Source organism: Vigna unguiculata, chromosome 9 (genome assembly GCF_004118075.2).
Source record: "Vigna unguiculata cultivar IT97K-499-35 chromosome 9, ASM411807v1, whole genome shotgun sequence".
Classification (NCBI taxonomy): Eukaryota; Viridiplantae; Streptophyta; class Magnoliopsida; order Fabales; family Fabaceae; genus Vigna; species Vigna unguiculata.
Window position 1 is genome coordinate 42795693 of NC_040287.1, and position 71700 is coordinate 42867392.

General features: G+C 32.6%; 9 protein-coding genes across 14 annotated transcripts; 3 read left to right on the plus strand and 6 right to left on the minus strand.

Annotated features, from left to right (window-relative positions):
• Positions 1-2515: 2515 nt before the first annotated feature.
• On the plus strand, positions 2516-3846 carry LOC114164717 (AT-hook motif nuclear-localized protein 29-like). The gene has a single exon (XM_028049464.1). It carries the CDS (start codon positions 2937-2939, stop codon positions 3723-3725), a length of 789 nt encoding a protein of 262 aa, XP_027905265.1. The 5' UTR covers positions 2516-2936; the 3' UTR covers positions 3726-3846.
• A 3877-nt stretch (positions 3847-7723) lies between these two features.
• LOC114164813 (AT-rich interactive domain-containing protein 5) lies at positions 7724-16133 on the minus strand. 5 transcript variants are annotated; one of them, XM_028049585.1, is made up of 15 exons: positions 15966-16132; positions 15760-15874; positions 15210-15566; positions 14996-15129; positions 14803-14842; positions 13665-13717; positions 11390-11435; positions 10883-10975; positions 10034-10156; positions 9867-9918; positions 9719-9794; positions 9061-9127; positions 8886-8936; positions 8226-8318; positions 7724-8096 (listed from the first exon to the last, which is right to left on the minus strand). In XM_028049585.1, exons 3-15 carry the CDS (start codon positions 15534-15536, stop codon positions 7992-7994), a joined length of 1260 nt encoding a protein of 419 aa, XP_027905386.1. In that variant the 5' UTR covers positions 15537-15566; positions 15760-15874; positions 15966-16132; the 3' UTR covers positions 7724-7991. The 5 variants fall into 5 exon arrangements, with proteins under 5 accessions (XP_027905386.1, XP_027905388.1, XP_027905387.1 ...); XM_028049587.1 differs by having other exon boundaries at positions 15210-15584; XM_028049586.1 differs by having other exon boundaries at positions 15981-16131.
• A 6701-nt stretch (positions 16134-22834) lies between these two features.
• Positions 22835-24971, plus strand: LOC114163008 (polyol transporter 5-like). Its single transcript, XM_028047052.1, has 3 exons — positions 22835-23170; positions 23313-23659; positions 23743-24971. Exons 1-3 carry the CDS (start codon positions 23041-23043, stop codon positions 24808-24810), a joined length of 1545 nt encoding a protein of 514 aa, XP_027902853.1. The 5' UTR covers positions 22835-23040; the 3' UTR covers positions 24811-24971.
• An 858-nt stretch (positions 24972-25829) lies between these two features.
• On the minus strand, positions 25830-43114 carry LOC114164140 (phosphatidylinositol 4-kinase alpha 1). 2 transcript variants are annotated; one of them, XM_028048686.1, is made up of 26 exons: positions 41931-43114; positions 41243-41584; positions 40978-41139; positions 40423-40593; positions 40133-40291; positions 39909-40036; positions 39452-39755; positions 39002-39170; positions 38502-38719; positions 37246-37404; positions 36941-37123; positions 35847-36386; positions 35381-35740; positions 34480-34694; positions 33061-33244; positions 32742-32878; positions 32491-32641; positions 31091-31357; positions 30537-30614; positions 30365-30409; positions 28437-28609; positions 28141-28336; positions 27596-27736; positions 26794-27002; positions 26456-26617; positions 25830-26350 (listed from the first exon to the last, which is right to left on the minus strand). In XM_028048686.1, the coding sequence occupies exons 1-26, from the start codon at positions 42918-42920 to the stop codon at positions 26092-26094; spliced, it is 6102 nt and encodes a 2033-aa protein (XP_027904487.1). In that variant the 5' UTR covers positions 42921-43114; the 3' UTR covers positions 25830-26091. The 2 variants fall into 2 exon arrangements, with proteins under 2 accessions (XP_027904487.1, XP_027904486.1); XM_028048685.1 differs by having other exon boundaries at positions 39452-39758.
• Positions 43115-47840: 4726 nt separating this feature from the next.
• LOC114196204 (phosphatidylinositol-glycan biosynthesis class X protein) lies at positions 47841-50543 on the minus strand. Its single transcript, XM_028086770.1, has 4 exons — positions 50136-50543; positions 49646-50000; positions 49388-49545; positions 47841-48318 (listed from the first exon to the last, which is right to left on the minus strand). The coding sequence occupies exons 1-4, from the start codon at positions 50220-50222 to the stop codon at positions 48043-48045; spliced, it is 876 nt and encodes a 291-aa protein (XP_027942571.1). The 5' UTR covers positions 50223-50543; the 3' UTR covers positions 47841-48042.
• Positions 50544-54299: 3756 nt separating this feature from the next.
• LOC114163741 lies at positions 54300-55172 on the minus strand. The gene has a single exon (XM_028048035.1). It carries the CDS (start codon positions 55170-55172, stop codon positions 54300-54302), a length of 873 nt encoding a protein of 290 aa, XP_027903836.1.
• Positions 55173-63510: 8338 nt separating this feature from the next.
• Positions 63511-64296, minus strand: LOC114163743. The gene has a single exon (XM_028048036.1). It carries the CDS (start codon positions 64294-64296, stop codon positions 63511-63513), a length of 786 nt encoding a protein of 261 aa, XP_027903837.1.
• A 1694-nt stretch (positions 64297-65990) lies between these two features.
• LOC114163744 lies at positions 65991-66794 on the minus strand. Its single transcript, XM_028048037.1, has one exon. The coding sequence runs from the start codon at positions 66792-66794 to the stop codon at positions 65991-65993; it is 804 nt and encodes a 267-aa protein (XP_027903838.1).
• A 2923-nt stretch (positions 66795-69717) lies between these two features.
• Positions 69718-71335, plus strand: LOC114162340 (60S ribosomal protein L18a-like). The gene is made up of 4 exons (XM_028046194.1): positions 69718-69814; positions 69922-70037; positions 70219-70282; positions 70858-71335. Exons 1-4 carry the CDS (start codon positions 69800-69802, stop codon positions 71197-71199), a joined length of 537 nt encoding a protein of 178 aa, XP_027901995.1. The 5' UTR covers positions 69718-69799; the 3' UTR covers positions 71200-71335.
• Positions 71336-71700: the final 365 nt, after the last annotated feature.

Below are 71700 nucleotides of genomic sequence, written 5' to 3' on the forward strand. Positions count from 1 at the left end.
AATAATAATTTAAGACAAAAGAAGTTTTTAAAATATCAGTAAATTATTTATAAAATAATTAATTTTTAAAATAATTAAAAGTAAAATTGATATTATATATATTGTCATAGATTAACGGTTACTATATTGAAAATAGTTTAAATTCACATGAAAGAATTGCATTGCATAAATATTATTATTTATGAATGTGGTGGTTTGTTAGGTCTAGTAGGCTTTTTTTTTTAAAGTCCACAGTGTAGTCGACTTAAAAAAACGACTTTTAAAAAGCCCATATCTAACCTCTTTTAATAAATACAATAGATTATATAAAGTCAAACCTTTAAATAGGTTAAATGATGCAGTCTATCAATGAGATGGGAATTTTTGCATTATTGAAAAGGAACCAATTCATGGCAAACAAAACACAAACATCTTTTCGTAGTAATTCATTGAGTTTGGTCACTGCGTCTCACCTCAGATTGAGACAATTATTTTGTCGTGAAATTTCCTTTTACCAATAAATAGAAAAAACAAACATATAGAAAACAAGCAATAGTTTGATTATTTCACAATATACAAATGAAAGAGAATAATAAATAGTTTCTTCTACTTTCCTTTTATGGCATCATCATGAATTTGTGCCCCTTTCCTGAATTATCCAAATACAATGTAGTAGTTTGTTCACTTTTAGTCCCTTTTCCTTAGTGTTTCGAAAATTAGATTTGATTACAGTAAAAGTTAAGTATGTTAGTGTAGAATCAAAGTAATCCCATCAATGATTCAATGTCTCACCAAGTGTTTATAAAATTAGTTATGGAATGTTAGTGAATTTTGCAGATTCTAAAGAAGAGCCTAGAGTTTCTTTTCTCCTTCAATTATGAAGATTAACTTCAATGATGGAGATGGGGGGTTGCATTGCAATTTGCATTGCACCTCTTATAACTTTTTGAAACCTTTGTTTTATATTTTATCCATATAATGCCTTTCTTTTTAGCTAAAAAGTTGCTTAATTTCTTGTCCTCATCAATGCAAAATTGGAATATAAAGACTTGTTAGACACAGCACCAGACAGAGATATACTTAGGACGCGTGAGGTCTATTCCTTCTTTTTGTTGATCGACACCATAATGTTATAGGAAAATGATATTTTAACTCACATTTTTTTATTCATTTTTGACCCACCACTCTATTCACCCTTAGATCATCTATTTTAATTTTTTATAGTGATATGATGTGATGATCTAAAGGTGATGAGAATGGTGGGTTAAAAGTGGGTTAAAATATCGCTATTTAATGTTATATATGCATAATTTTTGGCTCCTTCCCTTTTTTATCAGACACACCATTTATAAGTTTTTCATAGAAATTTTTGTAGAGTATTTTATAATTTTTAACAAATATTTAATATTAATGGGTAGTAATTTTGAAGTTTAATATCTCCACGTAATTGATGAGAAGTTAATGATGATGCTGAAAAATAAAATTTGTACAATAGTGATAACTTGTAGAAAAAAACTAATGCAATTAACTTATAAGTTATCTATTCTATTAGCTTGTGTAAATATATAATACTGGTCAGTATAATTAAAACTTCCCAATTTTGTATATTTTTTAAAATGTTTAGTTATATTTATATAACGTTTTTTATTTTATAAAGTAAAACTATATTATTTGTAACTTTAGTCGTACTCATTGAAATGATGTCCATATTTAAAAATAATGCCCCTTCTAAAGTTGTTCACGCATATTACGAAAAAAATATACCACATTTTGAAACAAATTTTCTAATGTAAAACAACTTTTGAATAAATGTATTGTTTGGATGAAGACAAAGAAAAATGTATTGTTTTGATAAACATTAAATATTAACGTTAATATACAAAGTAAAATTATATTTATTAAAAAAATAGAATGAACAGAGAAAGGAAGAAAAAATAATTATTGATGAATGAAAAGAAGGAAAGAAAATAACTCTTGATACAATTTTACCAAAAGCATATAAAAGTAGTTATTAATCTTTATAAAATAAATAGATATTGTAAAAAGTAAAATAGAAATAATAATTGTGGACACAAAATAAATAATTTTTTTCATATATATAATTAATTATTAAATATGATTTTTTTTATGTGTAACTGAAAGTCTAGGAAAAACTTACTAAGAACATGAGACACACTTTTTAGTACTTGTAAATTGCAATGACGAATGTTTAAAACAAAAAAGAATTAATTTTTTTTATTAGTGTAAAATTTTAATTGCATATTTAATTTCTAATTTTTCAAAATTAAGTAATTTTGGGTCAATGTTAACAGAGAACAGAAAACATTACATGCACGAAATAATAATAAAACTTAACAAGAAACTTTAATATATTTATTCTAACATATACTTTAGCATTTTTTTGGTTAACAATCCAGTAACAGATTAAATGGGAATCAAAATGATTTAATTTAAAAAATTAAAAAGACCGAATAGTATCTAATTTAAAATTTTATAAGGACCAAAATGAATTTAAGGCAAAAGAAAATTACCTTGAACAGCAAAATTGGGTGTTATTAACGAAAGAACGCGTGTGGGAGGAGCGTGGGGAAAGCAGGTTAACCTTTTTGGTGTTTGGTAATGGGAATTTGTTGGGTTCTTTCCCCTTCCCACCATTTCATCCTTCAAAACCTTCGTCTCTTTCCTCTTTACGCTTCACACTTTAACAAACCCTAACCATCCATTCACGCGCCTCTCTCCTCGGATTCCACCAACTGGACCAGACAACTCACTCAAATTACCATTTCACATGTTCTTCCCTTCTCTTGTCGGTGGCCCTGTAATCTTAGTGAACCCATCATCAATTCCAAGGTTTTTCCAAGCTATATCAAACAACTTTCTTTCTGTTCAGTAGCATAAGTGTTGCGGTGAGATAATTTGGATCTCAAACTCTGCACTGTGAAATAAGTGATGAGGACATGGCTGCTTATAACAACAACAACAACCTCGAGGGAAGTGAAGAACCAGAAATAGGTGGTTTTCTTGCTCCGCGGGCTTTGTTCGGGCCAGCCCTACACCTCCAGGCCCAGAACCCGTCCCAACACACGGAGAACAACGATGGAGATGGGCCTCCCAACGCCGCCCGGCGCCCACGTGGACGGCCTCCGGGGTCCAAGAACAAGCCCAAGCCGCCCGTCATAGTCACGCGCGACAGCGCGAATGCCCTACACTCGCACGTGCTGGAGGTCTCCCTCGGCGCCGAGTTGATGGAGAGTCTCTCCACATACGCGTGCCGGCGAGGGAGAGGAGTTTGTGTGCTCAGTGGCACCGGCACGGTGGCCAACGTTGCACTCCGTCAACCGGCGGGAAGCGTGCTCACGTTCCCCGGACGGTTCGAGATAGTTTCCATAACGGGGACGGTTCTTCCTCCGCCGGCGCCGCCTGGTTCCGCCGGGTTGTCGGTTTATTTGTCTGGGGCGCAGGGTCAGGTTGTTGGGGGCATCGTGGTGGCCCCTCTGGTGGCTTCGAGCGACGTGGTGTTGGTGGCTGCTTCCTTCGCTAACGCCATGTTGGAAAGGTTACCCTTGTTGCCCTTGAATCACCACCATGATGATGACGATGAAGATCCACCTGCCGTCACCGGAAGCGGACACGTCGGAGATGGAAGGAACAACCCCTTCTCGTGGTGGTTGCAGAGTGAGCTATTTGAATTGGGTGGAAGTGGAAGTGCATCGTCTCATGCACCACCCAAACCTTCTCCTTTCTAGTATTCATAATTTCTATATTCATGCATCAATATTTTATGTGCTGCAACTATCAACACTCATCATTTCAAATAAAACATGTCAAGAATGTTATTTCCTCTTTCCAATGTTAATTAATATGTCTTAATTATGTCCTATCCGCTTTACTTAGTACTTTTATTAAGAATAATGATATTTTAATTATTAAATTTTTGATAATTTTCTTTTACGATACAATATGTCATCTCTTAAGTTATTTAGGGTTTAAGATTTAAAATTAGAATTGAAATATAAAATATCATATAATAATGTTTAAGGCAAGACCCACGATGTATAAGTGGCTTCTTTATCATGTGTAAGTTTAATTAATTAGGTTTCATATCTGAGATTGGTACTTTATAGGAAAATATATACCTAAATTCTTTGGTACGCTCACAAACCATATTATTTTTCCCGTTTAATTAATACCTAAATGTTTGGACTTGCAATCTATTTGTGGGTTTTGATGCTTTTAATAAACACGTGGGAGAACAAACACAGACAAAAAGCCTGTGTTGTCCCAGAACGTAACCCTAGTTTCTGCTATTTTCCGTCTCAACAATGGGAAGAGATGTTGAACTTCAACCACTTTTTTCTTTTTTTTCTTCTTTTTCTTCTCCCAACTCAACAGAAAGTTTTCTGACAATCCACGACTGTACTTGAAGAAGGTGCAAATGATCATCAATTATGTTAAATGGTTTTTTAACATCATAGTTTCTGATTTTTATGTGTACTTATGAGATAAACATAACTTGGAAACAGGTGCCAAGGTATTACCAGAACCAGTGACTCATAGAATCTTGAAATTGTGAAAATGTTCTTGAGCTCATAAAAAATAGTAAGAGAATAGTCTTTAAATGGTTTGCTTTGACCCCAACGTTCATGTCTGCAATATTTTAGTGGCACAGTTATCTGGATGAAGCTTATTCGGTTATTTCGATCACTTCTTAATGAAGACATAAAGTTACGAGAGACTACTTATACACTGTACTCAATACTCAACTACAGCATTTTAATTAGTACAAAAAAGAAGACAAAAAAAAAACAAATTCCTATATGTCTTCCTTTTATTTTACAGTGTGAATTTGGCTTGTGCTAATTGAGTTTAGCTTTTTACTTTTGATGTTTAATGTTAACATTTTAAATTTATTTGTAATGCTTTATCTATTTACACAAATATTACATTCCAAATTTTATGTAACTAAATGCGATTGTACAGCTCTAACATCTTGCATTCAACTAAGATTCGCTTTTTGAATTATTAACTATTAGTAATTTTATATAATTGGATAGATAAATTTATGTAAACAAATAAAAAATTATAAAAATGATAATGTTAACTTTAAATATTTTTATGTAAATTTAATCGTGCACTTAAGAGATTAAAAATACAATTAATAAATAAAACAATTCAAAATAACACATGTTTTATATGTTAATTGCATAAAACAATGATTTTAATGAAAAACAAAGAAACATCTCACTTACAATGTATTTACTACTGTATAAACTATTAGAGATCTTGTATTCATCCTACCCTTATTACTTTTAAAGTATTAAAGATCTCATATTCGTATTGGTCAGACATAAAACTAATCTAGAATATATTAGTTGAGATCAATTTTAAGTTAATTTTGTTAAGATTAAATTCACTTTTTGATATAATATTAAAATATATTATAACCAGATTCATTACAACTAGATTTCTTAGACATATTATTTCGATTATTGTCAAACAACTATCACTTCATTTACAAACATTTACATGTTCATATATTTATATGAGGGCGTGTTGAAGAATATGATTTAAAGATAACATGATATTTGAATCATCTTAAACATGAAATTATGAAAAGTTAGATTAGATGTGTAGTTAAGTCTTTTTAATGCTAGAGACAATTGACAAATCCTTACAACTCTAGGAACTAAAAAGATTGTGAATATATAATTTCAAGAATTATTTGATTGCTATATTTATTCCACAAAACTATCATAGTCTGTTATGATATTATGATTTTAGGGACTCCATTTGATAATGTACAATTTTAACTATTCAGGAGATATTGTTACTTTATTAATTTTAAGGGTAAATTTTAATATAAAAGAACACAATTTACTAGAGTATCTTTAAACAATTAATTTTCAACATTAAATTTATGGTCAATATTTTAATTTATATTATAAAATATTAATTATTGTAAATAATAAATCTTTCTCTGTCTACGTATATAACCACACATACAAATACACACGTGTACACTACAAAAGGGACACACAAAAACAAAGACACACATGGATACAAAACACCGATACAAATTTAGATACAAACATAGACAGGTATAGACACAAATATACACAAACATACAAGCACATTCCCACACACTACACCCACCAACAAAGACACACCCACCCTACACACATAACGGTCCATTATAAGTTAGGTCATGGACTTAAAAATTGTCTTTTAATGAAATTTGAAATTTGAATTTAATAAGAAAAGATTGATCAAAACTGTAATTTAAAAATTATATTAGATAGTCAAATTGGTTTAGATTTTATTAGTTCCTATTTCTGAAAATTAATTTACACATTATTTATATATACGCAAAGAAATTGCAATGAATATTTGGTGAATATTCAGAAAATTGCATAAATTATTTATAGAAGCTGAAAGGATAAAAGACATATTAGTGAAATTATTTTACTAAATTAATTATTTATTATTATTATTCTTATCCAAATTTCTATCACATTCTTTGTAATTAATATTAAAATGAAAACTTTTTGTGATTCTTTTAATGAATCTCTTCTGATTTTTTAACTTAGGATAAATTCCAAGAAATAAGTATGCATTGGAAAGAGTGAGAGGAAGTGATGTATTATAAGAACTCCTGGTATCTAAATATTGTGAAAGACGCTGACCATTTCCGGTAGCATGTTAACTTAGGTAAAAGTGTAAAAATTGAGATTATTGATTAGAATCACAAAGGTTATAGGATTCATATAATCATTGAGACCGTAATACGTAGATTTCACTTTATATATATATATATATATATATATATATAATTATTTGATTTTACTAAGATTTGAAATTAATTCAATTTTAATCTTTAAAATTTTAAATAACATACATAAAAATAATTAATATAATAAAATATGAGAAAAAAATGTAAAATAAAATAATAAAAAGAAAATAAATCAAAATAAAAAATTTGTTTACAAATAACATTAATATAAATTTATTTATAAAAAAATAAAAATAGTAACAGAAAAAATAGATGAAATGAAATAATTTGTTATCGATCTTCATAAATGTCATTAATATAAATTAATTTATACAACAAATAATAAATAGTTATGTCAAAATTATACGTGAAGTAATAAATACTAAACATTATAATTAATAAATACTGAATATTATTAGGTCCTTACAAAATTGTGAGTGCAAGATTAAAAAAAAAATTATAATTATATTAAATTTTAATTGAGAAATGATGTGATATGTTGTAATTGTATTTTAATTATATTAATTTTTTATTAAAAAATAATTTTTACTCATATTAATATTTTATTTAATTAGGTGAAAAATAATTGTATGACTGATAAAATAATATAAAATTTTAATTATTTACAAAAAATTATAAACAAATAGTGCAACAGAAAATTTTAAAAAAATGACAATTTACATTATTTACAATTCTATTCGAAATATTACCAATCATGTTATATTATGATTCTAAATCTGACTTATAAATATTATATAAAATCATAAGGTCTTATTTTCTGACTGTCTAAATATCAATTTTTACTGCTTCGATTATCAGATAGTTTTGTACTTAAGAAGACACGCCGAAAAAACGAACTAAAATCTTAAGATACGATATTACATTTGGATGGGTGCGTAATCGTAAATGCATATTCTGTACGCATCCACACGCAAATGGAAGACATCAACTATACCGTGTATTTTTGGACTCTAGTTAATGTTAGAAAATGCGGCAGCAAATAACTAAAAAGAGGTAGAATGTCCAATTTTTCGAATAAGGATAATAAGGCATTTGATGGGAAAACTCTAGCATACTGGACTAGAGAAATTGGGTATTTTTTACCAGAAAAAATGGTAATGTAGTTGGTAGTTTCGACTAACCCAACAGGGCTTCAGTATTTGCAAGCATAAACTCGCCCTGAATGTTTAATTTTAACCCCTTAAGATGAGATTTCACAAATCAAGCATTCAAGGGAGAAGATTCATACAGCTCCCTGCTCAAAGGGAACCCGTACAAATAGTCGACCATGCAAACTAACAACAGCGGATGTCTGAAGCGGATCAATTCTTGCAGGTAAGTTCACTACCTGAAAAAACAGCAAATTTCAGTAGATATCTTTCAGTTAAGATGCTACGTCCTAACTTACTCTCAATGTCATAATATCCTTCTGAAAACAGTAATATACCAACATCTCTGTCAAGAAAAGGTACTTTACCTTTTTGAAGGGGGTAATTCCCCATGGATTATCAATGTGTTCTGGCGTACCAGTTATAACCAGACGTCCAACTGGATCTGATTGGACTCGCACCTGGATTTGTTATAACAAGGTCAACAATAAAAGTGGAACCCAAAGAAGCCATAATCAATGACAATACTCATTTAAAGTGAGTTTGTTTCCAAAATGAGCAAACAAGATTGTATCCAGTCTTTAGAAGTTGGATTCTTTAATGGGCTACAATATCGGTGCTTTTCACAAAAATGAAGGGCTAATACATCATTGCTCAGACAGAACCTTTTGCAATCATTATATATAAGTAGGTTTTATTATTTACAGGACAAATGAAGTCAAATTATCCGAAACATTTATAAAGCTATGCTGCCAGAATTTACCTCGTCAAAATAAGGCATCCAAAAACAACAGTATATCCCATCCCATTTTATACAGTTACGCTTATGAAACAATCTAGGCTACAATTTAATAAATTGAAGGATTTGATAATTATTTTAATCAAGTGTCACTGTTAAATAACTAAGGAGCACGACTTTGACGTTAAGCTTTAATATGTTTCACCAACAGAATAAAGTACCCAAATATCATGCCAGTTTTTCCAGATAAAAATAACTATGGATAAAGACAAGGAGCCACGGTTCTTACCTCCTCACGAAGGAGCCCGGGAACTAGGGCATACACCTCAAAACAATCTTTCTGGACACAAATACAGAAAACGGTAAAAAATTTATTAAAGTCTATTAATAGGATAGAAAATTTAGCATTGTGATACATGAAAAAGGACATAAATTAGATAAATAATAAAATCAAACTGACTTACAGTTTCCCGTACGTTGATCTTCACCCAGTCGGCTGGGGGTCCAATGTCCACCACTGGTGTGACCAATCTAACAAATAAAAAACTCGATTAGCCTTGATCTAATAAGTGGACTGGAACTTCGAACAAATATCAGTGAGCATATGTATCTTTTTCAGATTGAAAGTAGGGAATTTAAGTGGTTGATTTGATTGGGGAATCAGTAAATATGAAAGGAATCCTCACTGACAGAAAATGCCAAAAGGATCTCCCAGGCTATATTCACTTTGTCAGTTTGTCTGTGTTTTGGCTCAGAAAACCTTCGTTAGGAAGGACATAGATGCAGAAACCTTGAGGAAAAAAAGGATGCAGATGTTTCCAAGGACTCGAATAAGATATGTATAGTGAAGTATCATTAAAATGCCCCAGCCTGTCCTGGTTAATTCCTTATTTTATTTTGCTGAAAACCGATGAATCTAACAGAAAAAACAGCATTTATTGATTGTGTAACAGCAAAAAGAATTTACTCAATAGTACTAATTGTACTTCAAGATAAAAGGGATGGGTGGGCAATACCATGAATTAAAAAATGATTGTGGAGGGAGAAACCAACAGTGAACAGAGATAATGAATCTATGCACAGGACTACAGGTTAATTAACAGAAAAGACCAGTAACTTAACTGCCTATCTCCTTCTATATTTGCAGCTTTCTCAGCATGCTCCAAACCAGCTGGCGTCCTCTGTTTATTAATCATACCTAATTCATTGAAGCATAAATAAATGAGGTAATCAATTCAGAGAAAGTCGGTGATGTTAGTAGTGAGCATACCGATGCTTTTTAGGTTCTTTTCACGCTTTGGTGTGGAACTGAAGCTCTTGTCCTGTGCAAGACATGACAAACACCCCAGTAGTAAATACATTGCTATAAGAGAGAGTTACACTGAACAATAAAATGATAAAAAGGATAAGAATGTAATTTTAAAGGTCTCAACAGACCTTAGTAGCTGGCTCAGCAACCTCACCATATCCAAGAAGGCGCTGAGCATGCCAACCTTGCATTGCACGGGCTGCTGCATCCCTTCGTGCTCTACCTGATCCTGGAGCCTGGTAAACAGTAGTCTGAAAAAGAAACTCATTATTTGATATATACAAACAGATGGTAGAGGTTGAAATGTTGCTACATGCTTCGAAGTCATGTTTCAAATGCTCTTTTCCGTAAAAATTCTCCTTGCTTATCATTTGATGTAATCTAGACGTCACAAATTGAGGTCTTTTTAGATGCTCAGAAGTCAGAGCATCCTTCCATAGTTGACAGCATCACCAACAATGGTTGCAATTTTCGGCATTGTTGGCAACTATTTTGGTTTCTCCTTTTCAGTATCTTAAATTAATTAGTATGATAACAGCTTTTGTTGATGGATAATTTCTGTGCCAATTTTTTTTTTTTTTTTGGTTTCTACTTCTTCTCTTTAATGGTAAAGTTCAAAAGTTTTTAGCCACATCGACAATAAAAGAAACACCCCCATCACTGGTTTCCTAACTTCCTAATGAATTGTACCAACAAAAACCCAGGACTTTAGACTATTTCTTTTGTTTCATACACAACCGTAAAAGCCTAATGTTTTCATTCCAGCAGCCATTTTGTTCAAATTTAGTACACAGTTCACTCCTCAACCTTTGTGTCTCAGGCAAAATAGGAGCATAACTAACAAAAGAAGGAGCTTTATTCAAGTTCACATGACAAATGAAAACAACATATGATCTTATATAATAAAAGTAATCTTCTTGTGAACCTATGAAATCAAGGAACACAAGGGATAGAAAAAGAAAGAACATTATACAAACCTCTTTTTCCACATTTGGAGATTGATGGAATGATCCAACAGGGAGTTGTAGCTCCCCAGTCTCTCTCTTATGCTTTTCATACTCTAAAAGTGCCTGTCCAAATGTCCAGTTCAGGATAAAGGAAAGCAGAAGATCATACAAGTGACTAAGAAAAGGCAACAAAAATCACAGCTGAAATATTTGAAGGGATAAAAGCAGATAATGATGGCAAATCTTGGTTTTAGTTTAATAGGCGTTCAGTCCTATGACAGACAACACAAGTAGTGGAAGAAGAGATAAGTTAGCTGTCTTCTTTTAATTGATACACACTTCCTATCTTTTACATTTAGAGGCATGAAATATACATCAATTCAAACTAAAACTGATGCTCACTGGTTATTTCAGAAAAAAAAAAACAATTGCCAATTCCAATCATCAAAACTTAACTCAATTCTAATTTATCAATTATTACAATTAAAAAGATGAAGTATTTATAATAATTAGAGATAAGTTCACTCCACCAATTACCTTCTCATAAAAGATTCTAAATGTCCATGACACTGTAGTGCATGTCCTGCAAGAAAAAAATTCAATATAACTGAGCAGAGTGATACTTTTTTTAAAATGAATTGTTGTGAAAAGAAAAAATATTTTGGCTTTTGCATTCTGGAACCCTTAGTATGTGGCACAGATGTGGTCTTTGTTCCCCTAATATTATTCAAGTCAATCAAGTACCCTTTTAAAATTAAGCAAATGAGCCATCTGTTAAGTTAAGATAAAATAATTAACAGACATGGCAATGGAATTCCATATTAGAAATCCATTTGATTATTTGACACTACATTTAGTGAAAAAAGGAATTTGAGATTAAAAAAGTTATACTAAATATAATTAAAGGAACAAAGATAAAATAATTTATAAGATTAACAAAAATTAAAGGAACTTAAGATCAAATTATACCTCATGACATGAAACACAAGGATATCCTTATGCCAACCTTTTGGTGTCTGCTAACATTGAGAACAGAAACCAAAGACCCAATTTCCTAGGGTTTTCCCATGAGATTAGGCATAGGATATTTCTCCAAAAATAGTGAAAGCACTTGACAAAGTGGACCATGCTTGGTGGACAAGTGTTTGCACCTCTAAGAGACTAGATTACTAAGGATAAGTAGTCTGTTAAGATCAACTTTTGCATGTATTGGTTGTTGAAATATTCCCTATTTCCATATTTTACCTATGTAAATATAATTTGTTTCCTTGCATCTATCTGACAGCTGTTTAATTAGTAATTAGTAAATATTTTCAGATGGTAATTACTAGATTTAATTTCTTTAATCAAGTCATTTTGAATGCGCATTGATAATTAAAATTTACTACAAAGAGACAACCACTAAAGCCATTAAAAATCAATTTCAATCTTATTTTGAAGTGTTTCTTTGGGTATTCTGAACTGTAATGGATCAATTTATGGTATCTGCTATTGCTATCTTCTGTTTGGTTTTGCTTAAGTTACTTCATATTGGCCCAATGATACGGTTCATAATAAGTTCAAACCAATATGGTTCTGATTTGATTCGTTATATCAATGGTATATGGTTAATTTTGTACTAATACATGCTCACAAACTCTGCAATCTGGTATTGATGTATATATGTAGAATAAGAGAGAGAGAAGGAGAGAGAGAGAGAGAGAGAGAGAGAGAGAGAGAGAGAGAGAGCTTCATGGTTTAGTCAAATCTGGGATTGAACTGCACCATGTTGACCGTGTATGGTTGGTGTTTACTGTCATTTTTATATTATACACACTTGTATGGTTAGCATTTACAGTCAACTACCACAAACCTGTCCTTGGAGCTATAAAATAACAAATATCAGATTCTACATCCAAGCAAAATTTTGCATGATATAGTTTCAGAATCTGATAATGATGTTAAAGGCAATTCTACATGCATAAACTGCATACTGTATACTCATTCAAATTTGCAGTCTTATTACCAGCAAACTGTATGGATTTAGGTAATGGGTTTTGCTGTCTACAACAACACGTTATGTGATGAGTTCTGTTATATTAGAAAACTTATTAGATGATGGGCAAGGTGCAAGAACCAAAGGGGAACAGGGTAGATATTTCACATCTTCTCTCAACATCCTTGCAGTGTAAATTAGAGAGAAAGGTTCAGATAATTTTTCGTCACCACCGGTTGACATGTCATTGAATCTGAGAATCCCCCACTTGATTTCTCCATTCATTCAACTCTCAAAAATCTAAACAACCAAGATTCAGAAACTCCAAGGCAATTCAGATAGAAGATAATTTTTATTTTCCAACATAATCACACCTACTCATGTTTTCAACAAACGATATTATCAATAATTACATTATTAATTTCTTTAAACAATTTATTCTGATGTGGTGAATTGTGATTGGCTAATTAATCCAAATCAGCACAATGACTAGTCACATTGCAAAACTGCCAGGCAGATCAACTAATTCTATTAACAATTGGAAGTTAATATGTGATATCTTATAATAATAGGGGGACTGACTGGCTTGCAAACTTTTATGGGGAATAAAATCACACATGACAGGGTCCAAACTAGTGGAGGTGGGTGGGAGGGTCAAAAATGCAATTCAGCACTTGATGTTTTAGAAAGTAAATTGCCCATGTTAATAAGAAACAGTTATAAACAACTCAGAAAACTACAAAGAATTCATCGGTGACAGTAAATAGCAGAAATTCAATATGATGAGGCTACGAAAGCTTAATAAGAACTACAAAACAATTATACTTTAGGCCTTACTTTGGGGGGTTGAAAGACTCTCCTACTTGTCGCCACAACTTGGAGCCAGTTACCTACATATAACAAATCAATGAGATCAACTTTATCAGTTACTAGTAATGAATAAACTAAAAGGGCCTAAAACATTTTAGCACCAACTGAAATAAAAGTTATGGATGTTGATAGAAATAATGCAATTATAGTAATAATTAAAAATACAGCCTATTATATGTCATGTGACATATTTAATTATGATTAATCAGAGTGATTGTATATAAATGTAACGTAATTATGCTTGTATTTGTCTGTTGACATAAATATATGTTCGACTGCATAATTGTAATACATGAAATTCATCATATGTCTCATTCTCTATCATTCTAAACATGATACCAGGAGCCCAATCAGAAGCAACCCAAATGCCAAATAAACTAAACATGTAAAGATATTTCCTATTCCAAAATTTACAAAATAAATTAAAATCAAGTTCCAGCACAAAAAAAAAAAAAAAAAAAACTCTGGGCTGGGCTCATGACACTATAGAAAGTACCAGACCAAATCACAGGCCAAAGCTGTTACTATGTCTCCACAAGTCAGATCATAACTACTTGAACATGCCCTACAATATCTTCCAAAATTAAAAAAAAAAAAAATATATATATATATATATATATATTAGAGGAATGACAAATCCTAAATGATTAGCTCTTTGAAAAGTTGACAGGAGGCCTGAAGACCAAGTCAAAAAATGTTTGACTTCCACAGCTTGGGTTCTATCTGTGCTACAACCAGTGTCTACCCAATCATTTGTGCAGAAATGATAATACCAAAAATTAGCTTGGCCATCAAACATCAGGAAAACATAACAAACAACACTATTGAAGGCATAACTTCAGCATGTGAGGTACCAGCAAAGCCATCGAACATAGGGAAATTGTGTTGATCACTCACTTGACATTTGGTAAAATGTTTAAATCTATATAAAGTATAAACGGCCCTTTTATCTTACGCAAGGTATGAATGAGATGGAGCTATTAGAAATAGCATTAACAACAAACTTGGGTTTGAAGTAAGTAATGTAATGCAAGAATTACAGCCATGGCCTAGAACCATTCAAAGAGATGATCTGACAAAAATAACTTGTAAGACTAATCCATACCACATCATAGCCACCCAGTCTGATAACAGCTCTCCACAACCTGCAGTCCATGGAAATGTAAGGGATCCACTATCAGAGCAGTATAGTAACACATTCAAATATCAAAGAGGAGGTCAGGCCAACTTAAACTAGCCTTTAGAATGCTTATGAGAAAGGGGTTACACCCTTGCGTCACAGGGGATATTATACATACTTAAGGCAATTTAGTGGCTCTCCGTAAAACTTAGGAGGCTTAAATTCCAAGGACCGCTCTCTGTAGAAATTCTCAAGCTCTTTCATAAATGTTTCCCGGTCTAGAGGTGTGCCATACTCATCATACTCAGTCATCTGTGGATGAAAGGCAAGATAAATACAATGTACAAAAGAGAAATAACAAAAAGCTACTGCCATCTACTGGAAGTAAGTACCTCAGTATCATTTAGCACATTCTTCATTTCTCTAATATTCTTTTCTTTAGGCTTAGGAGTGATAAGTTCATGGTGCGAGACCGTCTTGGAATCTTCAACCTCAAACTGATTCTCGCTAATTACACTAGTCTCTGGTACATTACTAGGATCAGAATCGCCGTTTTTGTTATCATCGCCCTGTTCGACCATTACTTGATCCTGCTGTTGCTGAGCAGGGGAATTGTCAGTAGGGGAGGACGACACACGCTGGCCATGCACAGCCGCATCAACAACATCCATATCAGAAATGCCATGGGAATTACCCGTGGGTTTCTCACCATCCTCCATCTCACAACCTTATATTTGCACACAGCAATCCTACACTCCACGTAAACACTAATTATATAATTAGCATTATCTCGTGACCCATTAAACTCTTACAACAAAGTAACGCGAAATGGCTATGGAGAAAAACGACGAAAATCCTTGCCCTAAGCAAAAATTGTGTGTAGCGGAAACGATTCTAAGTCATGGCGAAACAAACACGGCTCCGGAAGTAAAAGCAGCGTACCTTAATTGGCGAGGAATCCGGAAACCGATCGACCACTAGGCGAAAATGTAGGGTTTCGGTGTCGGCAATGGAAATTGCAGATGAGGAAATGGGAAGTGTGAAGATGAGCGTGTTCCTATTTTAGATACGAAATTAGAAATTGAATTGAAATGAATGGAGCAGAAGCAGAAACGCTACACCAAGTTATGATGAAAATCAAAAGTCACATCCACAATTTGCACCCATGTTCCGCCTCCGGTTACGGTTGAACGGGGTTTGGAACGCAATTATAAACGCCGGTTAAGTTAAAGATGCGACACCTTCACCTTCACCTCCACTACTCGACTCACCCACTCTCTACTACTACTACTATCGTTTGTTTCCGTAAAAAGACCGTCCTACCCCTTTCTTCGTGTTTCTTTCCATTGCACTCTGTTTTTCATCTCTGGATAATAATATATTTAAAAGTCAACATAAATTCATTTCCTATAAATAAAAGATAAATTATTATTCACTTTCTCTAAATTTTATCCATTTATAAAGTACCCTCTTTAACTTATTAATTGCACAAAATAACTGTATTTTGAAGTTAACTCAAGTTCACTTTCTTTAAATAGAAGGACAAAACAATTCAATTACTCTTTAACCTATTTACCCCACAGAATAAATGTTTATAGGGCTATTCTGGTCATGGAAGGTTTGAATAGGTATGCATCAAATTTAGGAATGAAGTCTAATCTTCAACTAATCTCCATTATAATTTTAATAAATTTAAAAGAGATTATTTTACTGGTTATATAATCATAAATCATCATATGTAAAGAAAATAATTGATAACTTTTATCATACTTATTTTAAAGGATATATTGTTGATAATTTTTTTAACTATACTTGTACATCAATTAATCTCCGTTAAAATTTACTCAAGTTGTAGTTTTGTGATGTTGTTTTATCTAAAAGGCTAGGTGGCTTAACAATTTTGACAAGTTATATATTATATTTAAAATATAAATAAATAATTATTTTTAAACATTAAAATATATTTTATATTAATAATAAAATTTAAATTTTAACTATGTATATATTTAAAATACAACAAACATAAAGTAGAATATAAAGGATATACATAGAATATCAAAGTAAGATAACATAATTCACACATCACAAATTGAGTTAAAATTACGTGAGCTTAAATTGATTTATTTTTTGGTAAGATATAAATTTTATAATCCAACTTAATTCAATATGAGTTAGTAGATTGATTTATTGACCCATATAAAAATAAAAATTAAAAGAATTAATCATTTTTAAATATTTAATTTGATAGGATGAAAATAATTTTTTTCTTTTTCAAATATTAAAATTTGCAAGATTTCAAATATATCAAAAAATGTAGATAAATATAATAAAATTTAGTTTTTTCTGGTTCAAAAGATAAAAAATATTTTTTTAAAAAAATAAGTAAATTATAGATTAAGTAAGTCTAAATCAACCCAACTTATATTCATATAACTCGTAAACTAAGTGAGTCCAATATATTTTCATCCATGATTGATTTTTTTTTTTTTTTAATTTCTTAACCCTCGTCCTACTCAAACTCGTGTCGATCAAGTTAGGATGGACCGTTTTAAAATAGCTAGATATGCACGGTTAGAATCAAATTTGAGATATAGATCATTAAAAAATTTCACTTACACAATTGCACGGTTAGAATCTCTATTCCTTTCTCCCACATTTTCAAAAGTTTTTTGACAAATGCAAACAAAGGATCATATTTCCACTTTCACTGAAGTTTTTTGACAAGATAATTTGAAACATAAATTTGGCCTTTCAAAGATATTGACACCGAATTGGCTTCTACATAAACTTTTTCTTTGACAAAAATAATTAAAAATAAAGACCTTGCAACCGAAAAGAAATAAGTGAAACTAGAATAATATTAGGGGATTATTAATTCATCTGAATACATAGGCTTGTTACTTTCCATTAATAAATTAAATATGTATGAACTCTGGATAGGAAAAATGGATGTTTTAAATAAATTTTAAACTGAATAAATAAGCAAAAAATAAGATATTAAAATATTTATGATTTATTAAAATATATTGATTCTATCCAGCTTCCTAATAAATTTGACCATATGTTAAGTTTATTAATATATATATATATATATATATATATATATATATATATATATATAAGGTTTATTAAGTTTATTTGATTTAAATTTGGTGCATATTGAATTAAAAGTCTCTTTTAATTAAGTTTTGAAAATGGGATAAAATAATTAGATCGTAGTTTATGAACTTCCAAGGTGTATTGAAGCATTAATTTAAAGTGAATGTAATTTGAAGACTAATTTGAGTTAAAAGGATCAGAAATGGTTGTATGAGAATATTTAAAACTTGTTAAAAATGCAGAATATGATACCATAGATTTTAGATAGCTTTTTTTTTAATATTTGTAATTATTGTTGCACAAAAATTATGCTCTGGTTTATTTTTTTTAAATAGATATTTTTACTCAAACAAAAATGAGATGTGAAGTCTAATCCTTTATATGTTTGTTTTATCTCTCAAGTGAGATTGTATCATTCAAGTGTTATTTTTAAGTATTAATTTTATCATTAAACTCAAAGAATCGAAAGTTATACTTAGAGAGTCATAGATTGTATCATTCAAGTTTCAGTTTTATCAAAGAACCACAGTCTATACTCAGTATCGAAAGTCTTCCTGACAAAGGTCCCATGTAAGGGTTCCAGGTAAAGCGTGTCCCGTTAAGAATAACGGTGGTACAGAAAAGGGCAGAAAAGGAGTACTTGTGGTTGGAAATGCTTCCGCTGGAGGGGGGGTGTACCAATGTGGTTGAAGGGACTCACCCTTGAGGGGGAGATTGTTAAGAATCCAAGTGTGAGTCTAAGTCCCACATTGACCAGAAATGAGAAAGTAGAGCACTATATAAGAATCACGACCCATAAACCCATTGCCTTAAGGTTTTGGATTGAGAGTGGTGTTAGTGTCTTATGTGGTTAGGCTCAGATCTCATTGGTGTTGTTCTCCCCAGTGAAACCCCCTCTGTAAAACCTGACAAGAACCACAATCTATACTCAGACAGTTAGGATGTAGGTTTCGAATAACTTAGAAGCAGAGTAACTTTGTCAATAATTTAAAAAATGTTATTGCGTTTTTAAAGACTATTGTTCCAGTCTAGGAATGATGGCCAAACCAGAACAATAATTTTCTCTCTCACTTCTGAGTTCACCCCCCTTTTTTTCCTTAATCCCTTATGTATATATAGAGTCCTTCAGTCTTTAAACTACTATTTTAATGCCAGATCTTTAGCTAACCAACCTACCCACTTCTCCACTATTTTCTCCTGAAATCTCGCATGTGGGTGGTTATTCCTAAAATCCAGTGATATTTGCTCGTCACCTCGGCCACCTCGGCCCAAGTGCTCGTTACCTCGGCCACCTCGGCCCAAATGCTCGTCACCTCGGCCACCTCGGCCTAAATGCTCGTCACCTCGGCCTATGACTAAAACTCGTTGTTTTATGATAAATATTTATCAAGTCGGAATCATGATGAGCACGTTGAGGTCGACCATTCCCTGAACGGTACAACTATATTTTTCTTAAAATTGTAGTATATTATGTCTAGTTAAATGTACTTTTTGTACTAGTATATGGACTAAGAGGTAACATTATACTTAGTTTACATTAGCAAAAACTAAAACTTAAACAAAGTTAACCAAGAAATAACCAAAATAGACTTTAGCCTTTAATAAACTTTTATTGTCTTTTTGAAAAAAATAATGTCATGTTGACGTATTATTTTAATATCGATTAAGTTAATGAAGTTTTGGTCAAAATTAAGATGATGACATCTTAACTTTAATTGAAACCATGTCATTTTGACCTTAGTTAAATGGATGACATTTTAATTGAGATTGGACACATGACATCTCTCTCCACTTAGACTAAAAAAAAAAATACAAAGAGAACATTTAATAAGAAAGTATAAAGAGTTTTAAACTTTTATTATAAAACTTCAAATTCTTTTAAAATTTCTTATTTAAAAAACCCTAATAATAAATAAATTCTTAAGATTTTTTCTTCCAAATACATTGTAAAACCACGTAATGTTATAAAAAAGTTAACAACATTCATAAATTTTAAACAAAGTCCAAATAATCTATTTAAATAGTGCTGAATAACAATCTATAAAAAATAAAAATTAAAATAACTCATTCAAAATCAATGTATTAATTTTTAATCATGTTTTTCTAATTTAAATTATAACATAATAAGTACAAATGTCTAAGAATATATATATTATATCCGTATATATCATGTTAACATACGAATATAAAAAATACGATGTATTCGTTAATCGCATATGCCCATTTACAATATTATTTTCTATTTAGTATGAATTTTATCAAAAATACCCGCATGTTTTGACATCTTGTATTTCTAAAAGTTATAAAAATGAATAGATTATGTTATTTATTGTGTTTTGTTTGTTGTTGGGTGATTTGACTCGGCGCTTTAATTAAGAAAATGATGTAAAGGTTGAAGACATGTATTATGAGAGGTTTGCTACCATGGTGGGAACCTTCTGAGCATAGTCCAAAAAAATTGAAAGTTAAAGATTTTAAACGAAGATGTTGACCTCACCTCAATCTTCCACATACAAAATCACGTGGACTATCTTATTTTCATGTCAAAATTATTCACTTTATCACTATATATATAATTTAACAATCACATATTCCAACTATAAATTGGTAATAATATAACCCTATCATGAACTGAATTTGGTCCATATTTGTGCATATTACCACACCTCAAACTATAAACATTTAATCTGTTATTTATAATAATGGTATAGAGTCTCATGACGATGAGTTCAAAGTCACATTTGACTAAAAATGATGATATAAATAATACAAAGTTAAAAAACTTATAATATATCACCGAACACAGATACTATTGTAGTACTATTGTGTTTGTACGTTCGTATTTTCTTAATTTTTATAAAAATTTGAGTTAAGATGAATAAAAGATATATAATTAATTATTAAAATAGTTTTTAAATATAAAATTTAAAAAATAAAATATATACACAAAAGAAAATTTGAACATAACGATTAAAGATAAAAGAGATTTTAAAATAATAATTAATTTTGAAAGTAATAATTAAGGATAAAATAAGAATATCGAGATGTAAAGATAAAAGAAAGTATCGTCTTTACGTATTGTTATAGATATTCCTGTAAAAATTTACGATAAGCCAAAAGATAAAAATGGATAAGATAAATAATAAATAAGTTAAAATATTCATAATTTCTTAAAATTTTAGATTAAATGTATTTTTTTTATCTTTTATATATTTGTTCACGTCTTCTTGATGTCAATTTTTTTTGGTATTTTCTTAGAAAAAGAGTTACAATGATATTAGAACCGATAATATTAATTACTTGTCATGACATTTTTCACTTTTGTGTTATTTTTTTGACTAATTAGAAAAATTAGAAAATTAATCTTTATTTTTGTGAAATTTCCGTAATAAACATTATTTTTCTGTTCAAAATTCTGTATACGTTAAAATATACAGAAAAATTAAATATTTCTATTTTCTCAATAAATTTGAAGAAAGATGCATATATTACTTTTGTCACAATTTCAGCAAACTTCCAGAAAAAGGCTGGAAACGTCTTTGAGAATAAGTTAATGTTTAAAATCAGTGATGATTATGCATATTGAGATTTACAAAATTAATCATTTACAAATATGCAATTTTATAATGTATAAATAAACTATTTCCTATCGTACTAAATTTAGAGATTAAATTTACTTGTATAAGAGAATTTAATTAATCCGTTTGTTAAATTCTTAAAACAAAAATATATAAATATATTAATAAATAAATTTTAATTTTACATCTTGACCCTTAAATAAACTGTCATAAACAGCATTACGAATAACTGTTCAAAATTCATGACCTACTATTGAGGCAGGAGAAGGAGAAACAAAGATATCGTGTTGTCATAATCAGATTATTTTTTTTAATCAGAAATATTATTATTATTTTTATTCATAGTGAAATTGTTTTCAATAGAAACCCAACAAAGAACACGTGTATATATCTTTTCTAACAGATAATATCGTAATAATAACATCATCAAATAGTTTTTCATAAGCAAATATAAACAAATAAGAAAAAAAACGTATAAATTAAAATTAATTTATACGCATGACTTAATTTATTGGTGCTTTTTTGTCTCTCATTTCTTTTAATTTTATTTTTAACTTGTGTATATATTTAAAAAATTACAAAAAAATAAATAATATCAAATCCCAGATTTACTTCCTTTTAATTAAGACAAACGTGTGTATATATATATATATATATATATATATATATATATATATATATATATATATATATATATATATATATATATATATATATATATATATATATATATATATCCAGATTTTGGAAATTAAAATTAGTTTGGTATGAATTAATTTGTAAATTTGTAAATTTTTAAAATCTTTATTCTTAATTTATACTTAAGCTAATTTTGACTTGTGTAAAGGAATTCATTTCAGTTTGTGTAATTGTATAAAGCTTTACAAATGTGTTTAATTAAATTTACTCGATTTATTAATATAAAAGTAAAACAATGTTGATAAAGTTTCACTGAAAAACATATATAGTAACTAATAACATTTCTTTTATATCACCAGTCAACTAATGTTTGAAAAATTACTCCCTTCTTTTGACAGACACACACCAACACCGTAAACACTCATTTAACCACACATAATTACTCCCTCATTCTTTGGAGGCACATACAAACACACTAATTAAACACTCATTAATCCACACACCAGTGACTAATTAATCTGTTGGATTTAATCCAGAAACAGTATGGTTTAAAGTTTAAAGTGTGTTGTAGATTCAGAAATTGATGAAGTAAAATGGAAGGAATAGCTGAAGGAACCGGCGAGCAGAGAGAGTGTGGAAGAACAAAATTAGGTAACCCCATTAGCCATTGTCGCAGTTTTGGAGTAGTAAGATGAACAACAATGACGACGACGTTTCCAAGAGAGGGTAGAGGTTCCACGCGTTCACCCATACATGCGGGACACCGCTGTCTAAGCTCATGTGAATGCTCTCTATATAAACCACTCCTCCTGCATAATAATTTCAGTACCACCTGGCACCTCCATCTCCCATGGCTACTCAAATATAGACTGCATTATTCACGTAGCAGAAGAGAGATACAGTGAAGATGGAGGAGGGAAAAGCAGCACCTCAGAAATCTCTTCAGGATTTTGATCCTCAGAAGCCTCCCAAAAGGAACAAGTTTGCTTTCGCTTGTGCCATATTGGCTTCCATGACTTCCATATTACTTGGCTATGGTGAGTGAGTGTTAAAATATAGTAAAAACTATACGTAGACATGACATGCATGAGTAAAAGTAACCTTCTTTTTTCTCTTCTGCACCAAGTACTCTATATATTGCATGTGAACTTGATGATGATGATGAGGAGTTTGGTGCAGACGTTGGGGTGATGAGTGGAGCGGTGATATATATAAAGAGGGACCTGAAACTGACGGACGTGCAAATCGAGATCGTGGTAGGAATCATCAACCTTTACTCTCTCATAGGTTCGTGTCTCGCCGGGAGAACCTCGGACTGGATCGGTCGGCGCTACACGATCGTCGTGGCCGGAGGAATCTTCTTCGTCGGAGCCCTCCTCATGGGATTCTCTCCAAACTATCCCTTTCTGATGTTCGCGCGTTTTGTGGCGGGCGTGGGCATCGGTTATGCTCTGATGATTGCTCCCGTCTACACGGCGGAAGTGTCCCCTCCTTCGTGTCGTGGTTTTCTGACCTCCTTCCCCGAGGTAGTGGAGATATAAATTTGAAAGATGATTTTATTATGTGAGAATAGTAATAATAATAACTGATATGGTTGATATTGATGAAGGTATTCGTGAATGGAGGGATATTACTGGGATACATATCAAACTACTGTTTTTCGAAGCTGCCACTTCACCTGGGATGGAGGATGATGCTGGGAGTGGGGGCGGTGCCGTCGGTGATCCTGGCGGTGGGAGTGTTGGCCATGCCGGAGTCTCCACGGTGGCTGGTCATGAGAGGTAGGCTCGGCGAAGCCACAAAAGTTCTCAACAAAATCTCCGACTCTCCCCAAGAGGCTCAGCTCAGGCTAGCAGATATAAAAGCCGCGGCTGGGATCCCGGAGAACTGCAACGACGACGTCGTTCAAGTGACCAACCAGAACAGCGGCGGTGAGGGTGTATGGAAAGAGCTAATCCTTTACCCTACACCCGCGGTGCGTCACATCCTCATCGCCGCGCTGGGCCTCCACTTCTTCCAACAGGCTTCCGGCATAGACGCCGTGGTGCTGTACAGCCCCGAGATTTTCAAAAAGGCTGGCCTGGAATCCGACGCCGAGCAGCTTCTGGCGACAGTGGCCGTTGGATTCGCCAAGACCGTTTTCATCTTGGTGGCTACGTTTTTGTTGGACCGGGTCGGGCGTCGACCCTTGTTATTGACCAGCGTTGGCGGCATGGTGTTCTCGCTTCTGACGCTGGGCGTGAGCCTGACCATCATCGATCACTCACGCGGTGTGATGAAGTGGGCCATTGGCCTGAGCATAGCGACGGTTTTGTCCTACGTGTCGACGTTCTCCGTTGGGGCGGGTCCCATCACGTGGGTCTACAGCTCCGAGATCTTCCCGTTGAGGCTACGCGCCCAGGGTGCGGCTATGGGAGTTGTGGTGAATCGGGTGACGAGTGGGGTTATCTCGATGACGTTCTTGTCACTGTCTGATAAGATCACTATTGGTGGGGCCTTCTTCATCTTCGGGGGAATCGCGATGTGTGGATGGATCTTCTTCTTTATCATGCTCCCCGAAACACAGGGCAAGACCCTTGAGGAAACGGAAGGGTCTTTTGGTAAATTTACGGCATGGTCTAAAAGCAGGGGTGATAGGGACAGTGAGAACAATGCAGAGATAGAATTGGCGAATTAGAAGGAGGAAGACATAATAATGGCTCTTTAAAAGCTTTCGCTACTAATAATGCCACAAGCGTAGTATGAAAGTGTGATAGCATTTCAACATTCCAACCTAATATTTATAATGTAACATTTCCCTTTTTCCTGAATATTATTTGAATTCCATGGAATTTGAGTACTTTATTTCAGTTACAAACACATTGAATGATCTGTATATTCTCTCTGTAATCGAACAACCCAACTTGAATATCCTGCCATCATATCGTAAGAGAACAAAACTAATTCACTCACGATGATGGCAAGTGTTCCTGGTGATTCTATCCACAACAACAGTGAGTATCAAATACGAGTAATATTTGTTATCGGGCTTACTTTTTTCCTACTTTTTATTTCTTTTATTCAATTTCACCCATTATTAATGGAGTCCAGATTTTTTATTAGTTTTTCTCATATTGTCCTCAATTAAACATTAAAAATACACCATTTTAATATTTTTATTGTATCTTAATATGTTTTAAAACGTTAAAATTAATGATAAACGATATATTATAAAGATTCAATAGAAAAAATTAAACAGAAAATTCAAATTTATATTGATGTTCATAAATGGTTTGGAGTCCCATCGTTCAAGATTATTCCCTTCAATTTAAATTGACTTTAGATGATAATAATCAACACTAGTTTTAAACTGCTAATAAAAGGCCGCTGACAACTCCAAGTCAATTTAGACTCTAAGATACAAAGTTACGTAGATTTTAAAAACTTAAGATATCAAGTGAATTTGAAATTAAATGATAAAATTTAATTATGTATTAATAATAAGAAAATTGAATATAATTAACAAATAATGAGGAAAAAAGAACAATTAAACATTATTAATAAAATAAAGATGAATTCACTCTCATTATTAAAGTGTTCAATGTCTGGTAAAACACAGAACATTCAATATTTATCATAAACTCATTCTGGTAAATGAATGTGGTGTTTCTTTTTCCCGAGGTTTCGGACGTGTCTGATAAAGAAGGTAACGGGAGGTTGTAGGAATGACCTAAATGAATTGTATTTACCATTAATAAATAAGATTACAAAGCTGTATTTTTACACTATGAGGAACCCTCAAAAAAATATTACAGAACTTTTGAATATTCATCGTAATTAATTTACTACAATTCCCTCCTCAACAATACCTACTATAACCGTGAAAATTCCTCAAAAAGAAAAAAAATCAAAGCATAGGACAACAATGAAGGTAAAACTACAAGCAACCATGTACATGTTAGGTAAGGTTCTAAGTATCTCACTTCTCGATGCCTTGCTGCAGATACTGTATCAAGTCATAGCCAGCAGTGGTCCACTTATTGTAAGCATCTTTACAAACATGGGTCATGAAATTGGCTGCTTCACGCTCACTCATCTCCGGATGAAATCTCTTCCGAAGATTGCCAATAGGATCACCCCTGCTAAAGCAAGGCAACCCACTGTCTAGCATCAAAGCTACAGTGGTGATGATCCCATCCATACGTCGTCGGGCTGCAAGGTACCCCTTCACACACAAACTAGATGTACAAGAAACAGTGAAAGAACGTTTAGATTTTTATGCAGGACTTCTCCAGGTAAAAAATTAAGTTTGTAATCTATATAGATAGGAATGCCATTACTACCTTAAAAATTGGCTCCATGTATCACTCTTCATAACACCAGATGGATCTAATAATTGTGTCATCTCATGGCTCAGCTTAAAATGAGCACTTTCGAAACGCATATTCCCACCCGGAGAAGTTTCGAGGATGAAACCAAAGTCAATATGAACTAGCCTTCCAACACTGCATCAGAATTCATATTAGTTATGCCATTTATTGGACAGAAAGGCAAGAAGGGGTAGGGGGAAAACAATGAAGATGTTCTGATGCTTCAGAGGCTTCTAAAGCTAAATTCAGATGCACAAGAAATTATAACTGACTTTGCTGACACGGTAATAGAAGAAAGACAGAGATCATACTTATCAAAGAGAAGGTTGCCATTGTGTCTATCCTTTGGTTGAAGCAAAAGACTAGCAACAGCATAACCAGCACTGCTAATGATGAAGTTCTGGCGTGCAGCCTCAAAACTGGCAGATCCTACAGGTCCAAAGTCTTGCTGAAATATCTCAAACAAACCTCCATCAGTCGTTTCCCCCATCTGACTTCGACTACGCGAATTTGGCACAACCTGGAAAAGTGAAAAAAGAAAAAAAATTACAAAATCCACAAAGCAATTAGGACCAAAATATTTTGAGGAGATACAAGGCTAAAATACAAGTTAAAAATTTACATCAAATAATAATAACAGAACTATTTTACCTAAGTGACTGTTTTAGCATAGTTAGCTAAACACTTGCTCTATTTGTTAGTTTAACAAAACATAAAATAACAATATTATTGTCCATAGTACAACAAAATTAGTATTATAGATACGCATGTTGCAGGGGTACCCAACAAAATCAATCAAAATTGTGTGCTAAGTCAAAACAGTGCGTACGTGGTTGATAAAAAAAAAAACTTGGCATGTAATTCAACTTGTTTGTGTCCTAGGATCGTAAAACTTGTGTTTAACATGATAATTTGACAACCATGCCAGTTCCACGTCCTAGACTGAGAATCCAATTGCCCAAAAGAAATAAATTGCTCAAAAGTACACTTCCAAGGACTACCATAAGTTAGCAGTTGTCACTGCACTGGCATTCTCCATTCTGATCAAGAAAATACTTAGACTGATGAGCCAAAGAATTCTCACAATGTTGTATCATAAGATAACGAACTCACCTCTATTATACCTCTCTCAGGACCAGTTGGCAGAACACCATAAGGATATAAGTAAAGATTAATTCCAACAGCTTCAAATATATCACTAAGTAGTGATATTACTTGAAGGGCGAGAACATCTTGTCTACAGTCATCTCCGACCTTCAATGCAATAAAAGAGTCAGCCCAAGAACCACAAAACACTCAAATTAAGCATAATTGACAAAAAGCAAGAAAACAATCAAGCGTTGCAAAAAAATTGGTTTATCAAATACTAACCATACTCCAAACATGTTGCTCACTTCTATTTATTTTGCTCATATTTAATATCAAATTATCTCAGCATCTACCAACCCAGTCCTAAAAAAAAGGAAAAAAACTATAGCGTACTTTAAGAAAATATACGTGTATAACTAGGGTATACATGAGCCATACTAAGAGTATATTTTGAAGAAGGCTAATTTTCCAAGTCTCTCAGCGTAATGTTCTGCAGTTTCGTGACAGGACAACAACTAAAAATCTTGAAATGAGCCTACAAAGGATATCATGAATAAAACCCAACTAACCTTGAAAATGCAAGCTTGTGGCTTTTCATCACTTCTGTCCCCATCTCGATCTACTACATTAAAAGTAATCATGATTGGGACTTTGGCGGCTGATTGTAAGGGAATACCACTATCAGTTCGAATACCCGTAACAAGTTTGTTAGGAGCTGTTGGGAGATAAAGGTCCTCGCCATCCAGTTCAATTTTCTCCAACTCCCTAGCAGATGGTAAAAATAAACACTAGCTTCCACCAAAAGAACATTGAAAAATTAACTCAATTCACAATTAAAATATGCCTTCAGACATTTGCCCATTACCTTCTGATACCAGCTCGGCGTTCTTCTTTAGGGAGTGGATATAGTACACCAGAGATGGATGTAACTTTGTCAAAGAAATCAAACTCTCTTCTAAATATGTCAAGTGCCTTTCCCCTAAAACCGTCAATTATGCGCTGCCTTACAGCTGGCAGCAGTTCAAGAAATGCACCACTCTGAAATAGAAACACAGAAACAAACTTATAAAGCATGATTTAAAAAACAAAAATCCAGCAGATTCTATCTAAAAATCAAGAATTCACATCAAATATATTTGAATGTTAGCAATACATTCTCTTATTTACTCTAATCTAAATTATAAACTGAAATTTATTATAAACTACAAAGTCATGGGCGGGGCTCATTAAACTAGGCATGGAGCGGAAATCATTATTTTTAGGACTTTCAATAAATTCGGGTCAATAATAAAAATGTGATTGAAAGAGTGTTATAGTGTTTGATGCTAATATTTCTCCACTATATTTATCACAAGAACTGAAAGTAGTGATGCATATTTGAATGCCAAGTGCCAAAGATTACAGACAACACTAGGATGATGTCTCTGCAAATTGAGGAACTTAAGGTAATATGAGAAACAGCCACGTTGATGCTAACTCAAGATAATGTTTTCTCATTGCATCTTATTGACTGACTGTCGGGACAACAAGCAATTAAACAAAATAATTTGATTTTGGGCATACCGGTCTGACAACTAAGAGACCAAATATTTGATACATGGCACCTCATCTTTTAATTCTGAAGCCAAGAAATGGGTAAGGACTAATTGTTATAACTGTAAGTCTAAAACAAAAACTATATTTCCTCCTATTTATGTCTTAATAACCTGCTTCGGAGTCCAGGAATGCATCTCACTTTGATTATCAATATGACAAGCTCTTGCTTCACTCTGTTGTTCTTTTCTTTCAATTTCAAAAACAGAGGATACCTTTCACAGTGCTTGTTCTGATGCCAGATAAGCTGTTGTGCTATAACTTATTGTCTGTCATAAATAGCTGTTTTTTTTTCTGTATCTATTGTATCTTATCTCAAAGTAGGCTATAGGTGCACTTCTCCGTAAACATTCTCTCTCTCTCTCTCTCCCTCTCTCTCTAGTGTTTGAATTGTTTCAGGGTGAGTGCTACAGCCACAGATGAACTTGAGGTGATTTGCAAGAGAGATATGGTTTTGGTTGCACTGAAAGGAATTGATTTGAAGGGATGGATTGTTGCAATTGTTTCCACTCGTCACCCACCAGAAAACATGTGAAAATCACGCTGGTAGTGAAAAACGTACCATTTTGACCATATCTTTAACCACACAATTGACTCAAGAGCAGTGCTGGCTCGTGATTACAACAAGCCAAAGCAACGTATCTCAATTAAATTTCAATTATTTGCAGTCTAAAACTTACATAATAAATTATGTATTGGCCATAATCCATTATATAGGGCTAAAAGAATAATATTTTGCATGCAATATGGCCACATAATCAACTATCCATGAACATAGTCGATTATGTGGGTTGTTTTTGCACAAGATGTCTGTTTGGAACATCTTTTTTTCCACCAACAGGGGCTATTTTGTACGTTGCATGTTTAAATTTACAAAATAAGGTACAGGGGCAATTAGGACTTTGACAAAGAAAATGCCTACCAACCTTTTTCACTTCAATCAAATCGATCACACACTTACAAACTTGGCCCTCATTTCTACCCGCTTTTGACTAATTCAAACAACCTCCTTATTCACTATAATTCTCTTTTCTTTTTTCCACTATTTCATTTTCCATCTCTCCATCCAACAAAAGCTAAGGGTCACTTTGTTAGGCACAGAAGAGAGGGGAAGCCAAATTAGAGTCAATCAATATAAAGAAAGCTCTTAACTAATTAACTACACAGTATGAAGAAACATTCTTTTGGGCTTTAGCATACCTTCCCACTGTTTGGGTCTTTTCCTGGCTCAGGTACAGTCTCACCCTGCCAAAAGTAAAATCAGTGTTTAACAAATTATTAAACTAAAAACAAATGACTTGCAACGCATACGTTGACGATATAAAAAGGGACCACAGTCTGAATGTAAGAAAAACATAATCACAAGTCATACCTGCAAATGCCAGATAAGAATATGGGCAAATATATCACTTCTTTGAGCAGCTCTAAGCAAATAACCTTCAACTAATTTCTGAAAAAAATAAATGTACGCATTTGGTTACTGAGCCAAAACATGAAAGTCATTACTGACCTTATATTATTTACACCTTCCCCGTCAATTATTATAGATTGACTTCAGAAAATGTTTAAATTTAAAAAACATTAAAAAAAGGTTAGAAATTTTCATTTGCTAAAATGTCTGAACTGAAGATGTTTCCCTCAATGAGATTTTTCACGAAGTCAAGATATATTAGAAGTGGCTAAAAAAAGTAAGACAACAACGCATAATGAGATTCAACCGGCGAAAAATATTTTTACTGACGTATTTTTGTTTTTGCTCCAGTGCTATTTTGAAAATCTAAATGTGGTCTCGACTGTAAAATTACAAGGCTTATTTAATGGTGAAAAAAAGGTAAATGGGGTTTTTTATGTCCATCATGAAACAGTAGGAAGAAAGCACACACAATAGGAATAAAACATGAAAATAAATTTCAGTAGATATCTAACCTGGTCATCATGTCGCAAGGACTGCACCAGCTGTGGCATGAAAAAAGTCACTGGTCCAGGAGGATAGGATTCCAAAACCCTTAGAACATATGCCATTACCCGTGGATGTCCCTTGTATGCCGGAGTAAGGAACTCTAGAGCCTGTGTAATAGAACAAGGAGCCCAATGAGGCAATTGTTGCAAGAGCACTGAATTATCATCAACTGCCTTTGGGGTGATAAAGAAAGGTAATGCTTCTGGTATGTTGCGGACATCCACTATATTTTCCTGTAAAGCAGAGAATTATTGGAATGAATGAAAAACTAAAAAAACTACACAGGCACAGGTTCTTCCATTGACTGGTAATTAAATAGTCTTCAAAACATAACAAAAAGTATAGTTCGGGTAAGGCTGATTATATTTCTTCCTTCAACACAAAGCATATTGCTTTTGAACGATAACAATATAACTATGAATTTCTTATTGGAACTTAAAATGTATGAAATTTCTGTTCAGGATACACAATTTAACAGCTGAGAAATGAATGTATTTGATCATTTTGGGGGTGTTTGGTAGAGGGGATAATTGTAAGCTTCCAAAGAATCATAGGTCAGGAGTCCAAGCATCCTTGTGCATAACACCCCATTCTTTAATATTCCTTTATTTTATTCATTGAATTGGGCTAAGACCACGAAGTCACTTGAAAGACCCACACTGGATTATTACTTCACTGCCCACCCTTCCCTGTGCTTTATTTATACATATCATTTCTTCAATGGGATGTGACATATAAGACTCCTCTTGCAATTTGCTACTCATGATAATCTCTACCTAAATTCTCTATCATAAACCCTTGGTAGAAAGTGGACTTTAAAGATAATCCAATATCACTCATAACCAACTTGTAAGGTAAGATTTGCACACTCACATTGAGGACTAAATATATCGAGCATGAAACTAGGTATTTGTAGGTTGTTTGATAACGGCCCAATAACTGGTGGCACAAGGATGAGCTCTGATATCATCATTAGACAATGAACTTTAATTCTAACTTCACTTCACAAAATCAGCTTGTAAAATGAGATTTACACTCACTTGTATACAATAATTTGATTTTATCTCTGCTAGATGTAATGGGCTTAGGCCCATCTAGTTATATTTTTCTACTTATAAATGCAAGACCCTATGTGCTCAATACACATTAGGGATACATCCTATGTTTCTCTTTCTTTATTTCAACAATCTCAAATCAATGTAAGATTTTCAACAACATTTTATTGTCTGACAAGACTCCAGAACATAGGCAACAGAAGTTGATCAAAACATTTAAACTTTAATCTTAAACCTATTAAAAATTCTCACTTTGAAGACACTAGGCATTAGGGCTTCCAGTTAATATTTATCGCTGAAAAAGAACATACCTGTACAAGCTGAGTAACTTCTGTTTTTATAAATGTATTGGTAGGGAACCTTGAGGCCAAAGATAAAGCAATCCTAGGATCCACGGAGAAGGCAGTCCTAGTATATTCTACCCATTTATCTGCACTAATCTTGGGTCGGGAACCCATTTCTCTGAAAATACATACCAGGTATTTGAAAGCTTAGGACAAGAAACACACAACATTTAACAAAATTCAAGTGATCAGAAACAGATAAATATATAGTTATATACTTTGTGTTAGTTGGCTGTGCCCAGACGTCAAGCCTATCAGCCTCATACTGGCATAGCATTAAAAGTAGCTGCCTCCGCTTTTCTCTTCCTGAAGCATAGTTTTCCATTTGACCCCAAACAGGATGATAGAGATCACTCTAGCATAAATGTAGAAATTCAGATTAGGATATATTGACGTCCATTTGAGAAATAAAACTACTTTCATAGACAAAGATAAAAAATTAAAAGGACGTGATAACAATTTTAAGTTTTAAGATAAACAGAATAAAATTTCAAAGTCCACAGTATAAGTTGATAATTTTAGTCATAAAAATATTACCGTGTCAGTCAAAGAGTTCCCATTTTCTTGTCCATTTCCTTTTGACCCAACTTGAACGGTATCTACTTTCATATTCGAGAGGTATTGAACAAATAAAGAAACAGACTGGGCTTCACACTGAGCAAAGTTTGAATAGTTTGTGTCATACCATTCAAGCTCGAAAGCAAACCAACCCAAAGCAGCCCTATAAAAGCACCAAATAACATTTGCAATTAACCCAAAGAAAGGTGAACATGATGAATCCAATTTATCTTTGCAAGAATAGCCCATGTAAATGTAAAGATGCATCATATGAAAATGTTTATAAAAGCCTAAAGACCTACTTTATTGTAGAGCTAACATGAAATGCTAGACATGTCCTTTGCAGTTATACCAGGCCCCGGACTCTCACACATTCAGCTGATTAATCTACCAAAATTTCCAACTCAAATAAATGACAGATTTAGCATTATTAAGACACATTTTTGTCGGTGGAACAGGATATAGTTTTTGATTTTCAATATATGATAAAATAAAAAACTACAGAAGATACACTGATTCTTTTTGAACAGGGCAGAACATTCAGCTTGAAAAATAATAAGTTAGAGCACAAATTGCAAACATTGTTTATTGGTTAAAATTGAAAGATAAGGGATGATAATTAACTATACTTAAATCACGCAGAACATATAGAAAACATTGGAATATTCGGGATACAAATTTCAGGGGATGGGGATAGGGACTGATTTGGCTCAACAAGCAGAGTTAATCTACATAACTTCACCAGTTCCATGTTCTAACTCATCACAGTAAGTCCAGACAAACTTGACCACCTAAAAAAGAGCATGCTAAGTTGTGCAGTTTCCAGAAAATGTTTCAAGCCACCAAGATTGGAGAACTAAAACAATGCAAGAAGAGAGGAAGTGAATAATGAATACAATTTATGATTACGACCTTTCATGAATTATGGTAAGAACTTACAAAGTACATGCTTCATGCAGAAGGGCACAAATTGATGAATAAATAATAGCAAACAAAGTTTATCACCAGCACTACTAGCAGTTAGCACTTACAGAATTTGTATATCTGACAAACTAAACAGAAAAAAAAAATAAAAAAAAAATGAAGGATTTTATTGTTACTGATTACTGATGAATGGTACAAATTTATAGAAGAAACTCCAAGAAGTGTCTTGATGAAGCTAGCTATAGTGCTGACTCCGGGTTGACTTGATGCTGACAAGACTATAACTAACTTGTAACAAAGTTCTAACTGACTGACAGTAGGTTACAGAAAGAAAAACTCACCTATTGCATTATTTACAATAGTACTTTAAGCATTAAAGGCATACAATCTAACACGCACATATAAAGAAAATGAAAATTTTAGGACAAATTCACCAAGAATGCCAAACAAAGACTATAAGTCACTTGTGTTCACCTATAAATCCGATCTTCCAACAGCTGAAGCCCCAGATGAAATTTTTGCAGATTTCCCTGAAACTGGCAAGAGCAGTACTTGAGCCCTAGAAGCATCAGAGTGAAAAAAGTGCCAGTGGCCGCAGGATGGTGTGAAAAATTCCAGGGAAGCTTTGTTGTCCCCTGCAGCAACCTACCAAGGAGCAGGAGTTGCTCCACGCTTTGATGTCGAATTACCTACATGATACAGGATAAGAAATGATTCAGGGAAGCAATGCAAATAATTGAAATATTTTAAGGTTGAAACTAGATTCAGCATTTTACAACATAAGGGGCGAGACAATGCCTCCCTCAATCACGATGTGTATTTATATATTTAATGCTTTAGAAAAAAATGTTACCAATTAGTACATTTGGTGACAATTTAACTCGAAAAAATATACAAGAACCACTAATCACGAACTAAGTATCAATCTTTAAATAAAGGGTGGTTCATGATGAATATGTTCCTTAATCCATTAACCCATATCAAACAACTAACATAATTGTTTACTATAAACCCAGTAGATTTATAGAGAAATCAAAGATTCGTGGACCAATTTCACATTTAAATATGGCAATTTAAATATAGCACCAAACAGGACAGAATTTTCAATTTAAATGAGCAATTTCAACTGACAATTTATTAACTTCTAATTTATTAATCATCACAATGCAAACAGTGATTTAAATTCCTATCTTAGGTTCCTCAAACTAAACAACTTACCTAATAGTTAGTCATTTGCACGCCATACAAAAATGAAAACATACTACGGGCACTTAGGATAAAAACAAACAGTTAGACAAAGCAATTTAGATAGAGCCGCAAAATGAGAAAATGTACGTTAATAAATAGAGTAACCTCAAAGCAATCAATGCCTAACCTCAAAACGATCAATAAGAAATCCAAGCCATAGTCGATGAGCAATTATCTGTTCAACAGGATTAATGTCAGGCTGCGGTTCAGGCTCCCCAGGGGACAGGTGAGGCCTGAGTTTTGCAGCAGGTCCAGAAAACCTTGCTTCAGAGGCAAAAAGACCCCGCTTGGTGTCAAGTGTCCATAACCATGCATCAACAAGCTCGGCAAGAACAAGAGCTCCAAGCTCTGGTGCAGCAGAAACCAACCATGTCCATATGAAAACACCAGTTTCCATTGCATCATGGGTGGAAATGTAAGCAGGACACCAGCAAAGAAGACGAAGAAGTTGCGAGAAGCCCTCCATGTTTGATTTGGATCCAGAACTCTTGTCCATAAGAAAAAACATAACTCAGATAAAGGTATGACATATAGATTCCATTGAGTTCTAACTTCTAGTATAACCAACTAAAATACTAGCAAGAAATGTTTACCAAATGTGACAAAAGCAGCACAGTGGCCTGAGAGCAAGTATCACGAAATTCAGATCTGACCACTTCCCCACCTTTCTCTGCTACGTTGACAAACTGCTGAAGTAAACGCACGAACTTATTAAGTAACATTCCATTAAAAGAGTCATCCTCAGCTTGTGGGTGCTGAGGAAAAGCTCCCGATATAATTCTCTGAAGTCCAGCTCCAAGTCCAAGACCACCAGGAGGTGCAGCACCGGATTGAAATCCACCAATGCTGTTATACAACCTTCTCATTCCAGCAATTTCTCCAGCATGGTTGCACTTAACTGTCGCTGCAGCTTGGTTACACTTACCAGAACTGATAACATCTAAGTTAAAAGACTCAGATACTTTTAAGTTTGCCCCGGAAGCTGCAGCTGCCGCAGCCATTACTGCAGGAATATTTGCTGTTTGTATTGGCCATTCATTTTTCCCAGTGCCAATTTTTATCTCAGATAAAAGTAAAACAACATCAATTGTGGGCTGTGCTCTTTGCCAAGTATTTGCTTTACAAAGTTTATCCTGATGTGAAATACATACACACATAGTGTAAAGAGAAACTGGTGAGGACTTCATAAAAATAAAGATATAATTACACTGTCACCAATATATATATATATATATATATATATATATATATATATATATGCATTAGAAAGTAAGTAATAATCAAAATGAAAGGAATTTAGGCACAATAAAATTTACGCAACCACCACATTTTTGGACCAGATCCAGAATGGAAGTTAAGTACAATCAGATTTAAGTACAAATCAAAATCAAAGAAATTTCAACAGAAGAAGCAGAAGCACAAAATCAAACCTTAAAATTTTCTATAAAGTTACTTTTTTGTGCAGAGAATGACGATAAACCCAAGTAAAAGATCATTGTGCGTTTGACACTTTAAAAAACAGATTTGAATTTTAATTTTCAAATAAACATACAATTATGGTCATTCAGGAAACGGCATATCACAGCATGCCCTCCATATTGTGGAGAATATGATGGTGATGATGATGATAAGGTAACTACAAAAACTAAAAATATTGGTTTTCGACAACGAAACAGATAAGCCCAACCTGAAGAAGGCCCTGGCTAGTGCATGGAGCACTTGAAAGTGATTTAATTATCCAATCTCGAACAATTCTCTGATACAAGGTACGGACTGTGGCTGTCCAAGCTGGATCATTGATGACGGTAGTAGAAGAGTCGTCAGTAAATGAAAATAGCATAGAGTCTATGCAGGAAGAGTACCATAAAACCTGCAAATATACCATTAATCTTAAATATATTCCAGATGTCAAGAAAGAAAATTGAGACACATTAGGGAAGTAACTAAATATACATGTAACCATAATCAAAACAGATACTGTTGAAAATTTACCTGTGGAAACTTGTCTCTCAGTTGAGTCAACAAGTTCTCTGCAATATCTCGTATATGATCCTCCCTCTGGGACAGACTCTTTACTAGAAAACAGGTATGCATCGTAAGTACTGAATCCCGGGTCTCAGCGTCATGCCCTATTTCAGACACTCGTTCTTCCTGAAGCCAGACCAATCAGTTGTATCCATAATCCATATAGTCAAAGACACAGCAAACAACACAAAAACCAGTCTTTAACCCCAGAAAACATAAACACAACATAAATGAAAGAACCTGTACATAGATAAGCACAACCATTATAGGTCATGTACACCTAATCTACACTGCAGTGTAATAATTCATAATCACTAAACTGGGCATGAACCCATTGAATTTGTCAATACAATCATTCAACTATAACAATCTTCTAGTTTTTCTTAAGGAGTTCAATTTTGGACATAAAGAAAAGCAAATGCAGATGTTAATTATCTAAAGAGTAAACACTGGCCTTTTGGGCTTCAAATCCAATTCAACTCCATAAAACCTACTTATAAGATAAGGACAGCCCACTACACTCAATCTCTCTAATAAGTTGCAATTAAGACAGGCTGGAGGTGATCACAATTAAGATGGCTTTCCAACACAGTCTCTCTCACTACCAAGGTTATAGGCTGAAAGTGTGACAATGCAAGTGACCTAATAATGGACCCAGGGTCTACCCTGACACCAACTTAAAATGACCCAAAGACCTAACTCAATTCCACAATCTTTCCGGTCATCCCTACATAGGTTGCCCTTACCAAGACACTAAAAACCAATTCTAATATACACTGCAATTAAGCCAGGCTAGGGATGACCACAATTAAAGCCACATATATTTTTATCCTCTTTTATCACCACTTCAGTCCTCCACAAGAAAGAATCAGGTGACATTTAGATACTTGTGAGACTGCTCTGAACAAACTTCTTGATGCCACTTAACAAAGAATTATGAAGTTGCATTCATAAATTATAAAACAATTGGTGTAGCAAAAGTAACTTGCTTCAAACAAAAAACAGAGAATATAGACTTGTTATACACACTTGGCCATTTTTCATACCACCTTAAATATTTTATATGAATAGTAAGCAATTGCTAGATCAATTTAGACAGCAACTGTTTATGACTAAGTAAATATGTCCAAGCTTCATGGGTTAAGGTTTACAGGCCTCAGGATGAGTACACATAACTGGAAGTATCAGCAATAAAGGAGGTCCAAATTTAAACAAATGCCTACCAGCCACAACACAGCTGTTTCAAAAGCCCTGTGGACAATTGCTGTTAAACACTGAAAGACAGCTGGCATTAAATTTGGTGTCTTGAGATACTCAAACACACAAGTAAAGGCACTTCTTGCAGCATCAATAGTGGTGCCACCATTTAGGATTCCACCATTGCTGCTGAAGCGGATGATTTCAAGAAAAGCTACAGCAAGAAGGTAAGTCGCCTTCACTCCTGCAAAACAAATAAACATAAGTAATGCACCACAGTAGTCAGGATAGAGTGAGTACCAAAATTAAATTAATATATAATATGAAGTTGATCACAAAATAGGTCTTAGAAGAAATAATAATTAGCTTTGATGTTTGCTAGTGTTACGTGGCGATGCACAAGTCGTATAGAAAATGCCAGTATAAGGCATGACAACGCGTCCAAACACTGTATGCAGCACTCTCTAAAAAGTTGAAGGTGTTGACAATTCCTATACTAATGAATTATAAAGCAAGTGCAATCCACCTGAGATTGTGGTCATTGCTGTGACATCAACTCTCCCTCCTAAAGCTGCAGAAAGAGCAGATCGTTGGGAAAGAGCAGCTTTCTCATTGCCACTGCCTTGACGGCTACCTGGGTTGTGCAAAGCATTTAATTCTAACTCGTCCTCAAGCCATTTCACTGAGCTAACAACCTGGGCAGAAACAGCATGATACACTATTAAATGTTCAATCCAGTAGAGAGAAAATTTAATTTTGGGCTGAAAGAGAAAGTCAACGAATTCATAATAATTTAGAGAAGCATGGGAAAAAAGTAAACAGTGCTGCACTCCTTCTTGATGATGATGAAACACATAACAAGGCAAAGCAACAAATTTCCCAATGATATAATGTAAAAACTATAAACATACACAGCAAAAATTTATCAATGGAGTTGTTTACCAAAAAATTTGTAGACCTTCAAGGATCAACTTACAAGTGGAGGAGTCCCCTGAGAAATTCGTTGAACAGCAGAAGACCACTCCACATTCCACATATATGGTCCATTTACAGCTTGGAGGGAAATTGCACCGGTGTTTCCGACACTGTTCAGTGTGGTAGAAACTGACTTTGTAGTCACTGGATTTTTCTGTATTGGTGGTGCCAGGCCAAAAAGAGCAATATAGAACCATAGGTTGCGAAATAGTTTTAAAAGTGATGGCTCCGCATTTAAAGTAGGATCAAAATCAGAACAAATTGCAGCAACTGCAGGCAGCAGTGGACCCAGGAAATCTGCTCCACTGCTGCAGTGAGTAAGCATCAGATGTGAAATCTTCAGAAAGCATAATTCATCATGTAAATAAAATTTAATTTAAACCTATCCAAATCTTAAAATATTAAACATTATTAGAATATTGTAATGTCAAGTGCTTAGCATAGTAAAACAGGTATACCTTCCACTTTTAGCCTCCGCAGCTAAACCAACATCTGAACATAGGGAGAGCAATCGATGACGAAAATCTGAGCGCAATCTATCACCAGTCAGACCACCAGCAATAACAAGAAATCCTGCAGGTAGAGTCTAAAATGTAATTCAACTAGTGAGAATCCATTTGACAATATACAACAAACAAACCAAATCTAATGTATTATAGAAATTTTTTGATACACTACATACCTCAACTCGCTCAGTCGTGGCTTCAGCAGCCTCTGTTTTGCTTTCAGCTGATCCTACATTTGACAGTTTGTTCAAGTAACTTCTAGTCATCAAAACCACTGTTTCACGGTAAGATTTGTCAAAACCTAAACTGGCCATTCGAGACACAGCGTCAAGAAGCTGTATGGATCACAAAACAAAAATGTAAGATTCATAATACAAGATAAGAAGCCAAAGGATTGACAGATAAATGAACAAAGGGGAGGTCCTATCAATTTCAAAATACATGCTCTGAAGGCAAAGTTCCATACTCGGAGTCTCAACAAACTAGGCGTTGAAGCATCACCCTCTTCTAGACTTTCAATAAAAAGAGGTAATATCACATCTACCAGCTCAGATTTGTTGACTGCAACACTCAGCTCAGCGAACAGGCGTATAACATTAAGCTGTACAAAAGGTACTGGAGGTTTCTCTTGGTTTTCCTAGTGGCAAAACAAGATTCTGTAAGCATTCAAATAACTTAACACATGACCAGATACATTAATTAACATGCTTAAATCAAAAGGATGTCAATAACTGAAGATCTCATTATGAAACAGAAAAAAACTTATTAACCATATGACTTGATAAAATTACAAATGCAACTGGACATTTGAGTGGACGCTGAATTTGTGAAATCCGTTAAACAATATTTGGTAATGTATGAAATACAAAATTAGCGTGTATCACGTCTGAATGTAATGACATGATATACGTACAAAACCAAAACAAAAAACACAGTAAAATGCTGACCCGACCAGATATTCATTTACTATTATTTAGCACCAGTTTACACATTATGGGCAGGTGACCATTAGTAAGTGTACCTGCTCTTCATAATCATTCCGTTCCCGTATGCTTGTCGCTAATCCCATTATGTACGTGTCTACAGGGGCTCGCTCCTTTTCCCAGCATGATTCAATAATCTTACAGCTGGCCTTTGCGACACTCTCAAACATGGTCCCCTGGTTGTTACTCCAGGTATCAGGCTGCGAAAAAAATATTTTGGAATTTTAAGGAAATATCAATTGGAATGTAACTTGAAAAGAAATCATCAATGGAAATGTAATATAGAAAAGTAACAAAGCATACCTGGGCGCAGACGTTGAGAACAATTGGCTTCAGGCGAATGAGCAAAATGCGCAGCGGCTGTCCTCCTCGAGCAACAGCAATTTGTCCTACCCCTAGAAGCAATGAATCGAAGAGCTCTTCACACGATCTCAACTTTCGCCATCCAGAGAGTAAGCATGCCTCAGCAGCATCTATTAAAATTGCAACTGCCTCATAAACCAACCTCTTAACAGACCTTGAATCAGAATCCAGTGCCGAAAGGCTCTTGATTTTCAGGTTCACTGCAGCTTTATAAACTGAAAGTTTCGTATTAATCCTGGCTTTTAAAAGTGACCCCTGCTCATGCCAATCCCTCTTCCTGATCTGAAAGAAAATACAAACACGAAATGGGCCTCATTCTTAAGATTAACCTAAATAGAAATGCAAGCAACACATTCTTGTAAATAGTTTCTACTGTTGGTTGAATGTTATTGGAACTCATAAAATTGTGTCGGTCTCACTTCCTTATATAATGTCTCATTCATAATGTCGTAATTTCCAACAGATGCTAACCTTCAGCAAAAATGTGTTAGAAAATTCGTTGCTAACACTCCTATTAACCTGAATCCCAACTATCATCCACACAGTGAGGAAAGAAAGATACCCGCTAATTCACATAATCACAATAAATATAGTGACTAAAGAGGGAATTATAGAAACACATTTTTACCTTCAGAAAAACAGACAAGGACTGTATCTGCTTCTTCCCAATTAACCTAACCTGCTCCAAAAGTCCGGACTCAATGTGGACATTTTCCAGCACGTGAGCAATCAAGTTAAAAGCTATCTCCTGCCTCTCCAAGAACTCCACAGACTCTTCCTCGAAGGAAATAACTTGCTGGGTAGACGAGATTGGTCCAAGATTACCATCATTTAAACCCAAATTCAGAGCCAATAGATCAGCACTAGACCTATAAACATGGTGGGGGCCGTTCACCCCCCCTCTCGAGGACGCCGTGCTACCATCATCCGCAGCCTTCGAAGCCACACTGCTCGAGGAACCCGAAGTATTATCGTTCCCGGGACTGCCATTGTAATTGGTCAGGGGTTGGTGGTTTACACTGATGGGCGAGCTCTGAGACGATGCATTTTCCGCAATGAGCAGTTCCCTCGGAGTGCATTGAACAGCAACAGTATGCGCGGAGAATTGATCGATTAAACAAGTCACCAATCTGTTGGCATCGGACGACGAAATTGGGATATAGTTCTGCGACACACCGGCCAAGAAAGCCCTAGCAATGCTGGAGCGCGGTTCGCCGATCGCGGAAATGATTACTTCGCCGGCGAAGAGAGTGAGCTCCTCGGCAAAATCCAGCGACGCTTTCGCGGCCTTGGAGACGTAGCCGGTGAAATCGACGAAAAAAGAGGCCACGGAATCCACGTTGAAAGGGTGGGGCCAGAAGGACTGAGTGAAGGAATGGGGAACGGCGCGTAGGAACTCGACGACGACGGACTTTGGGCGCAGATCGGAAGAATCGGGGCACTTTGAGAGGAAGCGCGAAACGGCGAGGACGGCATTGAGCTGAGAACGCGAAACCCTAGGAGATCCCGCCGATAGGTACTCCGGCGGAGGACATTTACCGCATATCCACGAGAGCTTCTCGGAGAATTGCGACGGATTCTGCGCAATGAGGTCGCATAACTCGATTAACGCCTCCATCACGATTTGCAGGGAAAATAAATTCGAACGGAGAACGAAGGGAATTGATCCCGACGCGAGAGGTGACGCATTCAATTCTTTTTCTCTCACTGTTAACCACGCAGCAACATTGTTGCTGTTCTTCTGGTCATGCCATGCTTTCTTTCTCTCTTAATTCCTTTCTCGTTTTTTTTTTCATTTCGGTTTTGGCGTTGTCTCGGATTAGAATCACAATTAAGTTTAGAAAATTCAGATTGGAGTGATAATAGGATAATAAAATATGTTTTTTCTCCTTATTATAAAATTAAAATGTTTACGTTTTTTTTTTCTGAATTTTTCATGTTTCACCTTCTCCAATGTTCTTATATTGACATAATTTGACTCATAAAATAAATTACAAATGTCCGTTTTCCTTTCTTTGAAAATCTCAAGTACTTTTTTCATAATTTTAATATTCTATCCATTTTTGTAAATGTAAAAAAATCAATTATAATTAAATAAATGGTTGATTTTGTTAATTAAAAAACATGTTAAACAACACATATAATGATAAAAAAAAAAGTATTGTTTGAAATTTTGTTCATGCAATTTTTTGATTGGTTAATGAGACCGTAGAGTCATGCATGCACTTAAAATTGTAGAGTTGTTAGAATAATGGAGGTGGCAGAGTCAAATGAAGAAGAAAATGCAGTTTTAATGAAAAGGTATGGGGAACATGTTATGCTTCTTTTAATGAATTTGTTTTACTACTGAATAGGAAAATTGCAAGAAAAAAAAAAAGAATATGCTTGTTATTGAGAGAAACACGACGAATGTTTTTAATGACTTGGAGACAGTCATATTTATAGATATTTTTATTAACAAAAACAAACATAATCTTTTTCAAATATTTAGTAGTAAAATATGTATTTCATTCTCCATTATAGATTCTTTGCTGTGAGTTTATGAGTTTGTTTGTGTATTGAATTTTTATGAATAGAATATTATTACAAACATCTTTAAAATTACTCAAAACAATGAAGTAAAATACCTGAAAAAAATAAATTACAATACTGTAGTTCATTGTTCGTTTGTATATGTGTTTCTATCTATTTACATGTTTTAATTTTTATTACGGAATAAAAATGTAATATTTATATAACATGCTTTTTAATAATTTTCTAATAACTTTTAGGTCTCATTACAAGTTGTAACATCTTAACTGTACTAAAGTTTATCAATCACTTATTTTCACATGGAATATTATTAAAAAAAAAACATATAAGACATCACACCAATTTATGATAAATATTATATCTCACCAAAATAAATAAATATATATATATATATAAATTAATATATGAAGGTAAAATATTAAACCACTTATATTACTTTTTGTTAATAAAAGAAAATTTAACTAACTTATAAATACAATTTTTCTCACAACAAAATATATAAACTTTAAGACTCAAAAAAACCAGTTGATTTAAGAAAATGTCTCCCATAAACTAAGCATAAATAAAAATGTGTACTCATAGAAAAATGAAAAATTACCTACATATTTACAGTGACTTCTTCTAAAAATATCAACACATGTAGTTAAACTAAAGCAACCCCTGCTTACACTATTAATATTCATTAAGTCAATTAGTAGATGGAATTAGTTATATTAAGTTTATAAATGAAACCAGTCTACTATTCGTAGTTTGAATATTGAAAATTTTTAGCACCAAAAAATAAGAGACAATATTAATTACATTTTTTTATATTTATTCTTAGTTATACCACCAACTTCTTAATTTGAAAATAACATAAATAAAGTTGTTACTATTGTGAATACAATTTATAATTAGATTCTAAAATATATCATTACCAACCGATTTTAGTGACAAAAAGTTATTAGGATTTTAGTGACAAAAAATTGTTAGTCAATGTGACTAATTTATATATAAATTTACAAAAAATCATATGATTGGTTATTATAATAGTTACTCTTATGAAAAAAATTTATAATTGGTTTCTAAAATTTAACTACCAAAGAAATGTGTCACTAAACATTAACTACCAAAATTTTTGCTACCAAATAAATTAGTTTCTAATTAATTAATGATTAATTTAGCGACCAATTATAATTTTTTAATAATAATTATTTTAATAACTAATAATTTTTATTTTGTAAATTGATATCTAAATTTGTTATTATAGTGACTAACAAACTTTTGTTGTTAAATTTGGTCGTTAATCAAACATTTTCTTTAAGGTTAACATAAATATCACAATTAATATAGTTTGAAATTTGGTTTGTTGAACGTGTGTAGGGACAAGTTTTTGTCTCTTTGTCTCTTTCATTCATTCAAAAGAGTATTTATGTGATGTAGGTGTGATTATTAAATTCGAGCCAACTCATACCAAAATGTAGGTGTGATAATCAGTTTATCCAAATACACACAGACTAAGGTAAAGTATACCTAAAATTTCAAATCAAACATGTTATAACACTTATGTGAAGTTTCAACGTATACATCCAAATTTATCGACGGTAAAAACTTTAGATGTGAATAAAAAGAACAGATATTTAAAGTTCATTTTTATAATTTTATTATTTAATAATAATTTAATTTATAATTTTGCAAAACTATAAATTTTTTTAAATCTCTCTTCCAATAAATTAGTCCACACTAATTTAAGTATGATCTTGTGATGAGATGAATCAAAATTCACAATCCGTATTATTACAATGAATTAGGTTGTCTCGAACTGGAAATTAGTCTACACTATTTTATAATTTCATTGCATGGTCACTGTTGGTGAATTAGATTGTTAGTGAATAAGAAGAGATCGTTAGTGAATCGAATTAGATCGTCAGTAAACCAAATCAGATCGTTAGTGAACTAGATCAAATTGTTAGTGAATCAAATCATATCATTAGTGAACTAGACTGTACCGTTAGTGAATCAAAATGGACCATCAATGAACTTGATCAGATGTTAGTGAACCATACCAAATCATCAGCGAATAGGCAAAAGCGTTAGTAAACCGGATCAGATCGTCAGTGAACCGAACCAAGCAGTTAGTAATTGGACCATACCGTCATTAAATTGGACCACACCGTCATTAAATCGGACCAATCCATTAGTGAATTGAACATTAGTCTTAGTCAACCGAACCATTAGTGAACTAGATTGAGTCGTTAGTGAACCAGATCAGATAATAAGTGAACCAAATCAGACCGTTAGTGAATCGAACCAGACCGTAAGTGAACCGGACCGGCCCGCCAGTGAACCAGACTAGACCATCATTAAACCGAACCGAACTGTTAGTGAACCGAATCAGACCAAACCGTCAGTGAACAGAACTGAACCGTGAGTGAACCGAACCGAACCGTGAGTGAACCGAACCAGATCGTGAGTGAACCGAACTTGACCGTGAGTGAACCGAACCAGATCGTGAGTGAACCAGACCAGATCGTCAGTGAACCGAACTGGACCGTAAGTGAACCAGACTGGACCGTTAGTGAACCAGACCAGACCGTTAGTGAATAGGATCGGACCATCAATGAACTATACCAGACCATCAATGAATCGGGCTAGACCGTCAGTAAACCAGACCGGACTGTTAGTGAACCGGACCAGATCGTTAGTAAACCAGACCAGACCGTTAGTGAACCGAACTGGACCTTCATTGAATCGGATCGAACCGTTAGTGAACCAAATCAGACCATTAGTGAACCGAACCTGACCATCAGTGAACCGAACCAGACCGTAAGTGAATCAGACTGATTCGTTAGTGAACCGAACCAGACCAAACCGTTAGTGAACGAGACCGAACCATTAGTGAACCGAACTAATCCCTTAGTGAGTCGGATCGAACTGTTAGTGAACCAGACCAGACCATCAGTGAACCGGACCAGACCATCAGTGAACCGGATCGGACCATCAGTGAACCAGACCAGACCGTTAGTGAATCAGACCGGATCGTTAGTGCACCAAACCCGACCATTAGTGAACCAGACCAAACCATGAGTGAACCGGATCGTCAATGAACTGGTATGGACCGTAAGTGAATCAATCCAGACTGTCAGTGAATCGGACCAGACCGTCAATGAACCAGACTACATCGTCAGTGAACGGAACCAGACCGTCAATGAACCGAACCAGACTATTAGTGAACTGAACCCTACCGTTAGTGAACCAGACCGTTAGTGAACCGAACCAAACTGTTAGTGAATCAAACCGAATCTTTAGCGAATCATAATGGGCCATTAGTGAATGAGACGAATCATCATTGAACTGGACCGAGTCGTCAATGGTGAATGGACCGAGACGACAGTGAACCAGACCGAACCATTGGTGAATCGGACCTAACCGTCAATGAAGCAGACTTGACCATCAGTGAAGCAGACCAGATCGTCAATGAATCGAAATAGACCGCTAGTGAACTGGACCAAACCAAACCAAATTCAACCGCACTGAATCAAACAGAATGAACCAAAACAGACTACTAGTGAACCGAACAAGACTGAACCAAACCAAATCGAACCACACTGAATCAAACAAAATGAACCGAATGGAACTAAGTTGAACCAAATTGACCTATTTTTAAATTGTGTTAAATTTTAAAACACTTTAAAAAAAGATAAAAAATAATACCAAATCGTTAATTTAAAGAGAAATTTTACACTTTCATCCATTACAAAATACTCAAACTTGTATTTTTATAACCAACAATTTTTTTTTCACAGGGGATTAGAGTCAATATCATGGAACAAATAACTTGACCATAAATATGAGAAAATGTTAACATTGATTGGCTTAGTATCAAAGGAAAGTTATTAAAAAAGATTAATTGTTGCAATAATTGAGAATCAAACATTGACAATATTTCAATGCTATGTATGAGTAAATAGGCAATCCCTTATCTTCTAATGAGATTTAATTGTTACGTAAAAAAATGTAAAGAATAAAAAATAATAAGACTCTAATTGATCTCAATATATACGTAGGTTAAAGGCATGCTGATACATTTAGGTAACTATATTATAATTTAATATTTTTTAATATTTGTTATTAATTGTTTTTAGCCACCCTATGGTTAACATTTGGATCACCCCTTTCATCTCGTGCCTCTCTTCTTTTCTTTAAATCAATATTCCCGTGCGATTTTCTTAAATCTTTTTAAAATCATCTATTTGAAATAATGATGCAGCAACAATTGCAAGAGTCGATAACAAAGCTGCAGTAAATGTAACGGTAGAAACAAGACCAGCATGCGTCTTTATTCCAGAAGGTATTCTCCAAACAATACGACTGCCGTAGACATTAGCATCACCTTTTTCCAATTTCAAGAAGCAACGATTTTCCACCTTGTCCTTTGTGCTGCAGCGAACTAACATATCCGGTGCACCAAATTCAACTGTTGAGTACCCACTTTCATTCAGAGACTGCAAAAAGAGAGATAAATTATTTAGTTCAGACTCTTAAAAGAATTCATTGTGAGTAGGAAGTTTTATGTTTGACAAAAATAAGTAAGATGAGCGGTATATAAATAAAAAAAACTTAAAAATCTATTGTCTTGTTAAAGTTTTTGGTTGAAAGTTATATCTTGATATCTTACAAGGGTTGTTGGTTCACGACTTTGATATCCTGAGAATCTCCTCCCAAAATATTTATAACTCTCAAAATATTTATAAGCAGTATCAGAGTCAATGATTCATCTAAAGTATAAAATAGGTAAAAAATCCTAAAAAGTTTGAGAGTTGATTATTACTAAGACATTCGTACCTGAGGGAAGGTGTTTTAATGTTAAGAGACTCCCACTCGAGAGAGACATTGTCGGTAAGTAAAAGTTTCGCGTTGGATAAAAATAAATAAGATGAATAACATATTAAGTAGAATGACTTACAAATATATTGTCTTAATGTTTTTAATCGAAAGTGATGTATTGATCTCTTACAGGAACTTATTTACGTCTCATTAGTACTGAATTTTCACAGAATCTCCTCTCAAAACAACTCACAGATGCAGTGTCATAGTCTACAGTGTAGACTGCTAAAGGACATGTAATAACACTAGCATGACAAATGTTACTAATACACCTCCCACATTTTCTTTCCAATATATTATTTCCGGTTAAGTAAAGTTCTGTGACTATAACTAAATTACGCGGTCTCATTGAGTAAATTTCAAATAAGAATGGAGAGATTTAGACTGTGGTACTAACTATCCTCATACTGCTATAGTATTTTCTTAAAGTCACTTCCATTTTATTCTTGCAGAGGAACAAATTAGTGTTATTAACATATCATTACAACCGGTGGTAAATAAAAAGCAATTAGTCTCGGTGATGTTGCTTCAACTTGTTTATAATGATAATTTGGATGTCTAGTTGAAGCAGTTATCGTGGTGATAAACTGCCAATTCCTTCATAATTTTCTACTGTTTTTGTAGAACATTAGATTTAAAGAACAAGTAGATGAATATGGTAAAGTAACTGAAACATAACAGTCTTACTTGATATCGAGCATGCAAGGGAAGCTCAGTCTTGATATCAGTTGGGTCTTGCAATATATTTGGGTCTACAACTAAGTGAATTTCAACAGCAGAACGATTGGACAAGAATGAAGGCAGCTCCAGATTTGTATCACCAAAGACAGCTATGTCGCTGAACACTGCAGTAAAAAGAAACAAGTAGACTCTCCTGAAATTACAAATATGAAATTCTTCCACATTTTTCTGTACAAATATGAAGAAAAGGTGTAGAGTATTTACCACCACGCTGAACAAAATGCTGTAACTCAAATGGGTCAGCAAAAACTCCAGAAGGAAGTCTTTCAATAATTATGAGTTCACATGAGTGACTCAACAGTTCAGACAGAGACTTTAACTGCTGGCTTTGAAATTTGATCAATGTAGACACACTACGATGGGAACCTTCACCAGTAAGATTGCGTTTTAGATCCGACAATCTCCAAACAAGATCATGTTCACACAAGCCAGAAGTGATTTCTTGAGACACAAAGTTTTCGAAATCGGAATCGTGTAAATTGGTGTATCTGTCATAATAGGACTGCATCAGAAATTTATTGATGGGAGAAAATTGTTTGGCATGTGGAGAATCCACCACCTGAAAATGCAAGAAATCATTTGGAAAATTTCAAAGAAACAAAAACAGATCATAATGCTGCAACGCTGTGCAATCAATTTCTATTCCATCAAAGACAGAGGAAAATCATTTATAAAGAAAAGGTTTTTTACTAACCGGAGGTGAAAGTGAATGAGCAATTCCCGGTGACCATATGAAAGAAACCCATGCTAATAAATGAACGAAGGATTGAATAGTTGCCATGAAGAAACTGAATTGATTTTAGAATGGAAGGGAAAGTTAGGGTAAAAAGAGATAATAAGTCGCAGCCCTGTAAAAGATCTTGTTAGATGCAGATTCAGTGAGAAACACAAATACGAATCTTCAATTCAAACAAATTTTCCACAGAAAACACGTTGGCACAGTTGAGCTTCAGCGCACAACATCGTTCAGTTGGCGCAGTGATTTAATGTGAGGGTGATTCGTGAGGTTTGTGAGGGTGCGGTGCAATTGGGCCGTTAGGTTTGTGAGGCACTGTCAGTGTTGTCTGCGCGCGTGAGGAGAGTTAACGGTGTTAGTGTGTGCGTGTTGAGCCGTGTGGTTGCGTGAATATTAGGTGAGATCGAGTGAGTTGATTAGAGAGAATAAGCGTCAGGTGGCAGCGTATGAGAGGAGAGGATTTGGGGTGGTGTGAAAAGAAAACGGAAGGGTTGAGATTAGTATTTAGAAATTGGATTCATGAATGGGTGGTAAAGAAAATGTGGGAATAGAAAAAATATTTCCATTATTTTTAACTTTTAATTAATTTAACCAATTAGTTTTTCTTTCAATTTTTTTATTTTCATTTTTATATACTTTATTTCACTTATTTTTATCTCTTTTTATTATTATTTATCATTTATTATTATTTTTTAATTTTGAAAATCGTCTTATCTATCGAGACAAAATCAGATGCCGACAAAAAATAAATGAAAAGTATAAAATGATTTGTGAAGGTTATAGACCTCTTCCAAAAACAATTAAAAATCCCACTAATTTTAGCATTTATACAATCCAAAGAAATCATCTTAAATAATAGACTTAAATACCTTTTTTATCCTCATTTTCGTAGTATTTGTTGTGGATGATCCTCATTTTGCCAGAACGTTTAAAATGGTCATCATTTTTACCGAATGTTTAAAATGGTCATCATTTTCGCAATTCGTGTTTTATTTAGTTCTTTTTTGTGACGCCGTTTAAATCAGTAACGGATCACTGTACAAGTGGCGGACACTGTTTGTATTACATTGCATTGGGGTGTGTTACGTGTACTGTACATGTGTGATAATTTAGAAACCATGTAGAACATCACAACAATCCAAGCACAAACAAACCCCACAACAGAATCACGAAAACCCTAACCTACGAGCAAACACAACCCAAAAAACCCTAAACCCACTTACCTCGTTGATGATGATTAACTGGAAAATTGAAATGAAGAGCACAACTGCAATCCAACTCAAGCCCTAATTGCAAAATTTTCCCCAAATTAGAAAGTTAACGTTAATTAGTTATTTGTACAGTACACGTAATACACCCCAAATGCAACGTAATGCAAACAGTGCCACCTGTACAGTACTCCGTTACTGATTTAAACGGCGTCACAGAATAAGACCAAATAAAACACAAATTACGAGAATGAGGATCATTTTAAACATTCGGTACAAATGCAAAACATTTCAAACATTCTGTCAAAATGAGGATCATCCACAACAAACACTACAAAAATGAGGACGAAAAAGGTATTTAAGCCTAAATAATATTAATTTGTAAAAGATTGTTATAACCTCCCCGAATAAACACCCACTAAATAACATTTTTTTCTTATAGTGAAAGAAAATATATGAATAGCCTATATATATTTGTTTTGGCGAATGAAGTAGTTTGTATGAGAAACAAGAAGTTATTGAGTAGCATGATGTGATTTTGCACCGTCCATGATTATCATATTTGTGTTGTTTTTTATTAATCAAATGTGATATTATTTTGTGAAACGCAATACGATGTATTCTAGTGAATTGGAGGGATTTAAAAATAGATTTTCGTTTTTAATAGTAAATTTTATGGAAATTTAATAATTATTCTTCTATGCAAAATAATAGAAGTTGTTAATGGTAAATCTTATGGAAATTTAATAATTACTCTCCTATGCAAAATAATAGTACTTTTAATACATGGAAACTTTTTACTTTTATGATAACATAAATATGAATTTACTTGTCTTATATCTTAATTACTTGTTGGAATTAAATATTCATCATACATACTGGTAATTTTCCCTCATTTATTTTGAAGGTATATAGTAATTTTCGCTCTAAGAATGTAATATATTGTTTTTGGGTTATGGTAGAACTTTGATCGGTATTCAATGGATTCAAATACAGTGGTGTGCATTAATTGAGTTTTGGAGTTAAGGAGTGGAACAATGAATATGTTTTATCTTTAATTTTTCTTTTCTTTTATTTTTTATATAGAGAAAACTCAATTATCCCATTCAATACATTTGTTTTCACTTATTGAAAAAAAAAAAATACTCATGATAGATAAAATACTCAACAAAAATAAGATTAATAATATATAAGTGAAACAAATCTTCGTCTTATTTTTATATTAAACTACGCAAATATTACTTTAACCATACGTATGTTATATCACCCTTATATATACTAGCGAACACAGAGACGCTGTCTTCATCTTATGTCGCGTATGTGTGTTCGCATTTTTTAATTTTTAAGATCAATAACAGATATATAATTTTTAAAATAGTTGTTAAAAAAAATTAAGATAGGTAAAAAAATTAAATAATGATTTAAGATAAAAGAGATTTGTAGAAAATGATTAAAAGAAATTTAAATTTAAATAATGATTTAAGACAAAAGAGATTTCAAAAGAGATTTGTAGAAAAATGATTAAAAGTAAATTATTTATAAAATAATTAATTTTTAAAATAACTAAGGGTAAAATGGGTATTACAAAATGTGGATACAAAAAGAAAAATCCCCTTTATTGTTATAGAATAGATTATAGAATAGATGAACCCATGTTGCCAAAAAGCAAGGAACAAAATAAAACCATGCCAAACAAAAATTTGAATGTTGTCACTTGCATTTTTTTCCCGTTTTACCTACAATAATTCTTTTAAATACAAAATATACTATATACAATTAATTTGTATAATTAAATTATAATACAAAAAACTTTATATTAGATTATACTAACTTCTTTGTATTAAACTAAATAAAAAAAAGTTATTATTTTCAATTAATTTTTTTTAAAGATCAAAACTTTTAAGAAGCTAAATAACCAATATTTGAAAAAATTATTTTAGTAAAAATAATAAAAAATAGTCACTTGATTAGTTGTTTGCATAAGTCCGCCATGTTGACCATTTAACTCCAGTAAATCTATAATAATATATAAAGAGGATGTCCTCTTTCGTAGTTACGTTTCCAAATACCAATTTTATCCTTTAAAATATAATTATTTATTAATTTTTTTAAAATTGATCGTTATTTTTATAAATTTTTTAAAAAAATCATCTATCTTTGCTTCTTCTCTTTTTCTCTATTTATCAACAATTATTCTTTCATCTTTTCTGATATATTTCATTTTATTTTTAATAAATATAATTTTAGTTTATATATTAACTTAAAAACGTTATATTATCATCACATGGCCTTTGTATACGCTAACACTAACAAAGGTAAGACAGTGCCTGTGTATATGTTAGTAAAATATAAATAGGAACATATATTTAACACAAGAACCAGTATTTTACAGTTATTATACACTGAAACAAAAATATTAACAATAATTGTTATATGAAACAAATATAACATTATTCTACCGTATAAGATATAAACAGATCTGATAAAAACTCAAACGAACTATAATAGCTATAAAACGATTAAACAATTTGATATTATTGTGTACTCAAAATAAAATAAAAAATGTTAATGTACATGGTACTAAAAACCAGACTGTAAACTTAAATTTCAAAAACAGATCGTAAAAGCTGTTTCCCAATTAATTCTAGTGCATTCGGCTTTCAATATGCAACAGTTCACGAATTAGAAACGATGGTTCTTATATGAAACTCATAGCTACTTTAACTTTCTGCACTAATCTTAAATATAACCCTTTACTTCTAGTCTCTGCATACTAGTTTGGTTTGAAAAGACAGCATATATGAAACTCTATACAATCAAACTGATAGTGAAATCATAAGTAAACAAGAAAATTGAAAACAAATCTTAATCTTAAGACAACCTAATAAGACAAAGTCTAATGACAGTAGATACATCAAGACTTAGATAAAAAACCAGGTACAAGTTGATTGATGAGGTTCTCATAGATATCATAAAGAAGACGATCTTTGGCACCAGTTCGATGGATCTCATTGTGCTTGCAGAAATATTTGAGATGATTAAGTGTGCAACAACCAAGCATCTGGCCGAGCAATAAGAACAACCAATTAATCTCCTTTTTGTTTTTTGCAATGATGGGTCTTGTGCTGCTGTCTCGTCCGCAAAGGGGGCATTTTGGAAATACCGGATTCATCCAAACCCTTGGGGCTCTATTATGCCACTTGTTTTTTCCTCTGCTAATAAATTGGCATAAGTCCTTCAATTTCTCTTCCAAATCCAGACTCAACTCGAATTCATGATCGCACCTCTTGCAGTGAACCTTTCCTTTGATGGTGTGGATATTATTCTCCGATAGATATTGCTTACTGTGTACGCTGGCTCGCTGATTCTTCATCCAAGGAAACAGTGCCGGAATAGTTTCGTTCTTCGCTTTCCCACGAACCGTTTCCTTCATTCCTTTGCCACGCCGAATACATACAGTGCGACGAGACCTACCCAAAGAGTTTGTATCTGTGGAAACATTTTTTGGTACTACAACAGGTGCATTTGGAGGGTTGGTGGATTGCATCGAAAGACAGTTGTTGTTGTGGTTGGAAAATGTGGCTAAAGAAGGATTAGGGTTAACGTTAGGGACATGGTTAAGGTTAGGGTTAGGGTTAGGGTTAGGGCAAAATGTTTGCATTAAGGGTAAGTTTGTTTGAAAAAACTTTAGTACGGGAAGAGAAGGAGAAGGAGAAGAGAGAGGAGTTTCCTTTGATCCACCACACCTGAGCGAGAGGGTGAGATCTAGTTCTTCTTCTGGTCCCATTGAATATTCTTGATTCCTGGTGGTCAGAAAAATTAAGACGATACGTGTTTGTGTCTTCAAAACTGAGAAAAACTGACGAATATATAAAGAAAAAGATGAAAGGATTTGATAAAAGATGAATCTTTTTGTTATCTGTTGAAAAGATAATAGTGTTTGAGATACTATCTGTGTATTGGGCCTTTCAGTTTGTTCAAATATTCAAAGTTGGATGTTCGAAATCTGATATTAATGAATCTGGTTTGGAGTAACAGAATCTGATGATATTATATCTCTTTGGATTCTTAAACTTCAAATAAGGTAATAAAAAGGTAGTTAATACGTTTTGGAATTTGCTTAACTCTGTAGATAAGTCTAAATTTGGGGACAAAGTTCAAACCTTTTGAAAATCATTCATATAGTGGTTCCATTCCATGTATCTAATATTATTCTAATTTATTACAGGCCTTGGAGAGAAGGCAATACAACTTTGATGAAATATTGATAGATTCTATGTAAGGTTGTTTAAAGAATTAAAACTTATTTAGAGATGATATGTCATAATATAATAATTTATTGTTATATTATATTTTTAAAATATTATGATATAGTAATTGATTATTTAATATTTTTAAGATAAAATATATTTTATTATGTTTTTAAGATATTATCATAAAATAATATTTTTTAGATATAACTAGCCTAAACACATGCTATCGCGCTTGTGTATGCATTTTTTAAATATGCGTGATATTATATTAGTAGGTGATAATATTCTAATGTTATTAAGTTAATATATAAACTAAAATTATATTTGTTAAAAATAAAGCGAAATATATCAGAACAGATGAAAGAATAACCATTGATAAATAAAGAAGAAGAGATAATCGATTTTATAAAAACCTTGTAAAAATAACGGTCAATTTTTAAAAATTTAATAAATTATTATATTTAAAGGGTAAAATTGGTATTTTGAAATGTGGACACAAAAAGGAGAATCCCCTTTATATATTGTTATAGATAAATTTTATTGAATTTAAAAAATATTATGATATAATAATTAATTATTTAATATCTTTAAAATATAATATTTAATTATCTTTAAGTAAATACAATCTATTATAAACTAAAAAACATATAAATACAATATCTAGGCAAGAAAAAGTACTTAAATATCATACTCAATTATGAAACTCAACTTTCATAGTTTACACTCATTATATCATTATAATAGATATTTATAATTGTTTTACTTATTCATTATTCATTTTACTGATTTTTTTTTAATCTATACGAAATTTTCATCCCATTTTAAATTTCTAACATTGATGAAAGTACACAGGTGACACAAAACAAAAGCAAAGTGATCTGTGAAGTACATAAGTCATAATGCATGATACTGGAAAATGCATATAAAGAAAAATAAGATTTATAATATATAAGTGAAATTAACCTTCATCTTATTTTACCTTAAACTACACTACTATTACTTTAACAACTCTTATGTTATATTAAATATTATTAGTGTTAGTATTGGGAGGTCGTCCTAAATTTTTAAAAAAATTTAAAATTAATAGTATATATTATATTAGTGGAAATTAAAATAAGTAAATTTATTTTTTTTCATAAAATATAATAATTAGTATTATGAACTCATATGATTGCCCAAAAGCAAGAAAAAAAAATTAAAGCCATGCCAAAAAATAAAATTTTAACGTTGTCGCACTTTTTTTATCCATTTTCCTTTTTTACCTAAAATATTTGTTTTAAATACAAAATTACATTAAAAAAAGTTTATATTAAATTATACTAACTTCCTTGTATTAAATTAAATACCAAAAAAAATATTATTTTCAATTATTTTTATTAAGACCAAGACTTTTAAGAAGCTAATTGACTCTATCAATATTTCGACATTTGAAAAAATGATTTTGGTTAAAAATAATAAAAAAATAGTCACTTGATTGCATATTAATTTAACTTCGGTGAATAAAATATAACAGAAACATATATAACATATACGATGTATGTATCAGATACGACACATATCCGATATGTCGATACATTTATTTTAAAAATAATAGGATACAATACGTGATAGATACATGATATATGAATATTGACAAGTGTACAATATTTATTATAAATAAATAAATATATGATTGTTAACGTGTGAATCCAAATTTCCTAATTAGAGACCAATTATTTACGTAGCCAAAACCTGGTAGCTAATGTTAGTGGTCAATTTAAAAACTAATTCATAATTAAAACTATTTTAATTATCAATTTAAAGACCAATTATAATTCTTTTGAACTATTTTAGTTCTCAATTTGGTCACTATATAGTGACTAATTATTTTTTTACTAAAATTGGTCATTATTCAAAGATTTTATTGTATTGTATTACGACTTTATAAATTAGATACTTCATTGAGAAATATTGGTAAAGTATCCAACACGATACATGTCGGACACAGATATGAGGGGTACCTATTGTCTCTCTTTCTATTGTTTTGTCCGCAGAGGAATTTCCATCCCTGGATGTAGCTACCGATATTCTGCACGGCGGGAACTCTTTCCTGTTCCTGGCCTTTCATCATTCTTTTCCTTTGTGGAATGTCTAGTAGACAAAAAGAAATAGGAATTCCCGGTCGAGTTGGCTGGAAGTTCGCTTCTTCCTTTATAGAGTTTCAATCGATGAAGTAATGTAGTGCTAATTCGTTGGACTCGTTCTTATCGCTCCAGGTTTTTATCTATATGACCTCCGAGCGGTACAAAGTACACCTCTTACGTAGAGGCAGGTAGTAACCTAACCTTTAAGAGTTTGTTCAAGGGGGGAGCCCTCTTATCTATCAATGGAAAGATCTTCGTGCGTGGCGTAATAAGGAATCCTAGAAAAGATCGATTGAGACTCCCTCCCCGGTCCCACAAAGATCTCTACGTACTTGTCCAGTCCAGGACAACTGAGATCTTCCAGTCTGCGTGCGTGGGAGCAGCTCAAATAAAGAAGAGTTTGGTCTGAATTCAGGCCCGCCCGTCTGCTGCTAGATCCGGGAATGGCGCCAGGCGAGGGCGCAGCTATGCCTCGCAGCTCTACAGCGGCCGACCCCTGGACTATGCAAAAGAATCGAGGCCGGGGGGTCTCGCCCATAGTGGTTCCCCCCGCCTTTGGTGATTGACCAAACAAAGAGGCCTAGATCTATGCCCCTTCATGAATCGAATGGTCCTTCGACCCCTTCATTTGATTCCGACGGCCGACATAAATCTCATGAGACCCGCCCACTATTACTACGAAAAAAGCCCTGCATTTTTCCTTCGCTACTAGGAGAGTAAGCAACTTCTATTAGCGCCGGACCTTGAGTCAAATTGATCGTGTCATGTGCAACGTCCATCAATGATGGTTCATTAATGTCCATTGATTTAGACTCCTTCCCCCTTCCCAACTACGAAAAAGATCGAGAGGAGCCCCAAAAAACCAAGAACGAAAACGGAAGCCTTTCAGTCGATTCACTCCCCATTCTCTCTTAAATAAAGCTCGCCCTCGAGCCCTGGGCAGGTCAGCCGGGTCTTTCCCTGTTGTTCTGTTCCCGCCACGAGAAAGACGCACAGAAGAGGTATGCCCAGCGCGCGAAGGATCCGTTGAGAGTGTTGACCCAAGTTGAAGTATCGGTGCATCATAGATTAGCACCAACCAGTATTTTACAGTTATTATATACTAAACCAAAAATATTAAAAATATTTGTTATATAAAAAAATATAGCACATTATTCTACCGTATAATATAAACGCATGTGATTACTCAAACGAACTATTATTGCTATAAACCGATTAGACAATTTGATATCATTGAACTCAAAATAAAAAATTGTTAATGTATATTGTACTAAAACCAGACTTTAAAGTTCAAAAATTGTAAAAGATGTTTCCCAATTACAAGCATGTAATAGTTCAACACTAACTGTTTATTAATTCTAGTGCAGTTCGGTTTTGAATAGTTTCTTTAATTTGTGGACTAAATTTTAATTCTACGTGATACTAGTTTAAATACATACATTATTTAAGTATACTTGTGATTCAACTCATAAACCGAAAAATCTTAATTATAATGGTTATTAAATTGGAAAACTAACATCTTTGAAATATGATAATAATGAAACTGGTTTGGAGTAACAGAATTTTCTATCTCCTATCATATCGATATGAAAATTATATTTTACTTTAACTTTTTTACTTTTTGACGTTATTTATGTCTGACATAATTTAATATAGATTATTAATTTTTTTAAAAAAAGAAGATATTGAACATTAATTAATGTCAAAAAATAAAAAATAGTTATAATATGATTGTTCTGTCTTATTTTTTATTTATTTTAAAACATAAGGGTAATAAAAAGATATTTAATACGTTTGGGAATCTGGTTTGTCCAAAATCAAATAACCAATTAACAAATATAAAAAACTTTTCCTTTATGCATTGATAATCGTTTAAGACTGAACTCTTTTTCATATATAAGTCTAAATTTGGAGACAAAGTTAAAACCTTTTGAAAATCATTCACATTGTGTGGTTTCATTCTATCTATCTAATATTATTTTAATTTATTAAAAGTGTTGGAGAGAAGGCTATACAACTTTATTGTAATATTTTTTGAGAAATTCTATGTAAGGTTGTTTAAAGAATTAAAATTTAAATATCTTAAGATGTTATTAAGTATTTCTAAAATATTTAAAGATAATATATCATAATATAATAATTTATTATTATATTATATTTTTAAAATATTATGATATAATAATTGATTATTCATTATTTTTAAAAATAATTACTATATTATATAATAATTTAATATTTAATATTTTATTATATATTTAATTTCATTATATCTTAAATATTATGATATAATAATTAATTATTTAATATCTCTAAGATATAATATTTAATTATCTTGAAATAAATATAATGTGACCTACAAAAACTACATATACGATATCCTACTGTCGTACTCAACTTTCTTACATTTTCCACTCATTATATTATTATAACAAATCTTACTCACTTATTAAATTAAACATCATAGAGTTATTTTGGAATGAATCTCCTACTTCTCTCTGAATCTCAAAACTCTCACCCACAAACAATAATTTAACTCTTGAAAGCCTCATTTTATTAAAACAAAATAATTGGATTCAACTTTACAATAATCACAATAACAAACTATAAAAAAAAAAACACCTTTCGGTCCAAGTAAAGTATTTCATTTTCTAATATAAATTTCGACGTCGGATTCAAACTTACTTATTTCCGAAAAAACATGTATAATATTATTTATTTATTTATTTTTATTTCATTGTAGGAGATGGGAAAGGTATACTCTAGAAAAACGTCAGTAGTTTTTTTTTTTAACTCATTTATAATTTATATTTTAACTCTGTTTTTGTTCTAATCATTTAAAAATTTATAACTGTGATAAAATAATGTCAAATTTTATTCTATTTCTTTTAAATTTGTTTTGAAAATGTTTTTTTAACGATATAATACCAACACAATGAGATTCCCTCATTTACCATACTCATTTATATAACTATTTTCTCCATAAGTCATAATTCTTACCTTTTCTTCATTTAACTTCCATTTTTCAATGTATCTTACATTGAACAAACACACAAAAAGAGAGAGTATATTTTAAAGAATTAATCGTAACAATGACTAAAATTACCTTTTAAAAAAATAGATTTTTCTCCCTTGTATAAAAGGATGATTATTGAAAATGGGAATGCTTGCTTAAATTTAATTGGAAGATCAAAATAGTTTTAATCTGGTTAATAGGTTTGAAGTACTAAAGTTGAAAGCTTGTTTTTTTTAATACTATAATAATTATAATTTAATAATTTTATCTATTATAAAATAAAATTATCTACCACATTCATTAAATTATTCACAAATTTTATTTTCAAATTACAAATTTTTATCCATCACAATTTTATATGACCCTTATATGAACTCATGGTTGTTGAAAAAGATATGTCAAAACGAGATCTAATCCATGAGTCAACTCGGCTCACCACAGTTCAAACCGAGTTAATTGATTGAACTGAGTTTGACTCACTTAATTCATGGATTAAATGGGTTCGAACCGGATTGACCCACTTAACCCACTAACATTTTTTTACAATTTATTTTAATTTTTTTTGTGTTATAATTATTTACTACTTCTTATTATATACATTAGTACAAAATTGCATTTTTACCTCGCCTTATAGGTCTCGGTTGGTAAGGAACCGAAGCATATAACGGCGCGGTGGCATTTTTGCAATTTCAGACAACTTTTATGCCTCGGTTCAAGAAAAGCCCGAAGCCAAAAGGGGTTATAGGCTTCGGTTCAAAAAAAATCGGTGTCAAAAGGTCCTTATATGCTTCGGTTGAACAGACCCGAAGCAAAAAAGGTGGCTAGAAATTTCAAAAATGCCACTAGCTGTTATGTCTTTGGCCTCGGGTGGCACTGAACCGGGACCAAAGAGGGTTATATGCCTCGGTTATTAATTGAACCGAGGCCATATAGTTTAATTAGGGCAAAAAAAAACACGAACCCTCTACTTCTTCCTCGCGCCGCTACCTCTCCTCCATCTCTCTCTGCGACAACACTGACCCCTCACCCTGTTCAAAATGAACACTCTCCTCACTCTTCCCCTTATCGCCACTCTCCAAAACATCATCCGGCACAACAACAACCTCATTGGTATTCTCCAGCGAGACCAAAACCTATGCCTCTGCGCGCACTGAGGGATTGGTAGAAGACCCACCACTTTGGTTGGCGTTAGAAGAAGAACCACCGCCGGAAGAACCCCTCTGACAACGCAACGCAAACCCTAATCCCTCTCACGGGGACTACGTCAACGATTCACGCTGCGACTCGCTGCCACCACGCCAGCCACCGAGACTGGGTCCGCGAGCACTAAGGAAACCAGCCCTCCGGCCGCCGCGACAACGACCGCTCCTGTCCGAGACTCCGACTCTCTAGAGGTTCCATTGACCAGCCGTGTTGTTTCTGGGAGAGGCTGATGAGGTTGTGTTGATTTTGGAGAAGGAGTTTCCGCTTCTTGGGTTGAAGAAGGAGAATTGTACCGAGGTGAGTTGGATTGATTCTGTTCTGTGGTGGAACGATGATGAGAGTTTGAAAAACAGTGACAAACCTAAGACCCTACTGGATCGAAATCTAAACTCTGTTGGTTTTCTGAAAAGAAAATCTGATTATGTTGAGAACGCCATTTTAAGAGACGGGTTGGAATGGATATTCAAGAGGATGATCGAGCTGGGAAAAACGGGGTTCGTTTTCAGCCCTTACGGAGGGAAAATGGGAAAGATTGCTTTTGAACATTAAGACCAAAGTGGATCCTGAAAACGTTTTCAAGAATGAACAGAGTGTCACTAACTGGGTGCAGATGTGTGTTCGTGTGACTGCAGTGGATGATGGAGATGATGAGTATGCATATCATCTATGGCCTCGGTCCTAACAGACCCGAGGCAGTAAGCTACGTATATGGCACTGGTTTCAAAACAACCGAGGCATAAAACTGGATCTATGGCTCCGGGTGATAACCGAGGCCAAAATGTGTACCTTTTGGCCTCGCCCCAATATGCCTCGGTTCCAGACCCGAGGCAAAATGTGGAAAACAACCGGGGCAGAAAGCCCTTACTGCACTAGTGATAGACTCACGATTTCATATTTTTATTAGAATGCTGCTTAATAATATTTGAATAGTAGAAATGTTTAATTAATTTTGTTATCATATTATATACGTTGATACTTTAATCTTTATCTATTATCTATAACAATAGATAAAGATGATTTTATCTTTTGTGTCCACATTTTAAAATTTCCAATTATACCCTTTAAAATATAATTATTTATTAAATTTTTAAAAATTGATTGTTATATTTATCAACCGTTATTCTCTTATCTTTTCTTATATATTCCATTTTATTTTTAATAAATATAATTTTATTTTATATATTAACTTAATAACATTACAATATCATCACATACTAATATAATATGATGCATATATAAAAAAATCGTACACACAGTCGTGCCTATATTTACGCTAGTCTTTATAATAGTATTTTGAGAATTAGATATTCACTTTCATTCTATTGTTATAAAAAATAAATCAAATCAATTTGCTTTCATTCTAATACAATAAATTGTAAATAAAAAATTCAAATCATAGATAAACATCTCTTAAACCAACTTTAATTAAAAAACTAAAATGAAAATTGAAAATATCTAAACAAATTATATTATTAAGACAATTTAGTCACCAAATTGGACCTATTAAGACAAAGTGTAATGAGGGTGGATACATCAAGAATTAGATGAAAAATCAGGTACAAGTTGATTAATGAGGTTCTCATAGATATCATAAAGAAGACGATCTTTGGCACCAGTTCGATGAATCTCATTGTGCTTGCAGAAATATTTGAGATGATTAAGTTTGCAGCAACCAAGCATCTGACCAAGCAATAAGAACAACCAATTAATCTCCTTTTTGTTTTTCGCAATGATGGGTCTTGTGCTGCTTTCTCGTCCGCAAAGGGGGCATTTTGGGAACACCGGACTCATCCAAACCCTTGGGGCTCTGTTATGCCACTTATTCTTTCCTCTGCTAATAAATTGGCATAAGTCATTCAATTTCTCTTCCAAATCCAGACTCAACTCGAATTCATGATCGCACCTCTTGCAGTGAACCTTTCCTTTGATGGTGTGGATATTATTCTCCGATAGATACTCCTTACTGTGGATGCTAGCTCGCTGATTCTTGGCCCAAGGAAACAACGCCGGAACAGTTTCGCTCATTGCTTTGCTCCGACGAGTAGATGAAGTGCGACGAGAGCGTGTAACTGTGGAAACATTTTCTGTCGCTTCAGCAGGTGCATTCGGAGGGTTGGTGTCATGGGTGCATGATGCCAACGAAAGATAAGTGTTGCTGGAAAATAACATGATGGAAGGGTCAAGGTTATAGCAAAGTGTTTGAGAATGGTTTACTGGGGGAAGGTAAAGAAAAAAAGGGGAAGGAGTTCGCGTGGAACTCCCACACCGGAGCGATAGACTGAGATCTAGCTCTTCTTCTAACACCATTGAGTTATTCATTCTACGTTCTGGAGGTCGGAAAATTAAGATGTGTGTGTATGTATGCCTTGAAATTTTACAAAAACAGAGAGGATTGAAGAATATATATAGAAGAATAAGATGGAATTTGATAAAAGATGAAGATAAAGGATTTTTTTGTTATATATATTAAAAAGATAATAAAAAATATATGTAGATGCTAAAACTTAAGATATTATGAAATATTTCTAAAACATTTATGGATAATATTTTATAATATACTAATATTATTATATTATGTTATATTTTTAATATATTATGATATAATAATTAATTATTTAATACTTTAAGATAAAATAGATTCTATTATATCTAAAAGATATTATCATATAATCACATATCATTTAATTTCTCTAACATATAATGGATTTTATTATATTATCAAATATTATAATATTATATTTAACTATTTAATATCTCTAAAATATAATATTTAATTATCTTCAAATAAATAAAATTTATCATGACCTAAGAAATCTATCAATACACTCCTATTAATATTTTAATTATCATATTCAATTATGAAACTTAATTTTTATATTCTCTACGCTCATTATCATATTATAATAGTTTTTTACTTTCTTCTTATCTTCTTGAATTCCCTTTCAAACCTAAAGCTTTACAAAAATCATCTGGACAAACTATCAAAACCAAAAAGATAAATAACACTTTCAGTATGATTGCCCAGGTATTTCATTTTCTAATATTTGTAATAACTTCAACATCGAATTCAAACCTACTTATTTCAAAAAAAACATGTATAATATTATTTATTTTTATTTCATGGTAAGGGACAGGCATAAGTATACTCTAAAAAAACGTGAGTAATTTTTTTAACTTATTTATAATTTATATTTTAAAATGCTTTTGCTCTAATCATTTCAAAATTTATAATTGTGATAATAAAATGTCAATTTTTATTCTATTTCTTTTAATTTTTTTTGAAGTTGGTTTCTAAAATGTTGATCAGAGTAAATGCAAATGCTCGCTTAGATTTAATCTAAAGATTATGTTTAATAGAATAGCTAGAATTGGGCAAACAGTTATAAAGTTGGTTATTTGTAAATATTACAAACAGACAGGAAAATACCGCTAAATTAGAAAAATATAAGATATGAGACAGAACATATACATATATATTAGTTTTAAAATTTTAATTAACATAACACAAAAATGAATTTAATCTATATATCTAATATTTAAAAAAGAGAAAAATAGTGTTCATATAAAATTTGTTTCTTTATTTTTATAATCATAATAAAAACTTAGATAAAGTTTATGGATTATTTAAAAAAACATTAAATTTGTAATTATTAACATTTTTATGTTAGAGTCATGTTGAAATCATGTTAAAAAAATATTTTTTAAATTGAATATTGGGACACGAATTATAACACACCTATGTACTCAAAGTTCATACAATTTTTTACTTTGGTGAAAATTGCAAACCCAACTCAACTTTTGATGCTTGATGTGAGATTTGGTAAATATTCACTCAAGAACAGCACTATAAAATGGAAGTGATACTAATACCGAAAAAACACTAGTAAACATATGTCTTTAAGTTTAACTACAATTGAAAAACGAACATCCAAATTGAGACGACCTAAACAAATCTTAATATTGTGACAACAAAGTCACGAGACCCAAAACGCAGTCAATTGAGTATGGGTGGATCAAGAATCAAATAAATGTAAATAATCAGGTAGAAGCTGAAGGATTAGGCCCTTATAAGTATTATAAAGGAGACGATCTTTGGCACCTGTTCGATGAATCTCATTGTGCTTGCAGAAGTATTTGAGATGCTCAAGCGTGCAGTACCCAAGCATTTGACCCAGCAATAAAAACAACCAATTAATGTCCTTTTTGTTTGGTGCAATCACAGGTCTGGTGCTGTTTTCTCTGTCGCAAAGGGGACACTTTGGGCACACTGGACTCAACCAAACCAGTGGGGCTCTAGTATGCCACTTCTCATTCTCTCTCGTAATGAATTGGATTAAGGCATCAAGTTTGTCTTCTAGATTCAGACCCAATTCAAACTCGTGCTCGCACCTCCTGCAGTAAAGCTTTCCTGTGATGGTGTGAACATTATTCTCCATTAGGTATTGGTGGCGGTGGATGGTGGCGCGTTGATTCTTGGCCCAAGGAAATGGTGCAGTAACGGTTTTGCTCGTTCTTTTGAGTCGTGAAGTGCGACGAGAACTACCGGAAGAGCGTGTGACTGTGGGCACACTTTCGGGTGCTTCAGCAGGCGCGTTTGGAGGGTTTGGGTTGTGGTTGGAAGATGCCAAGGAAGGATTGGTGTTGTTGGAACATGAGGTCGACGAAGACGATGGGTTAGGGTTAGAAGAAGTTGGTTGTATTTTCATGAGACATAGGTTTGTTTGAAGAGGGGTAGTAGTTTCATTTGAAGTCCCAAACCGAAGGGAGAGGGTGAGATTTAGCTCTTCTTCTGATTCCATCTGTTCTTTCTGATTCATTATGATCGCTGAGATGATACAGTTATATTGGGTGTTCAAGTAAACATTTGAAGTTCGACGCTTGAGATCTCATAACAGAATTTGCTATGTCTGTTACAACTTGTAGTTAATATTTGGAAATCTGAATATAAAAACCAACTCTGTTACATTCGTATACATATACATATACGTATTCCTATACATATTCGTATATGTATATCTATGTAAGAACGTACAAGGGAGATTTCTTCTTCCCCATTTCATTTTTTTAATTTACTTTTAATTATTATTTTAAAAATTAATTATTTTATAAATATTTTATATTTAATTATTATTTTAAAAATCTCTTTTATCTTTTAATATTTATTTTGTCTTTTAATAATTATTTTTAAAATTAATTATATATTCTGAAAATAAATATTATTAATTTTAACTCAATTTACTATGAAAATTAAAAAAATAGAACACAGACTTAACATCACCTGTATTTTCGTTAGGACGTGTAATGCGCATACTAATTTTTGCCGTTTTCACTACAATAATATTTAAAAAAAATTCCTTCTTTTTTCACATTTCATTTTTTCAGATTTACTCTTAATTATTATTTTAAAAATTAATTATTTTATAAATATTTTACTTTATTCTGGAAGTAAATATTATTAATTTTAACTCAATTTTTCAGAAAATAAAAAATGCAAACACATTACTTTTAACCGTTTTCACCTACAAGTCAAAATGAATTTGGCTATAGACAACTTAAAATCTAACCCTAATCTTCCTATCTTCTTTTTTTATTTTTTTGATATTTTTTAAATTATTACATGTGTTGGAAGCAATACCACTTTGTTCTATAATGTTAAAGAAATTATAATAGTTAAGAAATGATATTTGTTTAAATAATTAAAATTATCTTTAACAAATTATAAATTTAGAAAACCAAGGAAATAAATAAATAAAATTTGTAGTAATTAAGCACTCGGAACCGAAATAATTAAGATTGAATCTACATACTTATTTCAGAAGAAGCGAGTATATATAAATTTATTCAACAAACGGAGAATTAATGCATATAAGATTGTTCATAAGTCAGACATATATCGACCAGTTAACTCCAGTGAATAAAATATAAACAGAATCATATTTAATATATTAATACCAACCAGTATTTTACCGTACAATAAAATAAAATATTGACAACATTTGTTTTCTATGAAAAAAATATAACAGTATTTGTAAGACATAAACACGACTTAATTTTGGTCTCTAAAATTGTATGCAAATTTAAAATTAAGATGATATCTGTGTTACAAAATACAAAAGAAAAACTGATTCGTTACTTAGAAAAACTGATAGCATCCGATAAAAGTACGATAGGATCCGATAAAAGATGAAGATATATGATTGTTTAGTTGTGTATTAATGTAATGTTAGTATCAAAATTTGTTATCCCCTATCTCTCGCTCTATCCTATAACTCCTTTTTCTTAAAGAAAAATACAAAATATTTCCTTTGAGTGTTTTTTATAAAAATATAAAAAATAGACAAAACTTAACATTAATCCGTTGTAATGTCGAAAAGATAAGAGAAAAAAAGTGAAATAAATCACTTCATTGGTTCAAAAAATCTTTTATATTACATAAAATATTAAAATCACATTAAATTAACACAACTAATGTAATGTTAGTATTGAACTCTTATTACTAAGTTAAAAATTATAATTATTAATTACAATTACAACTTTTTTTTATTTAGATGTGTAATAATATAAATAATATTACATTCTGTAATTAAAATAATTATATTTAAAATAATTTATTAGGTAGTTGGTGTAATATAAGAGCACAAATGCATATGTGCATTCAATTTTGCGCTTTCTATACTTGGCACTTTTCCTTAATTTATTCTTTTCATTTTCGTTCGGGTAGATCTTTATCTTATATCCTTTTTTCTCTAATATTTTATTTTTCCCTACGTCGAACAATATTATCAAATATTGAATCGAAAACTTTCCTTCCAAGATCATAAATATTGTAAGAAAAGACAATGCAAATATAATAAGAGATGTTTAAGAATACTAACATTGATCTAAATAATATATAAGATCCTACATAAATCAAAGATAAAATAAATTTAAAGTATATAAACTACTGTAAACTAATTTTATAAGTATCGAGACACATTTAAAATTTATATATATGTTAATGCGAGGAGTATATTATAAATTCTACATCAAGATAAAATAAATTTATAATATAAAATTTACTATATATAAGTAGATATATTTATCATGGTATAAAAAATAATAAAGATTGAACTCACTCGTTAAAAAAAAAAAACACATGTAACATGATTTAAGCCAGGGCTTAAAAAGCGACATTATTTTTCTTAACTCATTTATATACTAATTCATTTTTATCTTGAGTATTTATTTCAATAATTCAAAAAATCAATTTTTTCAATAAAATGTCAAATCCTGTCTACTTATTTTAATTTGTTACGCAATAATTTATCCAGTGAGAAATGTCATAGAAATACTATTTGTCACACTCCCACGATGTTTTTTATTGGGCCACGTTATCCAATATAACACATTATACATAAAATAATATTTAAAATTTAAGAAGGCTAATAATTTTAAACAACGTAATATATACAAAGTAAATTATATATACAAAATAAATATTTACGTTTAATATTTAATTTATATTTCCAGTTAACTTAAACTTTAATTTTACAAAACAATTTAAATTTAATTAACTAATTCAATCACACAATTCTCAATTTTTTTTAGCGAACAATGTCAACAAAATTGTCATAAAGAAAACAAACCTTTGGGCCTTGCAGTAGTCTAGCCCAAGAATGGTCAAGACGAACCCGAACCGAGCCTGAGTCCAGTGGTCCAAATTAAAAGTTAGGGTTTCTAGCTGTTTATATACAAAGAAAACCCGAATTTGTTCTTTTTCGTCGTAGGTCTGAGAGGGAGGGAGAGGGAGTGAGTGATATTTGTGTATTGCCTTCTCTCAGAAATGGTTACGTTCAGGGTGCGTATAATTCTCACTACTTGTGTAATGTTCTATCTCGTTTAGCTCTGATAATTATTTTCATTGTGTAATGTTTGTTTGTTTTTTTTTTGTGTTTTTTTTTGCAGTTTCACCAGTATCAGGTCGTTGGGAGGGCGCTCCCAACGGAAGCAGATCAGCACCCAAAGATTTACCGCATGAAGCTTTGGGCCACCAACGAGGTTCGGGCAAAATCCAAGTTCTGGTAAGCACATTATTCTCTTCAATCATTCGTTTTAATTTCTGAGATCCTTTTTGCAATATTCTCCTCTCGTTCGATGTGTAATGATTTAGTTAGTTTCGAGCAATTGGAGTTCGTTGTCTCTGCTTCGATTTTTTTGTTTGTTTAGGTTTTAAGTTTTTTATGTTTTTTTTCTACTGATTAGGTACTTTTTGAGAAAGCTGAAGAAGGTCAAGAAGAGCAATGGTCAAATGCTCGCTATCAACGAGGTACTATCTCTTTTAAGGCTTTGATATTTTGGTTGTTTTTTTAACTTTTAATTTTAGATCATGCCGATGATTCAGTTGTTTTTGAGTTGTTGAAAATAATGATAAGATGTCACGTTTTCATGGAAAATTTAGTGGTAAACTTGTCTGTTACCTTATTCAGTGATACTGTTTTCTTGTGCACTGCCCTGTATAGTTGAATCAATTCATAATGATTAACCCGAAGTTCCGTAATGTTAACTTCAGATGCTTGTTTTGCTTTTTCAATAACCTGATAAATTAGTGTACGTAATGACATTTATATTTGGACATCATTTGTGGCTGTTATGTTATGTTCATAGTGTTTATGCAGAATTCTCATGATGCTTATGGCGGATGCTTTACTGCTCTATTAATAATTTGTTGAACTATTGTTGTCATTACATTTATTAATGGGCATCCTTGTGTTTTTTTAATCAAAGCTGCGTTTGGGTTTGTAATTAATTTCATCTACCTTGTTTAAAGTACATTTTGTACTGCCTGCTTTGTGTTGGAATATTGTTTTGAACTTTTGTCCTTCATTATATTTTGTTGTGCAGATTTTTGAGAAGAACCCAACCAAGATTAAGAACTATGGGATATGGTTGAGGTATCAAAGTAGAACCGGCTATCACAACATGTACAAGGAGTACCGTGACACTACTCTAAATGGTGGAGTTGAGCAGATGTACAATGAGATGGCATCTCGTCACAGGGTGAGGTGCCCATGCATCCAAATTATTAAGACGGCTACCATCCCGGCTAAGCTTTGCAAGAGGGAGAGCACCAAGCAATTTCACAACTCCAAAATCAAGTTTCCATTAGTTTTCAAGAAAGTTAGGCCACCATCCAGGAAGCTCAAGACCACATACAAGGCCAAAAAGCCAAACTTGTTTATGTAATTTGTTTAGTCTTTTGGCTGATCAAGTTAAGATTTTGTTTATCAAAGTTCAAAATTCTTTTTGATAATCAACTTAAGAGATTCTTAATTCGACTTCATTTTATAATGAGTATTTTATAGAACAGTTGTTTAAAGAAGATGAATGTTTGAAATCATATCGCTATATTAAACTGTGATATTTATTCTTATTTAATACAATAATGTAAAAGCTATAGAATAAACTTTAACCATATTAATATCACTCTTTGTGTGTAAGTGTTTGCGAGTTAATATGGTATTGCATGGATGTAGTAGTTATACTAACATATAAACTGTATGTCAGTGATAAAGTATTGTGATTAGTGTACTATTTTTGTTTATCGACAATAGGGATAACTAAAAACTTACAACGATATATCATATGACACATAAGTTAATGCTCTTTTAAAGTGTAAATCAATCCTAATTAATTAATGTTCTTTGAGTGTTAATATATTACAGCACATTTCAATTAATATTAATT

Excerpts from the sequence above, each read along its gene's own strand:
- LOC114163008 (XM_028047052.1), top strand. The coding sequence starts at position 23,041 with ATGGAGGAGGGAAAAGCAGCACCTCAGAAATCTCTTCAGGATTTTGAT. Across the intron at positions 23,171-23,312 it reads TTCCATATTACTTGGCTATG|ACGTTGGGGTGATGAGTGGA; the intron begins GTGAGTGAGTGT and ends AGTTTGGTGCAG. Across the intron at positions 23,660-23,742 it reads TTCTGACCTCCTTCCCCGAG|GTATTCGTGAATGGAGGGAT; the intron begins GTAGTGGAGATA and ends ATATTGATGAAG.
- LOC114164717 (XM_028049464.1), top strand. The coding sequence starts at position 2,937 with ATGGCTGCTTATAACAACAACAACAACCTCGAGGGAAGTGAAGAACCA.
- LOC114162340 (XM_028046194.1), top strand. Across the intron at positions 70,038-70,218 it reads CGGGCAAAATCCAAGTTCTG|GTACTTTTTGAGAAAGCTGA; the intron begins GTAAGCACATTA and ends TCTACTGATTAG. Across the intron at positions 70,283-70,857 it reads AAATGCTCGCTATCAACGAG|ATTTTTGAGAAGAACCCAAC; the intron begins GTACTATCTCTT and ends TTTGTTGTGCAG.
- LOC114196204 (XM_028086770.1), bottom strand. The coding sequence starts at position 50,222 with ATGGCAACTATTCAATCCTTCGTTCATTTATTAGCATGGGTTTCTTTC. Across the intron at positions 49,546-49,645 it reads GCATTTTGTTCAGCGTGGTG|TGTTCAGCGACATAGCTGTC; the intron begins GTAAATACTCTA and ends TTTTTACTGCAG. Across the intron at positions 48,319-49,387 it reads CCTTGCATGCTCGATATCAA|TCTCTGAATGAAAGTGGGTA; the intron begins GTAAGACTGTTA and ends CTCTTTTTGCAG.
- LOC114164140 (XM_028048685.1), bottom strand. The coding sequence starts at position 42,920 with ATGGAGGCGTTAATCGAGTTATGCGACCTCATTGCGCAGAATCCGTCG. Across the intron at positions 41,140-41,242 it reads TTCTCAACGTCTGCGCCCAG|CCTGATACCTGGAGTAACAA; the intron begins GTATGCTTTGTT and ends TTTTTTTCGCAG. Across the intron at positions 40,037-40,132 it reads CCACGACTGAGCGAGTTGAG|ACTCTACCTGCAGGATTTCT; the intron begins GTATGTAGTGTA and ends ATTACATTTTAG.
- LOC114163741 (XM_028048035.1), bottom strand. The coding sequence starts at position 55,172 with ATGGGACCAGAAGAAGAACTAGATCTCACCCTCTCGCTCAGGTGTGGT.
- LOC114163744 (XM_028048037.1), bottom strand. The coding sequence starts at position 66,794 with ATGAATCAGAAAGAACAGATGGAATCAGAAGAAGAGCTAAATCTCACC.
- LOC114164813 (XM_028049584.1), bottom strand. The coding sequence starts at position 15,536 with ATGGAGGATGGTGAGAAACCCACGGGTAATTCCCATGGCATTTCTGAT. Across the intron at positions 13,718-14,802 it reads GACTGGGTGGCTATGATGTG|GTAACTGGCTCCAAGTTGTG; the intron begins GTATGGATTAGT and ends TGTTATATGTAG. Across the intron at positions 10,157-10,882 it reads CTCCAAATGTGGAAAAAGAG|ACTACTGTTTACCAGGCTCC; the intron begins GTTTGTATAATG and ends TTTCTTTTTCAG.
- LOC114163743 (XM_028048036.1), bottom strand. The coding sequence starts at position 64,296 with ATGAATAACTCAATGGTGTTAGAAGAAGAGCTAGATCTCAGTCTATCG.